This window comes from Saimiri boliviensis, chromosome 1, assembly GCF_048565385.1.
Source record: "Saimiri boliviensis isolate mSaiBol1 chromosome 1, mSaiBol1.pri, whole genome shotgun sequence".
NCBI classification, from domain to species: domain Eukaryota; kingdom Metazoa; phylum Chordata; class Mammalia; order Primates; family Cebidae; genus Saimiri; species Saimiri boliviensis.
In genome coordinates this window covers 72,615,056-72,685,144 of record NC_133449.1, presented here as the reverse complement: position 1 = coordinate 72,685,144, position 70,089 = coordinate 72,615,056, and the positions used below count along the sequence as shown (strand labels likewise).

Sequence of the window (70,089 nt, the reverse complement as noted above, 5' to 3'; positions counted from 1 at the left end):
AAAATCAGAAAATGATTAACAAAATGGCAGTAGTAAGTCCTTACCTATCAATAATTACCTTGAATCTAAATGGATTAAATTACCCAATCAAAAGACAGAGTGGCTGAATGGATTAAAAAATAATAATAATAATAAAAAAACAGCAACAAGACCCAACTACATACTGTTTATAAGAGACTCACTTCACCTTTAAGGACACACATAGACTGAAAGTTATGAAATGGAAAAAGATACACCATGCAATGGAAACCAAAAGGGAGCAAGGGCAGCTATACTTAGTAAGACAAAATAGACTTTAAGTCTAAAACTGTAAAGAAACCAAAAAAGGGCCAGGCGTGGTGGCTCACACCTGTAATCCCAGCACTTTGGGAAGCTGAGGTGGGTGGATCACGAGGTCAGGTGTTGAAGACTAGCCTGGCCAAGATGGTTAAACCCCATGTCTACTAAAAATACAAAAATGAGGAAAGCACCACACCACAATAATGACTACATAATGACAAACCTACAGCTAACATCACACTCATCAGTGAAAAGTTGAAAGCTTTTCTTCTAAGATCAAGAACAAGTCAATGGCCAGGTGCAGTGGCATACACCTATGATCTCAGCACTTTGGGAAGTCAAGGCGGATGGATCACTTGAGCTTAGGAGTTTGAGACCAGCCTGGGCAACATCAAACACCATCTTTACAAAAAATACAAAATTAGATGAAGGTGGTGGTGCGTGCCTGTAGTCCTAGCCACTCAGAAGGCTGAGGTGCAAGAATCACTTCAGCCTGGGAGGTCGAGGCTACAGTGAGCCATGATCATGCCATTGAACTCTAGCCTGGGTGACAGTGAGACCCTGTCTCAAAAATAATCATAAAATAAAATAACAAACACATCAAGGATGTGTTCTTGCCACTTCTGTTCAACATAGTACTGGAAATCCTAGCCAGCTCAATTAGGCAAGAGAATAAAATAAATGGCATCAATATTAGTCAGGCTTCTCCAGAGGGACAGAACTAAGAGCACATATGTATATTAAAAAGGGGGTTTATTAGGAAGAATTGGCTCACACAATTAAAAGACAAAGTCTCACTATAGGCCATCTGCAAGCTGGGGAAAGAGAGAAGCTGGTAGCATGGGGTCAGTCCAAGTGTATAAGCCTCAAAACTAGGGAAGCTGACAGTGCAGCCCTCGGTCTGAGGCTTGAAGCCTGGGAACCCCTGGAAGGCCACTAGTGCAAATCCTAAAGTCTAAAGGCCCAAGAACCTGGAGTCTGATATGCAAGGTCAGGAGGAGAGGAAACAAAGCATTCTCCATTGGAAGAGAGAGAGAGAGTGAGAAGACTCAGCCAGCTGCTTATCCCCATTCTTCCACCTGCTTTGTTCCAACTGCACTGGCAGCCAATTAAATATGCCCACCCATGCTGAGGATGGGTCTTCGCCTCCCAGTCCACTGATTCAAACATCAATCTCCTCTGGCAATACCCTCACAGATGCATCCAGAAACGGTGCTTCATGAGCTATCTAGGTATCCCTCAATTCAGTCAAGTAGACACCTAATAGTAACCATCACAAACCCACCCCTTGGCAACTTGGCACCCACATACATCTTAAACCATACTTAATCTCCAAAGAAAGACAATAACAAGGTCATAATTCCACCTAACATAATGCAACTGTCCTTCATATGCCCCAAGAAGTATTAATCCCTAATGTAAATACTAGTGCCTAAAATTAACAATGTTTAATTGCTGATATAAAGTCAAAAAATGTTATGTTACATGATAAAGGAATAAGAAAGGGGCCAGGCATGGTGGCACATGCCCGTGGTCTCAGCTACTCAAGAGGCTGAGGTAAAAGGATTGCTTGAGCCCAGGAGTTCAAGATCAACCTGGGTCACATAGGGAGACCCCATCTGTACAAAAAAAACTTTTTTTTAATTAGCCAGGTGTGACATTGTACACCTGTGGTCCCAGCTACTCAGGAAGCTGAGGTAAGAGAATTGCTTGAGCTCAGGAGGTTGAGGCTGCAATGAGCTGTAACTGAGTCCCTGTACCCCAGCCTGAATGACAGAGAGAGACTTTTCTCAAAAAATACAATAGAATAAATTAAGAAAGGAAATAAAACAAAGATACTTGCTTAATACAGGTGTATCTATGCACAAATGTTTTTTGTTTGTTTGTTTTGTTTTGTTTTGTTTTTGAGACAGAGTCTTGCTCTGTCACCCAGGCTGGAGTGCAGTGGCACGATCTTGACTCACTGCAACCTCTGCCTCCCAGGTTCAAGCAATTCCCCTGCCTCAGCCTCCCAGGTAGCTGGAATTACAGGTGTGTGCCATTATGCCCAGCTAATTTTTGCATTTTTTGGCAAAGACAACAAGCCTACAGTAATCAAAACAGCATGGTACTGGTACCAAAACAGAGATATAGACCAATGAAACAGAACAGAGGCCTCAGAGGCAATGCCACACATCTACAACCATCTGATCTTTGACAAACCTGACAAAAACAAGCAATGGGGAAAGGAGTCCCTGTTTAATAAATGGTGTTGGGAAAACTGCCTAGCCATGTGCAGAAAGCAGAAACTGGACCCCTTCCTGACATCTTACACTAAAATTAACTCCAGATGGATTAAAGACTTAAACATAAGACCTAACACCATAAAAACCCTAGAAAAAAACCTAGGCAAAACCATTCAGGACATAGGCGTAGGCAAGGACTTCATGACCAAAACACCGAAAGCATTGGCAACAAAAGCCAAAATAGACAAATGGGACCTAATCAAACTCCACAGCTTCTTCACAGCAAAAGAAACAGTCAGTAGAGTGAATCAGCAACCAACAGAATGGGAAAAAATTTTTGCAGTCTACCCATCTGACAAAGGGCTGATATCCAGAATCTACAAAGAACTAAAACAGATTTACAAGAAAAAAAACAAACAAGCCCATTCAAAAGTGGGTGAAGGATATGAACAGACACTTTACAAATAAAGACATACATAAGGCCAACAAACATATGAAAAAATGCTCATCATCACCGGTCATTAGAGAAATGCAAATCAAAACTACATTGAGATACTATCTCATGCCAGTTAGAATGGCAATCATTAAAAAATCTGGAGACAACAGATGTTGGAGAGGATGTGGAGAAATAGGAACACTTTTACACTGTTGTTGGGAGTGTAAATTAGTTCAACCATTGTGGAAGACAGTATGGGGATTCCTCAAGGAACCAGATATGGAAATTCCATTTGAATCAGCAATCCCATTACTGGGTATATATCCAAAGAATTATAAATTGTTCTACTATAAGGACACATGCACATGAATGTCCATTGCAGCACTGTTTACAATAGCAAAGACCTGGAACCAACCCAAATGCCTATTGATGATAGACTGGACAGGGAAAATGTGGCACATAAACACCATGGAATATTATGCAGCCATCAAAAATGATGAGTTTATGTCCTTTGTAGGGACATGGATGAACCTGGAAACCATCATTCTCAGCAAACTGACACAAGAGCAGAAAATCAAACACTGCATGTTCTCACTCATAGGCAGGTGTTGAACAATGAGAACACATGGACACAGGGAGGGGAGCATCACACACTGGGGTCTGTCGGGGAAATAGGGGAGGGACAGCGGGGGGTGGGGAGTTGGGGAGAGATAGCATGGGGAGAAATGCCAGATATAGGTGATGGGGAGGAAGGCAGCAAATCACACTGCTGTGTGTGTACCTATGCAACAATCTTGCATGTTCTTCGCATGTACCCCGAAACCTAAAATGCAATTAAAAAAAAGAATCAAAGGTCGGGCGCGGTGGCTCAAGCCTGTAATCCCAGCACTTTGGGAGGCCGAGGCGGGTGGATCACGAGGTCAAGAGATCGAGACCATCCTGGTCAACATGGTGAAACCCCGTCTCTACTAAAAATACAAAAAATTAGCTGGGCATGGTGGCGCGTGCCTGTAATCCCAGCTACTCAGGAGGCTGAGGCAGGAGAATTGCCTGAACCCAGGAGGCGGAGGTTGCGGTGAGCCGAGATCGCGCCATTGCACTCCAGCCTGGGTAACAAGAGCGAAACTCCGTCTCAAAAAAAAAAAAAAAAAAAAAAAAAAAAAAAAAAAAAAAGAATCAAGCAGAAATTCTGCAGTTGAAAATGCAATTGACTTAGTGAAAGATACATCAGAGTCTCTCAACAGCAGGATAGGTCAAGTAGAACAAAGAATTAGTGAGCTTAAAAAGGTTAAACCAAGGCCGGGCGCGGTGGCTCAAGCTTGTAATCCCAGCACTTTGGGAGGCCGAGGCGGGTGGATCACGAGGTCTAGAGATCGAGACCATCCTGGTCAACATGGTGAAACCCCGTCTCTACTAAAAATACAAAAAATTAGCTGGGCATGGTGGCACGTGCCTGTAATCCCAGCTACTCAGGAGGCTGAGGCAGGAGAATTGCCTGAACCCAGGAGGCGGAGGTTGCGGTGAGCCGAGATCGCGCCATTGCACTCCAGCCTGGGTAACAAGAGCGAAACTCCGTCTCAAAAAAAAAAAAAAAAAAAAAGGGTTAAACCAAAAAAGAGTAGGAGTAGCTATATTTATACAAAGTATATTTCAAGACATAAACTATAAAAAGAGACACAGAAGGTCATTATGTAATAGTAAAGGAGTCGATTCAGCAAGAGGATATAACAATTGTACATATATATGCACCCAACACTGGAGCACCCAGATTTATGCAGCAACTATTACGAGAGCTAAAGAGAAAGATATACCCCCATACACTAATAGCTGGAGACTTCAACACCCCACTTTCATCACGGGACAGATTATCCAGACAGAAAATCAACAACAACAACAAAACTGGATATAATCTGCACTATTGACCAAATGGACTCAATAGATATTTATAGTACATTTCATCCAACAGCTACAGAATACATATTCTTCTGCTCAGTATATGCATCATTCTCAAGGATATGTTAGGCTACATATAAAACAAGACTTAAAGCATTTAAAAAAACTGAAATAATATCAAATATCTTCTCTGACAGCAATGGAATAAAACTAGAAATAACAGGAAGAATTTTGGAAACTATACAAACACATGGAAATTAAATAATGTGCTCCTGAATGACCAATGAGTTAATGAAGAAATTAATAAGTAAATTTAAAAAGTTATTAAGACAAATGAAGATAGAAACATAAGATACCAAAATCTATGGGATACAGCAAAAGGACTACTAGAAGGAAAGCCTACAGCAATAAGTGCCTACATTAAAAAAGTAGAAAAACCTAACAATACATCTTAAAGAAGTGATGCAAGAGCAAATCAAACCCAAAATTAGTAGATGAAAAGAAGTAGTTAACATGAGAGAAGAAATAAATTAAATTGAAATGAAAAAATACAAAAGATCAATAAAACAAGAAGTTGATTTTTAAAAAACAAAACTGGCAGACAGCTAATGTGACTAAGAAAGAGAGAAGACCCAAATAAATAAAATCTGAGATTAAAAAAAGGAGATATTACAGCTGATGCCACAGAATTTCAAAGGATCATTAGAGGTTACTATGAGCATTTATATGCCAATAAATTGGAAAACTTAGAAGAAATTTGTAAATTCCTAGACACATACAACCTACCAAGATTGAACCATGAAGAAATTCAAAACCTGAACAGATTAATAACATGTAATGAAATTGAAGCCATAATAAAAAATCTCCCAGCAAAGAAAAGCCCGGGACCTGATGGCTTCACTGCTGAATTTTACCAAATATGTAAAGAAGAACTAATACCAATCCTATTCAGATTATTCCAAAAAATAGAAAAGGAGGGAATAGTGTCAAAATCATTCTACAAGGTTAGTATTACCCTACCAAAACCAAAAAAAGACACATCAAAAAAAGAAAGCTACTGGCCAATATTCCTGATAAACATTGATGCAAAAATCCTCAGCAAAATACCAGCAAGCCAAATTCAACAACATAGCAAAAAGATCATTCATCATGACCAAGTGTGATTTATCCAAGGGATGCAATGATGGTTCAACATATGCAAATCAATCAATGTGATATCCCAACAGAATGAAGGACAAAGGCTATATGATCATTTCAACTGATGCTGAAAAAGTATTTGATAAAATTCAACATCTCTTCATGATAAAACTCTCAAAAAACTTGATATAGAAGGACCATATCTCAACACAATAAAAACCATGTATGATAGACCCACAACTAGCATCATACTGAATGAGGAAAAACTAAAAGCCTTTCCTGTAAGATCTGGAACACGACAAGGATGCCCACTTTGATCACTGTTATTTAACATAGTAAATGGAAGTGCTAACTAGAGCAATGAGATAGAGAAAGAAATAAAGGACATCCAAATTGGAAAGAAAAAAGTCAAATTATCCTTGTTTACAAGTGTTATGATCATATATTTGGAAAAATCTAAAGATGCCATCAAAAAAATAGAATTGATAAATTCAGTAAAGTTACAGGATACAAAACTGAAACATACAAAAATCAGTAGCATTTCTATATGCCAATAGTGAACAAGCTCAAAAGGAAATTTAAAAATTAACCCCAATAGCTACAAACAAAATAAAATGCCTAGGAATAAACTTAAACCAAAGAAGTGAAAGATATCTACAATGAAAACTATAAAACATTGGTGAAATAAATTCCCAGCCTGGGCAACATAGTGAGACACTGTCTTTACAAAAAAAATTTTTTTTTAATTTAGCTAGACATGGTGGTATGCAGCTGTAGTCCTAGCTACTTGGGAAGCTGAGGTGGCAGGATCAGTTGAGCCCAGAAATTCAAGGCTGCAGTAATCTATGATCATGCCATTGCACTCCAGCCTGGAGGACAGAAAAAAAAAAAAAAAAAAAAAAAAAAAAAAAAAAAAAAAAAAACGGAAATATATTCCATGTTCATGAATTAGAAGAATCAATATTGTTTAAATGTCCATACTGCCCAAAGCACTCTATAGATTCAGTGCAATCTCTATCAAAATACTAATGACATTCTTCATGGAAATTAAAAAAACAAAACAAAACAAACAAAAACCTAAAATTTATACGGAACCACAAAAGACCCAGAATAGCCAGACATCCTCATCAGAAAGAACAAAACTTAAAGAATCACATTACCTGACTTAAAAAATTTTTTAAATCACAAAACTAACTTTATTGCATTTTTCCCACTTAGATTTCTGTTAAATATCTTCACTGTCCCACTGCCTTATGGTTCTTATTTTCTTTCTTTTTTTTTTTTTTTTTTGAGACGGAGTTTCGCTCTTGTTACCCAGGCTGGAGTGCAATGGCGCGATCTCGGCTCACCGCAACCTCCGCCTCCTGGGTTCAAGCAATTCTCCTACCTCAGCCTCCTGAGTAGCTGGGATTACAGGCACACGCCACCACGCCCAGCTAATTTTTTGTATTTTTAGTAGAGATGGGGTTTCACCATGTTGACCAGGATGGTCTCGATCTCTCGACCTCGTGATCCACCCGCCTCGGCCTCCCTAAGTGCTGGGATTACAGGTTTGAGCCACCGCACCCGGCGGTTCTTTATTTTCTTGACACGATGTCCTTAGCCTTCTTTGGATTTTCTGCACATCTCTTGACACTCTGTGTTACTCTCCACTCTGATTCACTTTTCATAGTGCTTGTTGTAGACTGGCTTTTAGTCTTTCTTGATCTCAAACACATGGAGTATGAATTTCTTGCTGCTTCTTTCCCTTTCCCTTTTTTCTGACTCTGCATGTGAACCCCTGCATTCTTGTTTCCTCTGTTCTACGTGACTTAAAATTATATTACAAAGCCAGGTATGGTGGCTCATACCTGTAATTCCAGCACTTTAGAAGGCCGAGGCAAGTGGATCACGAGGTCAGGAGATCAAGATCATCCTTGTTAACACAGTGAAACCCCGGTCTCTACTAAAAATACAAAAAATGAGCTGTGTGTGGTTGCACGCGCTTGTAGTCCCAGCTACTCAGGAGGCTGAGGCAGGAGAATCACCTGAACCTGGGAGGTGAAGGTTGCAGTGAGCCAATATCACGCTACTGCACTCCAGCCTGGACGACACAGCAAGACTCCAACTCAAAAAAAAAAAAAAAGAAGAAGAAGAAGAATGAAACTAGAGGCCGGGCGCGGTGGCTCATACTTGGAATCCTAGCACTTTGGGAGGCCGAGGCAGGCAGATCACCTGAGGTCAGCAGTTCGAGACCAACCTGGCCAACATGGTGAAACCCCGTCTCAAAAAAAATAAAATAAAAGAATGAAACTAGATACCTATTTCTCACCATATACAAAAATCAAATCAAAAAGGATTCGAACCTTATCTAATCATAGCAAGTCATGGGAAAGTACTCTTCAAGTAACTTTGAACCTAGAATGATACAGGATGGAGAATTGCTGACATCACCTTACTACCTCAAAGTAAATCCTGCCTGAAATAAAACCAATACAGTGGAAATGTAGCCATGAGATAGAGAAGAGAGACTGTGTTCCAATGGCATTATTTGAGTCCCTGGTCACACTGTGCTTGAGGTCTACTCCTAAACTTTTCAGCCACATGTCAACAAATTCCATATTTTGATTAAGCCCGTTTAATTTAATTTCATTAAGCCAATTTCTTGTTAGAATACTCTTACAAACAAATACCACACAATCTCACTTATATGTGAAATCTCAAAAAATTGAACTCAGAAGCAGAGAGAAGAACAGTGGTTAACACAGGCTGGGGGAATGAGAGGCAGATTAAGAGATGTTGGTCAAAGGTTGCAAAACTTCAGTTAGACAAGGGGAATAAGTTCAAGAGATCTATTGCACTACATGGTGATTATTGTTAATAACAGTGTATTGTATGCTTGACGATTGCTAAGAGAATAAATTTTAAGTGCTGTCACCACAAATAAATGATAAATATATGAGGTAATGCATATGCTAATTAGCTTGATTTAGCTATTCCACAATGTATACATATTTCAAAACATCATGTTGTACACCATAAATATATAAAATTATTATTTGTCAATTATAAATAAATAAATGGCACAGAGAGGTTGATTGTAAATGGAAGAAAAAATAAATCATACAACAATAAGTCTAAGAAAGCTGGAGTTTTTATATTAACATAAGTTAAACCCCAAGACAGGAATACCAGCCAGGTGTAGTCACTTACACCTGTAATCCCAGCACTTTGGAAGCTGAGGCAGGAGGATCAAGACCAACCTCACTGTGGTTTTAATTTGCATTTCAATAATGGCTCTTGATGTTGAACATCTTTTCATGTGCATCTAATGAATGTTTTTTAAAATGGTCTCTAAGAACTAATCATGACCTAAGGCAATACTACTTCTTGGGAAAGTGAGAGGAAACTGGGAGTGATACTGGGAGGAAAACGGGACTCACAGTACATCTAAAATGCTCTATATGTTAAAAAGAAAACAAAATTGGCTGGATACGGTGGCTTACCGTAAAGGAGAAAGAAAAAAGAAATCCTATAATCCCAGCACTTTGAGAGGCCAGCGTGGGTGGATCACGAGGTCAGAAGTTCAAGACCAGCCTAGCCAAGATGGTGAAACCCCATCTCTACTAAAAATACAAAAATTAGCCGGGCATGGTGGCGGGCGCCTGTAATCCCAGCTACTCAAGAGGCTGAGGGAGAGATTGCTTGAACCTGGGAGGTGGAGTTACAGTGAGCTGAGATTGTGCTATTGCACTCCAGCCTAGGCAATGAGAGTGAAACTCTTTCTCAAATAATAATAGTAATATATAATGCAATAATATTTTCTTTAGTGCTTAATTTATTTAAACTGACTGCTCTTTAGCTCCCGTAAATGGACTAGTGTTTATTTTCAGGAATAGTGTCATGGTAACATGCTTGGTGATTTCATTCCATGCTTCCTAAATGAGTAGTATATTACACTTTAAAGTTGTGTAGCTGAGGCTAGTAAGTACCTAGTAAACTCTTTGAAGTCCTCAAAATTAATGAAAATATCTGTAATGCTTAACAAAATCTTTTTGGTACATTAATGTGACTGCAACAGTGGAAAGTATTCTTGCCCTATAATCTTAACCAATCAAAGAGTAAACAGCAATTATTTATTCTTAAGGACAACGAAACAGGTTTGAACAAGTCTATCTGTTTTTCTGTGGCAACTTTACAAGATGAAATCTCAATCAGATGTTTCAAAGCAAAATCAAGTTCTCTTCACTATGTAATGAGTGTGTCATGTTACCACAATTATATGGCAGGTCTTTAGTATAAATTAGTCCACTTTAGCATTAATGAAGTTTCTATGCCATTGGAGATGACCAGTCTATCATCATTAACAACATTCTTTTAGGAGCCAATAAATTGCATTTATAGTTTATAGTGAAATCTAATTCAAGCATAATGGGTCAATTATTCATGTTTACCTAAACAAATACAGAAAAGTGATCATATTTCCAGAAATGTTAATACAGGTGATAGGCGTGAACATGGTGAATCGTTTATTTGATAGTTAAGGAGAAAGAAAAAAGAAAGAAGGGGAATGCAGAAGAAATACGTATATGAGCTGGGACTATCTGATCATCTTAATGCATGCTTAGTACTTCACTGATGAAAAATAAAACAGGCCGGGCGCGGTGGCTCAAGCTCGTAATCCCAGCACTTTGGGAGGCCGAGGTGGGTGGATCACGAGGTCGAGAGATCGAGACCATCCTGGTCAACATGGTGAAACACCGTCTCTACTAAAAATACAAAAAATTAGCTGGGCATGGTGGCACGTGCCTGTAATCCCAGCTACTCAGGAGGCTGAGGCAGGAGAATTGCCTGAACCCAGGAGGCAGAGGTCGCGGTGAGCCAAGATTGCGCCATTGCACTCCAGCCTGGGTAACAAGAGCGAAAACTCCGTCTCAAAAAAAAAAAAAAAAAGAAAAGAAAAGAAAAGAAAAAGAAAAAGAAAACAGTATGACTTTTGCCAGGCGCGGTGGCTCACATCTGTAATCCCAGTACTTTGGGAAGCTGAGGCGGGCAGATCACTTGAGGTCAGGAGTTCGAGACCAGCCCGGCCAACATGGTGAAACCCTGTCTCTACTAAAAATACAAAAATTAGCTGGACATGAGGGCAGGTGCCTGTAATCTCAGCTGCTCAGGAGGCTGAGGCAGGAGAATCGCTTGAACCCGGGAGGTGGAAGTTGTAGTGAGCTGAGATTGTGCCACTGCACTTCAGCCTGGGTGACAGAGTGACACTCTGTCTCAAAAAAAAAAAAGACAGCATGACTTTCAATGTCATGACTGTGCTTTGTAAAAAGCAATTAACAAAAACTTTTAAAATTAAAAGAGTAATGCATTTATTGATAGCATACACCAAACAGAATTGTATAAAGTGAGAAAAGTTTTAAAAGTCTGGCCAGCATCATAAAGTTAGTCATTGTTAAATTGAAGACTAGAACCAGGTCATCTAATTCACAATTTACAATTCAGTATCCTTTTCACTAGATTCATTATTCCATCATTTAACCTCTCTACACTTCAGTCTACTCACCTTTTTTTTTTTTTTTTTTTTTTTTTTTTTTTTTTTTTTTTTTCGAGAAGGAATCTTGCTCTGTCACCCAGGCTGGAATGCAGTGGTGAAATCACGGCTCACTGCAACCTCCACCTCCTGGGTTCAAGCAATTTTCCTATGGCAGCCTCGTGAGTAGCTGGGATTACAGGTGCCCGCCACCACGCCCAGCTAATTTTTATATTTTAGTAGAGTCAGGGTTTCACCATGCTAGGTCTAGCTGGTCTCGAATTCCTGACCTCAAATGATCCGCCCACCTCAGCCTCCCAAAGTGCTGGGATTACAGGCATGAGCCACTGTGCCTGGCCGTCAGTCTACTTATCTTTAAAATAAGAGGCTGTAACAAATATGAAGGTAGTTATGGGTACCTGAGGACTATTTTCAATTTTCCACTAAAGTACAATGATACTGATTATTTTAGTGTGTGCCATAATAGTTATTAGAGACACATGTCAGATAGCCCTCTACACATGCTGAACACACAAAGTACATGAACCACCTGACCGGAGTTCAGAGCTACAGCCAAAATTAAGCAGCAAAGCGTACTCAGTGGGATCATCATGGTAAAAAGATTGAAACCTCTGGACCAAATTGCTATGTTGCTTTAGAAATGGCAGAGTTTTAACCCTCTGTTAACTCCTCTTGTTGTTTACACTTTATTGAAAGTCAGGACGAGAAAGGGAGCCAGAGTTTGAAGAAAGCGTGTTTCCAGCTTCATTGAGAGTTGTAGGTGAAGATCTCAGCTGACTCGTAAAGACTATGATACAGATAAGACGTAACCCTAGGATAGTACTGGGAAAACCAGATAGCCATATGCATGAGAATGAAACTAGATCGCCATCTCTCACCATATATAAAAATCAATTCAAAATTGATTCGACTTAAATCTAAGACACAAAACTATGAAGTTGCTGGAAAAATAATTGGGACATTGGTCTAGACAAAGGTTTTTTGTGTGAGAGACTGCAAAAGCGAAGGCAACAAAAGCAAAATTAGACATATGGGATTATACAAAGCTAAAAAGCTTCTGCACAACAAAGAAAACCATCAACCGACTGAAGAGACCATTTACAGAATGAGAGAAAACATTTGCAAACTATTATTCTGACACGGAATTAATAATCAGAATAAATAAGGAACACAACTCAACAGCAAAAAAAATATACATTGATGTAAAAATGGACAAAGTGATCTGAATTGAGACATTTCTCAAAAGAAGACATACAAATGGTCAACAGGTACATGAAAAAATACTCATCATCACTGATCATTAGGGAATAAAAATCAAAACCACAATGAGATATATCATCTCACTCCAGTTACAATTATTTGCATCCTCAACAGCATCTGTTACTTTTTGTCTTTATTAACAAAAAGACAAAAAGTAACAGATGCTGTTGAGGATGCAAAAAAAGGGGAACCCTCATGCACTGTTGATAAAAATGTTAATTAGTATGATCATTATGGAAAACTATATGGAGGTTCCTTGAAAAACTGAAAATAGATCTACCACATAATCTAGCAATTCCAGTGCTGGGTACATAACCAGAAGAAAGGAAATCATTATATCAAAGAGATATCTGCACTCCCATGTTTATTGCAGCACTAGTCACAATAACAAAGATATGGAATCAAACTAAGTGCCCATCAATGGATGAATGGATAAAGAAAATGTGGTGCACATACCCAGTGGAATATTAGCTATGAAAAAAAAACATTAAATCCTATTATTGCAGCAACATGGATAAGCCAGTAGGACATTATGTTAAGTGAGATGAGCCAGGGAAAGACAAATATTGCCTGTTCTCACTAATATGTGGGAGCTAAAAAACTTGATCTCAATGAGGTATATTGAGAATGGTGGTTACCCTAAGAAGGGTAGTAGGGAGGAAGGGATGAAGAGAGGTTGGTTAATAGGTGCAAAAATAGTTACAGAGCAGGAATAAATTCTGTTTGATAGCACAGTAGGGTGAATGATAATTTATTATATATTTCAAAAATATGAAGAAGAGAAGGCCTGGAATGTTCCCAATACAAAGAACCGATGGCCAGGTGCAGTGGCTCATGCCTGTAATCCCTGCACTTTGGGAGGCCGAGGAGGGCAAATCACCTGAGGTCAGGAGTTCAAGACCAGCCTGGACAACATGATGAAACACTGTCTCTACTAAAAATATAAAAATTAGCCGGGTGTGGTGGTAGGCACCTGTAATCCCAGCTACTCAGGAGATTGAGGCAGGAGAATCTCTTGAGCCTGGGAGGCAGAAGTTGTAGTAAGCCAAGATCAAGTTGTCGCACTCTAGCCTGGGCAACAAGAGCAAAACTCCATTTCCAAAAAAAACACAAAAAACCTGGTAAATGTTTTAGGTGATGGATATCCCAATTACCCTGATGTGATCATCATATATTTTATGTATGCATCAAAATAGCACCTATATCCCATGAATAGGTACAATTATTGTGTATCAATTAAAAAAAGAAGTAATCCCCCAGGGAGGTAGACAACATAGACCCCTTAGGCCTCCAGACCAATAGAAGAGGCAAGATCTGAGCTTAGTTTTACTAGGCTCTATTTTTATTTCCATAAATTCACATATTTTTTATTTTAGACTTGTTTGTTCAGCTTCAAGGCCTGAAACAGCTTGTGAAAAAAAGCTCATTCTGTTCCAGGCACATTGCTTTTGGGGGACTTGGCCAGGGAAGATATCCCTTTTTAATCTTTCATTAGAGATGCAAATTTATCATTGAACATACAAGACTTCTGCTTATTCTCTTTTCTTTTTTTTTTTTTTCCTATGTCGCCCAGGCTGGAGTGCAGTGATGTGATCTCAGCTCATTGCAACCTCTACCTCCCAGGCTCAAGCGATTCCTGTGCCTTAGCCACTCAAGTAGCTGAGACCATAGGCGTGCACCAACGTGCCTAGCTAATTTTTGTATTTTTAATAGAAACAGTGTTTCGCCTTGTTGGCCAGGGTGATCTCAAACTCCTGGGCTCAAGTGATCTGCCCACTTCAGCCTCCTACAGTGCTGGGATTACAGGTGTGAGCCACGACGCCTCGTCTGTTCTCTTTTCATTTTTTTTTTTAAACGGGGTCTCGACATATTGCCCAGGCAGGTCTCAAACTCCTGGGCTCAAGCTATCTTCCTGCCTTTGCCTTCTGAAGAGCTGGGATTACAGGTGTGAGCCACCATGCCCAGCCTGTTCTCTTTTCAATAGCAAACTATTATATCAGATTTTAATCACAAAGTTGAGGCTACAGCGTATCTTATTTAGGTTAATGATTTATAAATTCTGAATTTAATCACATTTTTCACATCTTATCTAGATAGTCCAAACGATTCTTAAGTTTAAACGTTTGCGGGGTGGGCGCGGTGGCTCACGCCTATAATCCCAGCACTTTGGGAGGCCGAGGCGGGTGGATCACGAGGTCAAGAGATCGAGACCATCCTGGTCAACATGGTGAAACCCCGTCTCTACTAAAAATACAAAAAATTAGCTGGGCATGGTGGCGCGTGCCTGTAATCCCAGCTACTCAGGAGGCTGAGGCAGGAGAATTGCCTGAACCCAGGAGGCGGAGGTTGCAGTGAGCCGAGATCGTGCCATTGCACTCCAGCCTGGGTTAACAAGAGTGAAACTCCGTCTCAAAAAAAAAAAAAAAAAAAGTTTGCAATTGCTGTAATCATTTACTTTTGGTGATGACAGATCACTTGAAGTTCAGAAGTTCACATTTTGATGTTAGATACTGTTGTCAAGCTTTTTTCCCCCTTAACATCACATGAAAACAGAAACTCAAACTTTTATTTTTAAACTTAGGGGCACTGGACATTGATTGAAAAGTCAGCTACTAGAAGTCAAATTCTTAGAACAGTAAAAATGATACATCATTGTGTAACAGATCCCATAGGCCTAAGTTTTATCATCTATGTGTTATATTTCATACATGTGTATTTTTATGGGAGTGATAGAAATTTAATTATAGTGTAGATCTATTATACAACTTACAATAAAACTTACTAAACAGAAGCATTACTGTTCACCTGTTGGACAGCACATTTGGGTCAGCAGGTCTCAAAGACAAAAAAATTAAACTTGTAAATAAAAGCCTGAAAGAATCAACAGTAAGTGGCTGAGTTTTGGTAGCAACATGTATTAAAATGTTGCAAAAGTTTGTAAAAGTGCTGTTAATGAATTTATGGTAGAGTGTCTTCCATATGTCTTCCATATTTTATCCAGAAGCCTAAGAGCGCTCCAGGCTTAACATTTAACTAAACAGGATACACTATCATCTTGCAATTTATAGTGTGTAAGGTAATGGAGCCTTGACAAAAGGAGAACCAAAAAGAAAAAAAAAATCTGCCATTGTTTCTTTAGTACTGATTTTTCTGTCCACAACCTAACCACCTACCTACACATAAACACACACACACACACACACACACACACACACACACACACACACACGTTACAAAGTTAAACGGTTTAACAAGATTTATAAAGATGAACATTAGACCCTTGCCTTATTCTCTCTACTCTAATTTCTTATTCTCTCTACTCCTAATTTCTGCTCCCATAAGGCTACAACTTTAACTCTTTTAGTTATTTCTTCTGATATTTAACCCTCTATTTCTAAACATGCTGATTTGATTATTTCTTGATCTTTTTCAATGTAGACATTATCTATTAACCATCTGCTGTGGAAAATCATTTATCTCTTAGGACACCTCCCCAATACCCAATACACACATTTCCTTTCCCTTTGCCATCCTAACATCAATATATCATATTTGATTAGACCATTATTCAATATTTACATTCATACTGAGTCATATAGTACATATAATATTTCCTTGGTATTACAATTATTTATTTACTTATTTATTGTTGATACAGAGTCTTACTCTGTCACCTAGACTGGAGTGCAGTGGTGCAATCTTGGCTCACTGCAACCTCTGCCTCCCGGGTTCAAGCGATTCTTCTGCTTCAGCCTCCTGAGTAGCTGGAATTACAGGCTCATGCCACCATGCCCGGCTAATTTTTGTATTTTTACAAAAATATAACCTTTTGGCCATCTTGGTCAGGCTGGTCTTGAATTCCTGACCTCCAATGATCCGCCAGCCTCAGCTTCCCAAAGTGCTGGAATTATAGGTATGAGCCACCATGACTGGTCTACAATTTTTAAGTTTTTTCCTAGACTTAATCATTACCTCATTTTTTCCTTAGTTTTTCTTTGTTCTTGCTATCACTAATTCATCACCAAAGTACTACAAGTATATATTTCTCAAAGTTTTAAAATATGTCAAAAAATCTATTGTGTGTGTGAGTGACAGTGAATGAGAGAGAGAGAGAGAGAGAGAGAGAGAGAGAGAGAGAGAGAGATAGTGAGAGGCTGATTTCCTTCCTTGGGATTTCTGTTTAATCAGCATTCACAGAATTCTTGTCTCCCTCCGGTACTGGATCCAGGCCTCCTAGTTCCTCTCATTCCATATTTCTTGAGTAACTCCCTCACTTCCCTTCAGTAACTATCTGAGGAAGGGAGCATATCTAGAAAACTGTTTCTAGACTCTTAAAAATAACTTTTATTTTTCTTAACTAATTTTTTCTCTCTGCTTTCTGTTCTTTCTTTCTAGAAATAATATTCTGATATTGGTCTGATAAGTCTAGGCTGTCATGCCTGTTAATTCCAGCACATTGGGAGACTGAGATGGCGGGATCACCTGAGGCCAGGTGTTCAAAGCTGCAGTGAGCTCTGACTGATCCACTGCACTCCAGACTGGCTAACAGAGCAAGACTCTGTCTCTAAAAAAGAAAAGAAAGAAAATAAACAATAAACACTAAAAATAAAACAAAACCAAAAAAGCCCCACTGATTGGAAGCTGTGTGTTGAATGCTGTATCTTGCTAACTAGTGGGTTTCACTGTACTGTAATCTAGCAGGGGTTTGACTACTTTTGTTAGAGGACCACCAGCTGTCAATATCTATTGATGTTGTCTCTGAATAGGTTTTTTTTTTTTTTTCCCCAAAAGAGAGAGATGAATGAGGTAGGGTGGAAGTGGAAAACTGACTACCAGCTCATTGGCAGCTTCCCAATAAGCTAACGCCTTATTGGGAAGGAGACTGGGTTGCTCACCCTTTGGATACAGACTTCTCACTACCTCCCTGTTTTTAACAAGGCTCTCATCCTCAGACATGCATGTCTTTGAGAACAGGTTGCCTTTTTCTTCAACTAACCTGAGAGTAAAACCGCTGTATTCAATTACAGAGGAGTGTGTCATTGGCTGCCAGGGCTGAAGGAGGTTATTTAAGAGTCCAACTGATTTGGACATATTTTCAACCAGGTCCTTTTTGGGATTGTTCCTCATGAGTAGACTTGCTTTCCCCCCTATTTCCACCTCAGGCATTAAGTTTTAAGCTTTCTAAAGTTTTCTTAGTTAATTATCATTCCTTCACCCACTTCAGTTTGTATTTGCTGATCTTCCTTTCTCTCTTTTCCATGTCTTTTTGTCTTCTTGTGGGTTTTTTTTTTAAACCCAAAGCCTTAGCTGTCATTTTGTTGGCATCAAGGAAAGAGTGGAGAAAATGTGTCATGCTTGACCATGCTTGAGATGTCAGTATTTCTCAAAGTCTAATTTTAAAACAAAATATGCCAAAAGTATGCCACTATTACTTGACTAGAAGCTAATCATACTGTGGTTTACAAAACCCTCCATCTACCATTCTTCCCTTCACGTAGCATACTCTAGCCTCACGGGCCTTCTTCTATTCCTTGAATGAATGCACTAAACTAATTTTTTTCTTTCTCTCTGTCTTCCTTTTCTTCAAAGCAAAGATCACTAATGGTCTCCCAATATCCAACCTTCCCTCTTCCTTGGAAATAAAACTCCTAATTAGTATCTCGGTACATGGCTATCCAGAACAAAGACTACATTTTCCAGCCTCTCCGACAGGTAAATAGGACTAGCAAAGTTCTAGCTAGCGAGATGGAACTAGGAACACTATAAGATATGGAGCTTCCAGAAAGAGTCTTTAAAAGGAAAAAGCTTGCACTTCATCATCTCCACGTCCCAACCCCCACACTTCCTCTTTCTTACTGGCTGAGATGTAAAAATGATAACCGTAGCACAAACAACCATTATATACTATGAAGCAGAAGCTGTATGGTGAAGATGGCAAAGCCACAAGGACAAGAGGCCAAATCCCTGTTACTGTGGAGTGTCATTTGGCTCTAGAATGTTTACCTACCGGCCAGGCGAGGTGGCTCACACTTGTAATCCCAGCACTTTGGGTGTCCGAGGCTAGTGAATCACCTGAGGTCAAGAATTTAAGGCCAGCCTGGCCAACATGATGAAACCCCGTCTGTACTCAAAATACCAAAATTAGTCAGGCGTCATGACACACGCCTGTAATCCCAGCTACTCTGGAGGATGAGGCAGGAGAATTGCTTGAACCCAGGAGATGGAAGTTGCAGTGAGCCACGATGCTGCCACTGCACTTCATCCTGGGTGACAGAGCAAGATTCCGTCTCAAAAACAAACACTAGAATATTACAAACACCAGAATATTTGCCTACCAACTTCATTTATGTGGCAGAGAAATAAACATTGCTGTTCTAAGCCACTGTTATCAATGTCCTCTGTCATTCACAGCTGAATCTAACAATGACAAAAGGTTCACGTTGTGTGCTACCTCCTTAGAGTGGTATTCCCCATTCTAAGTCGCTTTTAGTTATTTTCCTTATAGCACTTCTCATTATCTGAATTTATCATATTATTAAAGTTTGCTTGTTCAATATGTCTCTCCCAACAAGAATGTAAGCTTCATAAAGGCAAGAACCATGCCCAGGTCCTAAAATGGAGCCTGGAATACAGTGAGTGTTCTGTACATATTTGTTGACTAATAACACCTGGTTGGGTCAGAACCTACTGATATTAGGAAGAGAGGGAGATTCTCTAGGCTCTCTCTGCATAGAATAGTTCCAGTCTCTCTGTTCAATACCACACTCGCGTATCAATTTCCTGATTATGAATTTAACTCTTCAGGTGTTTTAAAACCAGAAAAAAACATTTCTGAAGAGATGACTCACATCTGTTGGTTAATAAAAGATATGGGCTGGGCGTGGTGGCTCACATCTGTAATTCCAGCACTTTGGGAGGCTGATGAAGGAGGATTGCTTGAGCTCAGGAGTTCAAGACCAGCCTGGCCAACGTGGTGAAACCCCCTTATCTACAAACAAACAAACAAACAAAATACAAAAATTAGAACAGGCGCGGTGGCTCAAGCCTGTAATCCCAGCACTTTGGGAGGCCAAGGCGGGTGGATCACGAGGTCAAGAGATCGAGACCATCCTGGTCAACATGGTGAAACCCCGTCTCTACTAAAAATACAAAAAATTAGCTAGGCATGGTGGTGCATGCCTATAGTCCCAGTTACTCAGGAGGCTGAGGCAGGAGAATTGCCTGAACCCAGGAGGTGGAGGTTGCGGTGAGCCGAGATCGCGCCATTGCACTCCAGCCTGGGTAACAAGAGTGAAACTCCGTCTCAAAAAAAAAAAAAAAAAAAAAAATCAGCTGGGCATGGTGGTACATGCCTGTAGTCCCAACTACTGGGAAGGCTGAAGTGGAAGGACTGTCTGAGCACAGGAGGCAGGGGTTGCAGTAAGCTGAGATCATATGACTGCACTCCAGCCTGGGGACAGAGCCAGACCATGTCTGAAATAAACAAACAAATAAATAAATAAATGGAATGTCTTCTACTCTAAATTGATAAACTGGGATGATTATGGTTTATAATTGATTAGGACACATAGTTTTGGAGGTAGGCAGACAAAGCAATGAACAGCAGTTTTACTGTTTATGGAAGTGTGAACTTGACCAGTTACTTAAATTTGCTGAGCTTTCATTTTCTCCTTTGTAAAAAACAAACAAAAAATGCAGAATGGTAACACCTGCATTTCAGGACCAATGGGAGTATCAAATGAGATAATCCATGTAAGAGATTAAACAATTTCCTCAAGGAGAGAGCTAGGAAGTCAGGATCCAGTTTTTAAATTCAAGTCTGTGATATGATACTGGATTCTTCTTTCTTTCTTTATTTTTTTGATGGAGTCTCTCTCTGTTGCCCAGCTAGAGTGCAGTGCCATGATCTCAGCTCACTGCAACCTCCACCTCCCGGGCTCAAGCAATTCTCCTGTCTCAGCCTCCCAGGTAGCTGGGACTACTGGCATGTGCCAGCACGCCTAGTTTAGTTTTGTATTTTTAGTAGAGACAGAGTTTCATCCTCTTGGCCAGGATGGTCTCCATCTCTTGACTTCGTGATCCACCCACCTCAGCCAAACTGCTGAGATTACAGGCATGAGCCACTGCACCCAGCCAATACTGGATTCTTAGCTCTTAGCCTCTATACCGTGCCACCACTAAAAAGGCCTCTGTGACTGTCCTTGTCAGTCTTGCAGCCTTGCTGTGTTGACTTGGATCATCACTTCAACTGGCTTGAAGAGAATATTTTTTTCTTCTTAAAAAATCTCAGCTTTATTTGGTGAAGCAAGACTCAGCATTTAGGACTTGGGGTTAGTTCAGTCACAGAATTAGAGTATTTGGTAGGAAAGACAACTTCTGGATTGGAAAAAGTACTGACAGAATCAGTGAACCAAAATACTGACAGATCAGTATCCCCGAGTGAACTATTTTAACTATCATACCCAAATTTCTTTTTCTGAAATAATATTAATAGCTTCATTGAGATACAACTAACATGTGATATAATAATTCACTCATTTGAAATGTGTAATTCAATGGTAAAGTTGTGCAAGCATCACCACAATCCAATTTAGAACATTTTCATTATCACAAAATGAAATCTCATACTCATTAGCAGCCACTTCCCATTTCTCTGCCACCTGCTTTCCCACCTCCCACCCAGTTCAAGCAACCACTACTCTACTTTCTGTCTCTATAGATTTGCCTGTTCTGGAAACTTAACATAAATGGAATCATACAATATGTGGCCTTTGGCAACCAGATTCCTTCCCTTAGCACAGTGTTTTGGAGGTTCATCCATACTGTGGCATGTATCGGTACTTCATTCCCTTTTATGACCAAATATAGTCTATTATATGGATACACAAGTACCACATTTTATCCACTCATCAGGTAATGGACATTTGGCTTGTTTCCACTTTTGGGCTATTATGATGAATGTTGCTACGAATCTTTGTGTACAAGTTTTAGTAGGGACACATGTTTTCATTACCCTTGGGTATATACCTAGGAGTAAAATTACTGGATCATATAGTAATTCTATGTTAAACCTTTTGGGGAACTGCCAGGCTGCTTTTCAAAGTGGCTGCACTGTTTTGCATTCCCACCAGCAATGCACGAGGGTTCCAGTTTCTCCACATCCTCATTAGCATTTCCTGTCCTTTTGATGATAGCCGACCTAGTGGGTATGAAATGTAATCTTGCAATTTTGATTTGTTTTGCATGTACCTGATGGCTAATGATTCATGTACTTATTGGCCATTTTTATATCTTCTTTGGCCAAATGTCTGCTCAAATTGTTTGGCCCATTTTAAAATGTTGGTTGTCTAATTATTTATTTATTTATTTATTTTTATTTTTAGAGTTGGGGTCTCATTCTGTCACCCAGGCTGGAGTACAGCAATGGTGTTATCTTGGCTCACCGTAGTCTCGAACTCCTGGGCTCAAGTGACGCTACCAACTTAGTCTCCCAAGTAGCTGGGATTACAGATACCAGCCACTGTGTCTGGCTGTTTTGTTTTTTGGCTGTTACGTTCACTGAGTTGTACAAGTTCTTTGTATATCCTACATACGTGTCTCTTAAAGGATATATGATTTGCTGACATTTTCTACCTTTCTGTTGAGTTGTCTTTTCACTGTTTTGATGGAGTCTTTTGTAGTGCACACATTTTAAATTTTGATGAAGTTCAATTTGTCTATTTTTTCTTTTGTTGTTGTACTTTTGGTGTTGTATCTAAAAATCCATTGCCTAATCTGAAGTCATAAAAATTTTTACCTATCCTCCTCCTAAGTTTATGATTTTAGCTCTTATGTTTAGGTCTTCGATCCACTTTGAGTTAGTTTCTGTAGATGATGTGAAGTGAGGGAGAGATAAAAGAATAAGGGGCCAAGTGCAGTAGCTCACACCCATAATCTTACCGTTTTGGGAAGCCGAGGCAGCAGAATCCCTTGCGTCCAGGAGTTTGAGGCCAGCCTGGCCAACATGGTGAAATCCCATCTCTACTAAAAATACAAAAATTAGCTGGATGTGGTGGCACACACCTATAGTCCCAGCTACTCAGGAGGCTAAGACAGAAGAACTGCTTAAGCCCTGGAGGCAGAAGCTGCAGTGAGCTGAGATCACACCTCTGCACTCCAGCCTGGCCAATAGAGCAAGACTCCACCTCAAAACAAACAAACAAACAAAAAACAAGGAGGCCAAGGCTGGTGGATCGTGAGGTCAAGAGATCAAAACCATCCTAGCTATCACGGTGAAACCCTGTCTCTACTAAGAATACAAGAAATTAGCTGGGCATGGTGGTGTGTGCCTGTAGTCCCAGCTAATCAGGAGGCTGAGGCTGGAGGATGGCTTGAGTCTGGAAGTTCAAGATTACAGTGAGTTATGATCATGCCACTGCACTCCAGCCCAAACAACAGAGAGAGACTCTGTACCAAGAAGAGACAGAGAGAGAGAAGAAAGTGTTATAAACTAAAATAGACATATCAAACACATGCAATTTGTGGACCTTGTTTAGAATATGATTTTTAAAAAAACAACTTTTTTCATTTCTCTTGGGTATATACCTAGGAGTAAAATTCTTGACTCATATGGTAACTCTTATGTTAAACCTTTTGGGGAACTGCCAGACTGCTTTACAAAGTGGCCACACCATTTTATAAACTAAAATAGACATATCAGCTGGGAGCAGTGGCCCATGCCTATAATCCCAGCACTTTGGGAAGCCAAGGCAGGAGGATCACCTGTGGTCAGAAGTCTGAGCTGACCTATGTTGACCAGCCTGCCCAACATGGTGAAACCCCATTTCTACTAAAAATACAAAAATTAGGCAAGTGTGGTGGCACGCACCTGTAGTCCCAGCTGCTGGGGTGGCTGAGGCAGGAGAATAGCTTGAACCTGGGAAGTGGAGATTGCAGTGAGCCAAGATCATGCCATTGCACTCCAGCCTGGGCAACAGAGGAAGACTGCATCTATAAAATAAAATAAAACAAAACAGATGTATCAACTAACATAATCTGTGAACCTTGTTTAGAACATTTTTGAGACAATTAGGAAAAACTGGATATGGGTTGAGTATTAGCCAATAAGAAATTACTATTAATTTTGTGAGTTATAATAAAGGCATTGTAATTGTTTTACTATATCACTATTTATTTATTTATTTTTAAGACAAAGTCTCACTCTGTCACCCAGACTGGAGCACAGTGGCTCGATCTAGCTCACTACAACCTCTGCCACCTGGTTCAAACAATTCTCCTGCCTCGGCCTCCTGAGTAGCTGGGATTATGCACCACTACACCCAGCTAATTTTTGTATTTTTAGTAGAGATGGAGTTTCTCCATGTTGGCCAGGTTAGTCTCGCACTCCTGACCTCAGGTGACCCACCTGCCTTGGCCTCCCAAAGTGCTAGGATTATAGGCATCAGCCACTACATCTGGCAGGTATTGTAATTGTTTTAAAAGTGTCTTTATCTGTAGAACTACCACCAGATCCAGCCATCCCCACCGCTAGGTATACATCCCAAAGAAAGGAATCAGTGTATTGAAGAGATATCTGCACTCCCATGTTTATGGCAGCACTACTCACAATAGCCAAGATTCAGAATCATCCATCAATGGATGAATGGATAAAGAAAATGCAGTACACACACACAATAGAGTACTATTCAGCCATAAAAAAGAATGAGATCCTGTCATGTGCAACAACACAGATGGAACTGAAGGACATTATGCTAAGTGAAATAAGCCAGAGACAGAAAGACAAATATTACATGTTCTCACTCATATGTGGGAGGCAAAAAAGTAGATCTCCTGGAGATACAGAGTAGAATTGTGGTTGTCAGAGGCAGGGAAGGGAAACTGGGGAGGGCAAAGACAAAGAGAAATTGGTTAATTTTACAAAAATACAGCTAGATAGAAGTTCTAGTATTTTAAAATACAATAGGGAAATTATAGTTGACAATATTTTATTGCATATTTCAAAATAGCTAGAAAATAATAATTGTATTGTTCTCAGGCTGGGTGTGTTGGCTCAGGCCTGTAATCCCAGGTCCAAGTGAGATAATAGAATCCCTTCAAAAAAGTCATTCCTGGCCAGGCACAGTGGCTCACACCTGTTAGGATTAGGATTGGGAGGGAGGATTCCAATGAGATGGGAGGATCATTTGAGGCCAGCAGATGGAGACCAGCCACGTTAACATAGCAAGACTTTACCATTCTTTCCCTTCTTCCGTCTCTCCCTTCCTTCCTTCCTGTCTTTCGTTCTCTCTTTCTCTCTCTCTCTCCCTTCTTTCTTTCTTTCTTTCTTAGGCTCACTACAACCTCTGCGTCCCAGGTCACTCAGCTAATTTTTGTATTTTTAGTAGAGACAGAGTTTTGCCATGTTGGCCAGACTGGTATTGAACTCCTGGCCTCAAGTGATCCACCTGCCTCTGCCTCCCCAAGTGTTGGCATTACAGGTATGAGCCACCATGCCCAGCCACCATCTCTATTTCTTTTAAATACAATACAATTAAAAATAATACAATTATAATAAAAAAGTCATTCCTAGGCCAGGCACAGTGGCTCACGCCTGTAATCTCAGCACTTTGGGGAGCTGAGGTGGGCAGATCATGAGGTCAGGAGATTGAGACCATCCTGGCTAACATGGTGAAACCCTATCTCTACTGAAAATACAAAAAATTAGCCAGGTGTGGTGGCATGCTCCTGTAGGCCCAGCTACTTGGGAAGCTGAGGCAGGAGAATCCCTTGAACCTGGGAGGCAGAGGTTGCAATGAGCTGAGAATGTGCCACTGCACTCCAGCCTCGGCAACAGCCAGACTCTGTCTCAAAAACAAACAACAAACAAAAATTAGCTGGGCATGGTGGTGTGTGTCTATAGTCCCAGCTATTCAGGAGGCTGAGGCAGGAGAATCGCTTGAACCCAGGAAGTGGAGGTTGCAGTGAGCTGAAATTGCACCACTGCACTCCATCTTGAGCAACAGAGTGAGACTTAGTCTCAAAAAAAAAAGAAGTCATTCCTGAGTAGGATGACTCAGGTTAGGAATGACTTAGGTTTTCATGATAGATCTGGAGTTTCCAAAACTCTGGGTAAACAGAGCTCAGGCTTTGTGGCCAGGCACACCTGTGTCTAATCCTGTTTCTGTTACATGATAGGTAAATTTGGACAGGTAACTTAAAATTTTTTAAGCCTTATTGGAGTTACAACATGAAATTTACACATGTCGAAATTTACCTATTTACAAGTGTGCAGTTTGATGATTTTTAGTAAATTTTTATGGTTGTGTAACCAAGAAGAAGCCCCTGAAACAGCCCGAGAAGCAGGCCAAGGAGATGGACGAGGAAGATAGAGCTTCAAGCAGAAACAAAAAAAGGAGCAGAAGAAACTCAAGGAATTAAAAGAGGAGGCCGAGGGAAAGGGGCCCCTGACCACAGGTGGAATTAAGAACTCTGACAAGGCTGGCTGTGGTGGCTCACGCCTGTAATCTCAGCACTTTGGGAGGCCAAGGCAGGCGGATCAGGAGGTCAGGAGTTCGAGATCAGCCTGGGCAACACAGTGAAACCCCGTCTCTACTAAAATACAAAAAATTAGCTGGGTGGCCTGTAATCCCAGCTACCTGGGAGGTTGAGGTGGGAGAATCGCTTGAACCCAGGAGACAAAAGTTGCAGTGAGCCGAGATTGTGCCACTGCACTCCAGCCTGGGCGACAGAGGAAGACTCCGTCTCAAAAAAAAAGAAAAGAAATCTGGCAAAAAGTAAGCTGTTCCTTGTACCTGAGGAGATGGTGACCCTTTATATCATCCGTATTTAAAGGTCTGTATTCCCTGCCATAATGTCTTTTGCCACCTATAGCTGGAATTAAGTATTGTCTTGGAGCTGTTGTACATTTAAGAACGAACTTTTGGCCGGGCGCGGTGGCTCACACCTGTAATCCCAGCACTTTGGGAGGCCGAGGCGGGTGGATCACGATGTCAAGAGATCAAGACCATTCTGGTCAACATGGTGAAACCCCGTCTCTACTAAAAATACAAAAATTAGCTGGGCATGGTGGCGCACGCCTGTAGTCCCAGCTACTCGGGAGGCTGAGAATGAACTTTTGTGAGAAAAAAAAACAAATTTCTATTATGTCAATTATCAATTTTTTCTTTTATAGATCATTATTTTAGTGTCATGTGTCTAAGCATTCTTTGCTTAATATCAAAAGATTTTCCTCCTTTTTTTCTGAAATTTATAGTTTTAGCTTTTAAATTTAGGTCTACGATCCACTTAAATAAATTTTTGTGTGTGATGTGAGGTAAGGATCAAAGTTCTTTTCTCTCCCCTCCCACACCATTCGTTGAAAAGATTACCCTTTCCCCATGGATTGTTTTAGCACCATTGTTGAAAATCAACTGACCATAATGTAAAGGTTTATTTCTGGACTATTTGGTTCCATTGATCGATATATATCTGCCTCTATGCCAATATTACAATCTTCATTACTGTAGCTTTATAATATGTTTTGAAATCAGACATGGAAGTTTTCCATCTTTTTCTGTTTCAAAATCCCTTTATTCTGGCTCCTTTTCATTTCATATACATTTTAGGACCAAACTTGCCAATTTTTTTTTTTTGTTTCATTTTCGATACGGAGTCTGGCTCTGTTGCTCAGGCTGGAGTGCAGTGGCACGATCTTGGCTCATTGCAACCTCTCCCTCCCGGGTTCAAGCGATTCTCTTGCCTCAGCTTCCTGACTAGCTGGGATTACAGGAACATGCCATCACACCCAGCTAGCTAAGTTTTATATTTTTAGTAGAGATGGGGTTTCGCCATGTTGTCCAGGGTGATCTGGAACTCCTGACCTCAGTAGATCTGCCCACCTCGGCCTCCCAAAGTGCTAGTTACAGGCGTAAGCCATCTTACCCAGCCTCACATTCTTTCTTTAAAAATAAAAATTAGCAATCCATTTAATTCCGCAAAGAGGAAAAGTAAAAGAACACAGAAATGCTTGAGTTCAATTTGCTGAGACCAATAAAATGTACTTTCAAGAAAATTGCACAGCACTAGCACTGGAGCCACGAAAGTAAGATACGAATTTTATACTCAAGGAATTTATGAACAAATAAATTATTCCACAGACTAAGGTACTTCTCTGACTGTTAAAGCAGGTACAGGGAAGAAATGTTCTCCTGAGACCTCCTACCTATTCTAATCTCTCAAATTTCCAATTGCAACAATGGCAGCTTTATTTATCTATTTATATTTTTCCATGTGTTAGGCGTTTCCTATAAGATTAAATTTGAATAAAGCACTCTATGCCTTTAGATAGGTTTGAAAATCACTGGTCTAATAAAAGAACAGTGAAAACTGAGAGGCAGCTATACTACAGAAAGAATACTGGATTGGGGGGTTCATGATTACTGTTTTATTCTATTGTTGAACATGTACAGCCATGTTGAAGCCAAAGTTCTAGTTCTCAGCTCTCAAAAAGGATGGCATTTTAAATGTGAATTTTAGTATCATTCATCCAATAAATATTTGTTGCATGTGATAAGCACGATAATGTTATTCACATGTTCATAGTAAAATAATAGCGAGTAAAGGGAGGAAGGAACATCCTGAGGATATCAGCTGTCATCAGAGATGTGACAAGCTGGGTTTCAGAGCACAAGTTTGCCGACCGATTTTTTTTTTTTTTTTTTTTTTTTTAGATGGAGTTTCGCTCTTGTTACCCAGGCTGAAGTGCAATGGCTCGATCTCGGCTCACCGCAGTCTCCGCCTACTGGGTTCAAGCAATTCTCCTGCCTCAGCCTCCCAAGTAGCTGGGACTACAGGCGTGCACCACCATGTCCAGCTAATTTTTGTATTTTTATTAGAGACAGGGTTTCGCCATGTTGACCAGGATGGTCTCGATCTCTTGACCTCGTGATCCACCCGGCCTCCCAAAGTGCTGGGATTATAGGTGTGAGCCACCGCGCCCAGCCTGCCAACCGACTTTTAAAAAGGAAAAAAAATGGGGCATCGTAGATAGAATCGTAAGTTCAAAAGAATAGAATTAGTAAGAAATAGCTACCACTGAATGAACATTTCTTCTATTTATAGACTCTCATTCTCACCACACCCATGGAGATAGAAGTTATCCCCATGCACAGACAGGGGTATGCCAAAATTACAAAACTCGTGAGTGGCAGCGCCACGTTTGTAACTGGAGTTGTCTGATTTCAAAGCCAAGGCTCTGGGTTCACAGATGTACATGTACTGAAGAGGTGTGAAGAGACATGGGACTACTGGAAGAAGGAGGCAGTGAGCCAGGAGGCTGGAAATGCAGGTACCTGCTCTCTCTCGCTTGACCATAGAGCAACTTGGGCAAAGGAGTGGGCTAAAATTGAGAGTATGGAACAAACGCATGATTTCAAATAAGCGTGTGTGTATGCATCCCAGTTCTGTCGGCTGAAAAGGCCTAGAAGCAATGACACACCAAGCCCTGTTCAATGGTGGGGTCGGCCAGGACCTCCCAGGCTTGCTCTCGGTCCTCCCCGCCGGCTTCTCCGCCACATTCCATGCCGCTGCAGAACCGGTGTCCTTCACCTGCCTGCGTCTTCTGCAGTTCGTTAAGCGGCACCCTTAGTTTCTGTGACACTTTAGGGAGAAAGCCGCAGGACCCGCAATAATGCTGGCAGCCATTAATGCCCGGCGAAGTGCCGGGTACTAGAAGCGAGGAAGAACCTGGGTGGGAAGCGACCATGACAGCCGAGCCGGAAGCGGAGCTGCGGGAGGCGCCTCGACGCGTCTCCATTTTTTATTGGAGCTCACCGCTGCCAGTCGCGCTTCCCGCCCGTCCCACACTTTCCGCTCAGACCTTCAGCTAAATGACGGGCGGAGCCGGGCGGCGACTTCCTGTTGGGGGAAAAAAGTTGGGCCGAAGGAGGGGCCGCGAAGAGGGAGGAGGAAGAAAAGAAAACGGCCGGGCGGCGGCGGCTGTAGGTTGTGCGGCGGCAGCGGCTCTCACCCGGGCGGACGATGGACAGCCAGGGCAGGAAGGTGGTGGTGTGCGACAACGGCACCGGGGTAAGCGCCGGGCGAGGAGGCCTTGGCGGCCACAGGCGCAGGCGGGGACGTGCAGCGGGCGCGCGGGCCCTCGGCTCCCTGGGCTGCACCTCCAGGCCCGAGGGGCCAAGGGGCGCGGGGCGGTGCCTCCCACCTTCGCCGGCAGGAGGGCGAGCCGGCCGTGCCCTGGTCTCCCCTTAGCTTGCCAGCCCTTTAGCCTGCCACCCCCGCAGCCTTCCAGGTCGGGGCGGCTGGCGAGACCGACGCTGGACGCGGAGCCTACTGACCGCTCGGCAGGGGCAATTGGGCTAAAGCGGACCGAGGGGTAAAAGACTAAAGCGGCCAGAGGGGTAAAAGGCTCGGTTTTTGTGTTCCGAGAAGTGCTCTTTTCCCCAGGGCCGCCGGTGTGTAAAAAGGAGAAACACCTAGAGGCCTTCCTCTTCCTGTATAGTTGAAGATACACCAAACGAGAAGCAGGAAACGGGTTTACTTAAAAAAAAAAAAAAAAAAAAAAAGGAAGTGCTGTCATGGAGTGTGGGCCTCAGCCCTTTCGCTGTGTGTGTTGGGTTTTTTATTTTTTCGAGGGAAGGGGGTCCAGATCGGCAGCGCGTCGTTCACTTTTTGTTCTACATGCTGGTGGTTTGGCCCAGGTACAGGCCTGCGGAGACCAGCATGTTCCATTGGGTGGTTTGGGGACCTAGGGCCCCGCAGTGTTAATTGCATTGACCTTAGGGGAAGTTAATTAGTGTTGGTTGCCCCGCCCCCAGCCCCCCTTTTCCTCCTAGTCTCAGAATGCAGGTAATATTAGACTTTAAGATTCAAAAATTGTAAAATCTGACCAAAGCACTGATTTAGAAACTATTTGAAAGTTGTTTCTGTAATCCCAGCGCTTTGCAGGCCGAGGCGGGCGGATCACGTAAGATTAGGAGTTCAAGACTAGCCTGGCCAATGTGGTGAAAGCCCGTCTATTCTAAAACTACAAAAATTAGCCGGGCGTGGTGGCGCATGCCTGTAATCCCAGCTGCCCAGGAGGCTGAGGCTGAGGCTGAGGCAGAGGCAGAGGCAGGAGAATCGCTTGAGACTGGGAAGCAGAGGTTGCAGTGAGCTGAGATCGCGCCACTGCACTTCCAGCCTGGACGACAGGAGTGAAACTCTGTCTCAGTAAAACAAAAACAGAAAGAAGGTTGTCTTAAACCTCCCTCTTGCCAGATTTTTAAAAAATGTGTTTCGGGTAGCAAAGTCAGCAAATTAGAAGACGGGGCAATATTACTTATTCTGGATGACTTCTGTAATTATTTCTAACCATTTTAATGTTACAACATTTTATGACTTTTCTCCCCTCCCTCTCATAAATATGATATATGAATTAAAATACATTTTACTTGAACAAAACACTTTGGAATCTGAATTGTTGAGGGGGAAAAAAAGCTGGTATTTACTGCCATAATAATGCCCTTGATTAGATTTGTTAACGGACTTTTACAAGCAATAGTTATGCCAGCTTCATCTGAACTGTGTTAAAAATGGGCTAGAATAAAAAGTGTTAACATATAATGAAACCAGGCACGGTGCCTCACATCTGTAATCCCAGCACTTTGGGCAGCTGAGGAGGGCAAATCACCTGAGGTCAGGAGTTCGAGACCACCCTGGCCAACATGGTGAAACCATGTCTCTACTAAAAATACAGAAATTAGCTAGGCATGGTGTTGGGCACCTGTAATCCCAGCTACTCAGGAGGCTGAGGCAGGAGAATCGCTTGAACCCGGGAGGCAGAGGTTGCAATGAGCTGAGATTGTGCCACTCACTCCAGCCTGGGAGACAGAATGAGACTAAGTCTCAAAAAATAAAAAATAAATTAAAAAAAATATATGTATATGTATAATGACACAGTTATTCAAAATGTAATACTTCCACTGCTATGGAAACATGGTTAAGATTTATTAAGTTGAAAAAGATTGCCGGGCGCGGTGGCTCAAGCCTGTAATCCCAGCACTTTGGGAGGCCGAGGCGGGTGGATCACAAGGTCGAGAGATCGAGACCAACCTGGTCAACATGGTGAAACCCCGTCTCTACTAAAAATACAAAAAATTAGCTGGGCATGGTGGCGCACGCCTGTAATCCCAGCTACTCAGGAGGCTGAGGCAGGAGAATTGCCTGAACCCAGGAGGTGGAGGTTGCGGTGAGCCAATATGGCGCCATTGCACTCCAGCCTGGGTAACAAGAGCGAAACTCCGTCTCAAAAAAAAAAAAAAAAAGAAAAAGATTTTAGAATGATTCAGTTTAAGTGTGTGTGTTCTTTATTAAAAATGTACGTCCACAAACCTGTATCTGCATATGAAAGTTTTCTCTGTCATCCAGGCTGGAGTGCAGTGGCGCAATCTCGGCTCACTGCAACCTCCTTCTCCCAGGTTGAAGCGATTCTCCTGCCTCAGCCTCCCTAGTAGCTGGGATTACAGGCCTGTGCCTCCACACTCAGCTAATTTTTCCATTTTTAGTAGAGATGGGGTTTCGCCATGTTGGCCAGGATGGTCTCGAACTCCTGACCTCAGGTAATCCACCCACCTTGGCCTTCCAAAGTTCTGGGATTACAGGTATGAGCCACTGTGCCAGCCTTAACGTTTTTGTAGAGACTGGGTCTCCCTATGTTACCCAGGCTGGTCTTGAACTCCTGGGCTCAGGAGATCTGCCCACCTCCGCCTAAAGTGCTAGGATTACATGCTTGAGCCATTGCACTCAGCTATCATACGCTAATGTTATGTTACTAATCCGTTAGTAGTTTTTGTTTTGTTTTGTTTTTGAGATGGAGTCTTGATCTGTTACCAGGCTGGAGTGCAGTGGTACAATCTCAGTTCACTGCAACCTCCATCTCCTGGGTTCAAGCGATTCCTCTGCCTTAACCTTCTAAGTAGCTGGGACTACAGGTGCCTGCCACCATGCCTGGCTAATTTTTTTTATTTTAGTAGAGACAGGGTTTCACCATAGCCAGGATGGTCTCGATCTCCTGACCTTGTGATCTACCTGCCTCAGCCTCCCGAAGTTTTGAGATTACAGGCTTGAGCCACCATGCCTGGCCTCTGTTAGTTTAGCTAACATTAGAAAGCTGATTTTAGGCTGGGCATGGTGACTTACGCCTGTAATCCCAGCACTTTGGGAGGCCGAGGTCTGAAGATCACTTGATGGCCAGAAGTTCGAGACCAGCCTGGCCAACATGGTGAAACCCTGTGTCTACTAAAAATACAATAATTAGCCAGGCATGGTGACGGATGCCTATAATCCCAGCTACTCGGGAGGCTGAGGCAGGAGAATTGCTTGAACCTGGGAGGCAGAGGTTGCCGTGAGCCGAGATCACGCCATTGCACTCCAGTGTGGGTGACAGTGAGACTCCATCGCAAAAAAAAAAAAAAGAAAGCTGTTTGTAATATTATTGATTAGTCTTGTGTCTAATCCATATTTTTAAGTTCCTTTTCCTTCATACAAATGATCAGTGGCTGTGATATAAATGAAAAAAGTGAGTGTAGGTAATTCTAATAAAAATTTGTTGTTGTGCTTCTAGTTATTTTTAAATTTTATCCAGATTTTCTATGGACATGATAGGTTTCAACCGAAGAAACAGTGGTGATAAAATATGTGAATCATATAACAGGAATGCTGTGATTGTTCTGAGTATGTAGTATGTAAGAGAACTAGGAATCACTTCTATTGTATATTTCTTACCACTTGTAGACATAGTCATCTTGATTTTATTTAGGTACCTGAAGTTATAATGATTCCTTTATAATTAAATATTCAAGAAGATATTCAGATGTAATTTTTGAAGAAGTTATGGAAACAGTTGTTACCCTAAGGTTTTCTCTTTTGTTCCTTAAACACCTTAGGTTTTAAAATGGTAGGCTGGCTAGGTGTGGTTCCTCATGCCTGTAATTCCAGCATTTTGGGAGGCTGAGATGAGGCCAAGAGTTTGAGACCAGCCTGGGTTAATATAGCAAGACCCCATATCTAGTAAAAAATAAAAATAAAATTATAGGCTTTTTGAAAAGTTGATTTTTTTTTTTTTTTTAACCTCTCTGGCAGACCCAAATTAAAGATTCTAGGACAGGAGTGTCCAATCTTTTGGTGTCCCTGGGCCATGTTGGAAGAATTGTCTTGGGCCACGCATAAAATACACTAACACTAACGATAGCTAATGAACTAAAAAAAAATGGCCAAAAAAAATTCACAATGTTTTAAGAAAGTTTGTGAATTTGTGTTGGGCCTCATGTAGCTTGTGGGCCGTGGGTTGGACAAGCTTGCCTGGGAACACGTTTGTTCTTACAATCACATGCCTGATGTTGGTCCTGCTCAATTTTCTATCTCCCAGGTTGACCAGTGTCTCCCTAGGGTTGCCCAGAGGAGGAAAACTCATCTTATCCAATAATTTATGTGGATTTTAACCATTCAAACCTCTGTCTGGAGTCAACTGGTCCAGATAGGTGAAAATCAAGAGGTCTGTGAAACTCTAGGTTTAGGTCTCCTTCAGGAGCTGGGTCCAGGCCCCTGGTGTTGTTTATCTTGTTACCACACTTGGGAGATTTCATCAGCAGTGAGTTAGATCACCAACAAAATGAAGGTTTCCCCAGTGCTTGCTATGTTGCTAGTACAGTGCTTAATAAGGTCTAGACATACAAAGAAGCTTATAGTACCAGAATAATTGGATTTGCATTTATGTAATGGACATTTATAGTTGATTGTGGCCTGCTTTATCAGGCTTTGCTAGTTTATATGTTTAATTTAGTAGTGTTTGAAACAGAAACAAACCAAAACCAAATAGGGTTTTATCTTGCAAAATGCTTTGGGATAAGTAGAATAAATATTTTGGTGGCCTAAGATAAGAATAGTCGCCGGGCCGGGCGCGGTGGCTCAAGCCTGTAATCCCAGCACTTTGGGAGGCCGAGGCGGGTGGATCACAAGGTCGAGAGATCGAGACCATCCTGGTCAACATGGTGAAACCCCGTCTCTACTAAAAATACAAAAAATTAGCTGGGCATGGTGGCACATGCCTGTAATCCCAGCTACTCAGGAGGCTGAGGCAGGAGAATTGCCTGAACCCAGGAGGCGGAGGTTGCGGTGAGCCGAGATCGCGCCATTGCACTCCAGCCTGGGTAACAAGAGCGAGACTCTGTCTCAAAAAAAAAAAAACAGCCGGGCACGGTGGCTCAAGCCTGTAATCCCAGCACTTTGGGAGGCCGAGGCGGGTGGATCACGAGGTCGAGAGATCGAGACCATCCTGGTCAACATGGTGAAACCCCGTCTCTACTAAAAATACAAAAAACTAGCTGGGCGTGGTGGCGCGTGCCTGTAATCCCAGCTACTTAGGAGGCTGAGGCAGGAGAATTGCCTGAGCCCGGGAGGCGGAGGTTGCGGTGAGCCGAGATCGCGCCATTGCACTCCAGCCTGGGAGGCCGAAGCGGGTGGATCACGAGCTCAAGAGATCGAGACCATCCTGGTCAACATGGTGAAACCCCGTCTCTATTAAAAATACAAAAATTAGCTGGGCATGGTGACGCGTGCCTGTAATCCCAGCTACTTAGGAGGCTGAGGCAGGAGAATTGCCTGAACCCAGGAGACGGAGGTTGCGGTGAGCCGAGATCGCGCCATTGCACTCCAGCCTGGGTAACAAGAACGAAACTCTGTCTCAAAAAAAAAAAGAATAGTCACTGTGCAGTTAAATTACTAAATACATCAATATCATCAGATAAAATTAGTAAGGAGGAAATAAAAATTAAATTAGGACCAAATGGGATCTTATAAATCTCAGGTTTTTTTTTTTGAGGAGAAAAAAATGTACTTTTAGAGCAGATGTAGATGAAATTTTTCATTTTTGCTTGACAGAACATTATACTGTTCTTACCATTTGATGACTCAGTGGGAAGTAAAGGAACTAGTTTAAACCACACTGCTATGAAGAGGAAACTATATATGGTAAAAGCTATTTCTTAAACACAGCCTTTATGCACACAATGAAAGAACAAAGTCACTAAGTCTTAAAATGATTGACATGGAGGGGGAATTTGAGGGATTAAGATGATATCAAATGATAGTTTAGAAAAGAATGTTTTCTTTGTACTTCATCATATCATGTTTAGATTTTTTTTTTTTTTTTTTTTTTTTTTTTTTTAATGAGAGGGAGTTTCGCTCTTGTTACCCAGGCTGGAGTGCAATGGCACGATCTCGGCTCACCGCAACCTCCGCCTCCTGGGTTCAGGCAATTCTCCTGCCTCAGCCTCCTGAGTAGCTGGGATTACAGGCGTGCGCCACCATGCCCAGCTAATTTTTTATATTTTTAGTAGAGACGGGGTTTCACCATGTTGACCAGGATGGTCTCGATCTCTTGACCTCGTGATCCACCCGCCTCGGCCTCCCAAAGTGCTGGGATTACAGGCTTGAGCCACCGAGCCCGGCCTAGATTTTTTTTTTTTTTTTTTTTTAAGATGGTGTCTCCCTCTGTCACCTGGGCTGGAGTGCAGTGGTGGGATCTTGGCTCACTGTAGCCTCCAGCTCCTGGGTTCAAGCTATTCTCCTGCCTCAGCCTCCTGAGTAGCTGGGATCACAGGTGCACACCACCACACCCGGCTAATTGTTGTATTTTTAGTAGAGATTAGGTTTCACCATGTTGGCCAGGCTGGTCTTTAACTCCTGATCTCAGGTCATCCACCTACCTCAGCATCCCAAAATGCTGGGATTACGGATGTGAGCCACTGCACCTGGCCTAGATTTTTTTAAAAATACTTACTATGTTTTGCAGAAGTAATCAGATTGTCATTTTCATATTATTGAAAAATTAGGGCCAGGCACAGTGGCTGATGCCTATAATCCCAGCATTTTGGGAGGTAAAGGTGGGAAGATTGCTTGAGGCTGGGAGTTCAAGAACAGGCTGAACAACAGTGAGACCCCTGTCTCTACAAAAAATAATATAATTTTAGAATTACAATTTTTATTTTTGCTGCTCCTTGCAGAGCAGTACTACCCCAGTGGCAGTGTGCCCAGAGTGGCCAGTATAATTTTAAAATTTTTTTTAATTTTTTAATTATTTTTTTTTGAGACAGAGTCTCTCTCTGTCACCCAGGCCAGAGTGCATTCATGTAATCTCACCTCACTGCAACCTCTGCCTCCCAGGTTCAAGCAATTTTCCTGCATCAGCCTCCTGAGTAGCTGGGATTACAGGCATACACCATCATGCCCAGCCAATTTTGTAGTTTTAGTAGAGATGGGGTTTTACCATATTGGCCAGGCTGCTCTCAAATTCCTGACCTCAAATGATAAACATGATTTGGCCTCTCAAAGCCCCAGGCTTAGGTCACACTATTTAAGAAGACATTAAGAAAAAATGAACTAATGCTCTTGAATTCTGTTCATTTTAAGGGTGGGAAGTGTATTCTAGTTCATCATTATCAACCACTGCCAAGAGGAAGTAGGTGTGATCAAGTGGGTTATGTATTACATATCATGCTAACTTCTGCCTTAAAAAGTAATCCAGAGGAATTGTATTATGCTTTTTTAAATGGGTAGCTGTACTTGAAAAATGCCGTTACTTTGGTGGCTCAATGGTAAACTAAGACTAGGTTTTGTGTGGTTGGGAGAAAACATCTAAATAGTATGTTTTATGTAGTTTCTATTAATAAAGTGTAAACATGAGGTGAGAGGATAAGAATTGAGACGGCATTGGAAGTGTGAACCTGCCTCATTTCAGACAGTTTTTTTTTTTTTTTTTTTTGAGACGGAGATTCGCTCTTGTTACCCAGGCTGGAGTGCAATGGCGCGATCTCGGCTCACCGCAACCTCCGCCTCCTGGGTTCAGGCAATTCTCCTGCCTCAGCCTCCTGAGTAGCTGGGATTACAGGCACGCGCCACCATGCCCAGCTAATTTTTTATATTTTTAGTAGAGACGGGGTTTCACCATGTTGACCAGGATGGTCTCGATCTCTTGACCTCGTGATCCACCCGCCTCGGGCTCCCAAAGTGCTGGGATTACAGGCTTGAGCCACCGCGCCCGGCTCAGACAGATGTTTTCATAAAAGCTTTAATCTGGTTGTCATGATTCTAATATATTTGGGAAAGTCTATTTATAAAAGACAAGTGGGGCCAAGTGCAGTGGCTTACGCCTGTAATCCCAGCACGTTGGGAGGCTGAGGTGGGAGGATCCTGAGATCAGGAGTTCAAGACCAGCCTGGCCAAATGGTGAAACTCTACTAAAAATATAAAAATTAGCCAGGCGTGGTAGCATGCAGCTGTAGTCCCAGCTGCCTGGGAGCCTGAGGCAGGAGAATTGCTGGAACCCAGGAGACAGAGGTTGCTACACTCCAGCCTGGGCGACAGAACAAGACTTTGTCTCAAAAAAAAAAAAAAAAAAAAGTGGCCGGGCGCGGTGGCTCAAGCCTGTAATCCCAGCACTTTGGGAGGCCGAGGCAGGTGGATCACAAGATCGAGAGATCGAGACCATCCTGGTCAACATGGTGAAACCCCATCTCTACTAAAAATACAAAAAATTAGCTGGGCATGGTGGCACGTGCCTGTAATCCCAGCGACTCAGGAGGCTGAGGCAGGAGAATTGCTTGAACCCAGGAGGCGGAGATTGCGGTGAGCCGAGATCGTGCCATTGCACTCCAGCCTGGGTAACAAGAGCGAAACTCCGTCTCAAAAAAAAAGAGAGAGAGAGAGAAGTGAAATACTGAATGGCAGAATGTCCTAGGCTATTTGTAATTAAATGTGGTTCATCAACGTCATCTCCAACAAGGCTGCTATAGAGATCTTTGAAAATAACAAATTTTTATATGTTTTGGAGGACTAGTCAAAAGCCAGTGAGTTTAGGCTGGGCGTGGTGGCTCATGCCTGTAATCCCAGCACTTTGGGAGGCTGAGGCAGGTGGATCACAAGGTCAGAAGTTTGAGACCAGCCTGGCCAACATAATAAAACCCCGTCTCTACTAAAAATACAAAAAAATTTAGCTGGGTGTGGTGGTGGGTGCCTGTAATCCCAGCTACTTGGGAGGCGGAGGTTCAAGATCACGCATTGCACTCCAGCCCGGATGACAGTCTGGAGTGCAGTGGCATGATCTCAGCTCACTGCAACCTCTGTCTCCCATGTTTGAGTGATTTTCATACCTCAGCTTCCCAAGTAACTGGGATTACAGGCATACACCACCATACCTGGCTAATTTTTGTTATTTTTAGTAGAGATGGGTTTCCGTCATGTTAGCCATGCTGATCTCAAACTCCTGGCCTCACATGATTCAAGTGATGTACGTAGTAGCTTTCTATCAAGAGGTATATTACTATTTTTTGTCTACCTTTATTTTATTACTGTCATGTATCACATTCAGGTACTGTTTTTCATCCTTAATTCTAAGAATGTGTGGTGCCTGGAGCCATAGAAAAATAAACTTTTTTCTGAATATTAAATATATGTATATTTAAAAATAATCAGTGTCATACTGTTGAGTCAACAGCAAAACTTTTAGTATTTATTGATCATTTACTGTGTACCTGTTATATGCCAGACACTGTTCTAGGCAGTTGGAATTAATCAGTAAATGCAGTGTAGCTAATATTAAATAAAGGCTTGTTAAAGAGGGTGCAGATTATGATTACATTTCCTTTCTTACATAGCTTCCTCCTCCCACCCTGACATTTTTAGTTACCCTTTCCTTACAATGTCTACTATATTAAATAGACTATATATTATTTATTTTTTACATATTTTTTGAGACAGGCTTTCACATGATCATGGCAGGCTTGACCTCCCAGGCTTAAGTGATCCTCCCACCTCAGCCTCTGGAGTAGCTGGGACTACATGTGACACATGCCACAATGCCTGGCTAATTTTTGAATTTTTTGTTTTATTATTATTACTATTATTATTATTATTTTGAGACAGTTTCGCTCTTCTTACCCAGGCTGGAGTGCAATGGCGCGATCTCAGCTCACCGCAACCTCCGCCTCCTTGGTTCAGGCAATTCTTCTGCCTCAGCCTCCTGAGTAGCTGGGATTACAGGCATACGCCACCATGCCCAGCTAATTTTTTGCACCTTTAGTAGAGACGGGGTTTCACCATGTTGACCAGGATGGTCTCGATCTCTTGACCTCGTGATCCACCCGCCTCGGCCTCCCAAAGTGCTGGGATTACAGGCTTGAGCCACCGCGCCCGGCCTGTTTTATTATTATTATTATTATTATTATTATTATTATTATTATTGTTTTGGCATCTTGCTATGTTGCCCATACTGGTCTCGAGCTTCTGGGCTCAACTGATCTGCCCGCCTAAGCCTCCCAAAGGGCTGGAATTACAGATGTGAGCCACTAGGCCCGGCGTAAACAGACTATACAAGAATTTATAACTTTCAATCATGGTGGCTCATGCCTGTAATCCTAGCAACTCAGGAGGATCACGGGAGGCCAGCAATTCCAGACCAGCCTACGCAACACAGTGAGACCCCATCTCTTCAAAAATTTTTGAAACTTAATGCTGGGCGTGGTGACTCACCCCTCAGCATTTTGGGAGGCCAAGGCAGGTGGACCACTTGATGGAGTTTGAGGCCAACATGGTGAAACCCCTTGTCTACTAAAAATACAAAAATTAGCTGGACATGGTGGTGGGTGCCTGTAATCCCAGCTACTTGGGAGGCTGAGGCAGGAGAATTGCTTGGACCTGGAAGGCGGAGGTTGCAATGAGCTGAGATTGTGCTTTTTGCACTTTAGCCTGGGTGACAAGAGTGAAACTTTGTCTCAAAAGAAATAAATAGCCAAAAATGCCTACTAAATGTTTCTTTTCTTAATATGGTGATATTAATTTAAATGCCACTTGGTTTTCCCACCTTGGAAAACGTCATTGCCTAAGTGATTTGCCCAAAATGAATGAAAGGCTGCTTTAGAATTGGAGCTTTAGTTCTGTTCATTTTCTCACATTTCTGACTTTGAAAATACTTAGCATTTGGCCGGGCACCGTGGCTCATGCCTGTAATCCCAGCACTTTGGGAGGCCAAGGCAGGGGGATCACCTGAGGTCAGAGTTTGAGACCACCCTGACTAATGTGGAGAAACCCTGTCTGTACTAAATATAACAAAATTAGCTAGGCATGGTGGCACATGACTGTAATCCCAGATACTCGGGAGGCTGAGGCAGGAGAATCACTTGAACCTGGAAGGTGGAGATTGTGGTGAGCTGAGATCATGCCATTGCACTCCAGCCTGGGCTCTGTCTCAAAAAAAAAAGAAAAAAAGGAAAAAGAAAAATCCTTAGCATTTGTTCAGTGAATTGGTCCGTCCCACAGATCCTTCTGGCGTGACCACTGTGTGCCAGGATCTCTGTTAGGTATCAGATTCCAGCATGAACCGCTCAGCTTAACTCCCTGCTCTTAGGAGGCTTTCGCTCTAGTGAGGGGACTTAGGCACTAATGAAGCAGTAAATAAACATGAAATCTGGAAGTAGTCATTGCCATGAAAGAAGTAAAAAGGAGATGATGCGATAGATTGGGTGGCTACTTTGGGTGGATTGAAAGCACCAAAAGTTTAAAATGTTATATAAATGCAAAGTGGTATTTTTCAGATGCTCTCTTAAAATAAATATAGTAAATACCCTGATGCTAACCCACTTTTATTTTACTGTTTCATTCCAGTTTGTGAAGTGTGGATATGCAGGCTCTAACTTTCCAGAACACATCTTCCCAGCTTTGGTTGGAAGACCTATTATCAGATCAACCACCAAAGTGGGAAACATTGAAATCAAGGTAATATTTTATTTATTGATAAATGATAATCAAAACGTGAGATGTTCTTATAAAAGTAGTTTAACAGTTCTTTTAAGTAGTTTTAAAATATGTTGCCATGAAAAGCAAAGGGGAGGGCAGAAGTTCTCGTATTTTTAATTTATGTCAACACCTGAACAGGGGCACAAAAATTGAAGTTAATTTCATCTGGTTTTGTTTATGTATGGCTTGATGCCATTACTCTTTGGAGTAAAATACTTAAGTTTACTATATTAATGTGAAACACTGTGTTAGTGACTTAAAGTCCTATTACATAATATAAGTTTGAAAAGAAATCAGTCTGGTATTTTCATGTCTTTCAATTGCATATATTTGTCATTGTATGTGAGTATCTCTTTGGTACCTTAGACTTTTTCATTCCATGTTTTTATGGCCTGATCCCTCTACTTTTTTATATAGCCATTTAGGTAAACACGGGGCATAAATCTCATTGATTCCTCTTTTCAGTAATATAACTTATTTCCATAATGTGCAGAAGGAAGCCATGCAAGCCTTTATTTGGCCTCACATTACATGTCTTACCATAAACAGAAAGGAAAGTTTTCATTGCCTACTTGCTGTATTTAACGTGAAAGACTACATGAAAAGATGATAGATTTTTCTCCCATATTAAGGGATCAGAAATCAAGTGGGAGTTACAGTATTTGAGAAGAAAAAGAACAGTCTGAGGACAGTGGTCACCGATTGGCTTTAAGTTCTTCAGGTGACCTAGGGATCAAGTTATACAGAATGCAGTAGAATTTAGGGTCTTTTTTTAGTGAATTATTTGTGAACACGCTAGCATTGTTGATCCTATCTGGATAGTCTTCAGCAAGCCTTCAGTGTAAGGTTATGAGTCATTTGAAATATGTGTTAGGGTGTGTCTCTTTGGGACATTTGTTTGATAGATGTAGGAAGGTGGTAATAGGTAGTAGAGATGTGCTGTGTTGCTTTCTGCTTTTGGAACAGAGTCGAGTTACACAGTGAATAAAAATACAAGCTGACTTGGGTTCTGTGTTAGTTTTTTTTTTTTTTTTTTTTTCAAGATTGAAAGTAGTGAATTATTCTGGCCTCTCCTGTTACAAAAAAATAAAAATAAAATGGGACACTCAGTATAAGTTTTTCCTTTTTAAGGAGCTTTTAGAATATTTGTGGGATTCCTTACTTGCTTTTGGTGAACTCCTTTCATTCTGAATGAATTCTATCCTAAATGAACTTTGACTCGAAATTAGCTAATAATAGTGATAAGGATAAACTGTTTAATGAAGTTGAAGGCTATACGTTTTATTCAGTGTCAGGTTTTTAAAGAATGGCTTTTTTATATGCTGATGGACAATAAAATTTTTGAGATATCAAGAAATATCATGTATAGCCAATTTATTTTCCAACATAGGCACAAATAACTACACATTCTTCATGCCCACTTTGTTTGTTTTTAAGGCCAAACGATGGAAATCGGACTTGTCAATATGCTAATAAAACATTTTTGCCAAGGAATTCCCTAGTAGCATTTGCTTGTATGGTTTGTCATTCTGTATTCTATTGGCTCAATTCTGTTCACTCTTTGCAATCTTATAAGCCTATCAAGTTAAATTGTTCTTCCAGTAGAAAACAGCAAAAGATACCTGTGTCAGATAAATTTAACCTGAATACTAGAGCTTGGAAAAACAACCCTGAGTTGTCTAACTCTCTACCTACTCAGCTAGACCTTTGCTGTTATCATTTATTTTCCTTAAAGTTCTTAAATTCAGTAATGAATTAAGCTTACTTTCTGGAATTCCTGTGCTTAGTATTTTGACTTATACTTTTTGTGTCTTGTTAGCTAAAATGTGGTAGACTAAAAAATGGAAATTTAAATCATTTAATGAGTTAATTTTCATTGAGGAATAACTGTCCATGTTAATTTGGCCCTAATTATTAACTCCATTAAATATAGTAGTACTGCATCTGACCTCAACCTAATTGTCTCTATTGCTTGTATGTTTAAACATTTCAGTGAGGATTTTATTTAGGCCTTTTCTGACTCTTACTTCTACCTTCTCTCTCTTCACCTTTCTTGACCCGTTGAAGTAGAATAACAAAAAGATGGTAAGTGAGGTTACACACATGCTCTGTTTGTTTTCCACTTTTGCTTGGTGGGACAGTAGTTGTTGTTTTGTGTCCCTTTAGTATTGGGGAGGGGGGTTATTCCATATTTTTATTTTAAGTACTTTGATTTTTAACCTTTTTCATTGCTTCAATTTGGTAGCAACTAATTAAGTCCTATACTTTCCTGATTGCATACAATGGACCAAACAAGAACTAATTACTAACATAGTTTTGAATTGTTTTCCTTGTTTTTTCTTGTAGATGAATGTTATAATTAAAATGGAATGTATTGTGCATAATATTAGAAACCCTTTGTATAGGATATGTGTGATCCAGAAAATTAAAGTTGTTACATTTGAATAAATTCACTTTATTGACCAATGTTAAATTGAACATTGACTGTCATAGCCTGTATATAAATATATATTTGCATCTAGTATGGTATCATATATACACTTAATAAACTGAGCACAATTTTAATATGTAAGTAAACAATAGATAGAAAAACAGAATTCGTTCCATATCATCCTTACCGATGAGCAGGTTTGACAACTTATCTGAGGAGAAATAAGAAAAAGGTAAAGCTTTTCTATAAACAACAGATTTTCCCCCAAATAAATAACACTATGCAGTGCCTTTTTCTTTTCAACTATAAGCTTGCTGGGCTTATCTCAGATGTTTAACTCTTTCATTGTGTTTTTCTATGATAGTCTAAGTGCTTCTGTCATAGACACTTTTCAGGTTTGTTTTTAATATTGTTTGTAAGAATATCTGACAAAAATCAGGCACTTCTAATATATTTTAACTAGTAACAGTAACTTTGTGAAATTTTCTTTTGAATAAACAAAAACATTTAAAAGAGGAAATTTCTACATCCTAAATAAAAGATCATGCATTTGTGTTAACATGCTAATGAGATTAAGGAAAGGGTGTGCTTGCTGGGCGAGGTGGCTTAGGCCTGTAATCCCAGCATTTTGGGAAACCAAGGTGGGTAGATCACGAGGCCAGGTGGATCATGACATCAGGAGTTCAAGACCAGCCTGACCAACAGGGTAAAACCCTGTCTCTACTAAAAATACAAAAATTAGCTAGGCGTGGATGGCACTTGCCTGTAGTCCTAGCTACTTAGGAGGCTGAGGCAGGAGAATTGTTTGAACCCGGGAGGCCAAGATTGCAGTGAGCTGAGATTGCACCACTGCACTCTAGCCTGGATGACAGAGCGAGACTCGGTCTCAAAAAAAAAAAAGAAAGAAAGAAAGAAAAAAAAGGGTGTGCTTGTAGAGAACAGTGTATCCTTATTTAAACAGAAATTTTTGACTGAGCAAGGTGGTTCATGCCTGTAATCCCAGCACTTTGGCAGATTGAGGTGGGAGGATAGTTTGAGCCCAGGAGTTTGAGACCAGCCTGGGCCATATGGCAAGATCCCATCTCTACAGAAAGTTTTTAAAAAAGTAACCAGTCATAGTAGTATGTGCCTGCCTCCCAAGCTTGTTGGGAGTATCACTTGAGCCCAGAAGTTTGAGGCTGCAGTGGTTGATGACAGGCCACTGCACTCCAGCCTGGGCAGCAGAGCAAGACGCTACCTCTATTAGGTAATTAAACAAACAAATGTTTTCAGTGGAATTTTCTTCTAGGGTTTCAGTTGTGCTTTTGAACTTGAGTTTTATCTGTATTCTAATTTGAGGTGACATTGTTCAAAATGATTCTTGGCAATATAATCCCTACTACCTGCTTTCCATGAGACATAAATACCTTTGAAAACTGTGATTTTTTTTTGTTTGTTTGTTTTTTTAAATTCTTTCAGATAGGTGATGTTCAGTGGTGGGGCAGGTGGTTAAAACCTAAAGTCTGATCTGATCACTAGTAACTTGGTTCTGAGTGATGAAGGCAAGTTATATAATACTTAGCATTTTTAGTTTTTGAAAGTCAAAGCTAGGGAAGGCTGTACATAGTTCTAGGATTTTTTTAATTAAAATTTTAGACATGAAAATTTTTTAATTGGATAGCTTGAATAGTCAAACTTTGTACTTCTCAAATAAGTTAATACTCCATTTTAAATGTTCTGAGGAAGGTAAGGATAGTCAATGCCCAACATTTCTTTCAGTTAATCCTTTATACTACGTGTGATCGATCCTAGAAGTAGATACATGAGGCATTTTTTTAGAGTTGGCATTGGGTCATGTAATGTAAGCTCCTATTCATGCATGAAATAAAAAGTAAATTTCTGTTCAAATCAGATCAGATTTATTTCAAATTTATTGAAATAATACTGATTATATTATCTAATTATCTAATCTGTTACCTTGTACAACACAAAAAAAAGACAGGAAAGTTATTAACAAAAATAGTATATATAATTATAGGTATAGATTTTCCCACTAACACTATATTAAGCAGTATTAAGAATACATAGCAATATTGAAATGATTTTACAATGAAACTTGTATATTCATCACCTAGATTTTGACATTAATATATATCATACTGATTTATTACCTCTGTTCATCTATCCATTCATCCGTACATCTTGTTTTTTGATGGATTTCAAAGTAAGTTGCAGATATCAGTATATTTCTCCATGAATACTTCAACATATACATGTCATGAATTAGAATTCACAAATACAGATTTTTAGTTTTGCATATTCCTCATAGAAGAATCTAAACATTTGGGTGGGCATGGTGACTCATGCCTGTAATTCCAGCACTTTGGGAGGCTGAGTTGGGTGGATCTCTGGAGCCTAGGAGTTCAAGACCAGCCTGGGCAACATGGTGAAACCCCATCTCTACTAAAAATAGAAAAATTAGCTGGGCATGTATCCTGTAGTCCCGGCTACTCAGGAGGCTGAGTTGAGAGGACCACCTGACCTTGGGGAGGTTGAGGCTGTGTGAGCCATAATAGCACCGCTGCACTCCAGCTTGGGTGACAGAGTGAGACCCTATCTCAAAAAAAAAAAAAAAGGAGTCTAAACATTTAATAATTCAACAATTTGAGTAATAAGTTAATAAGTTATGATAAATCAACTTCATAAGAAACTGCAACAAAAATTTTACTGAACATTTCTAGCATCTGTTTTTAACTTTGTTGTACTTTTTTGATGTTGCTTTTAGTGGATTTTCCAGAGATTTGTTTGTTTTTTATTAGAATCCTTGAGTTGGTTTTATCTGTGATCTTTTTTTTTTTTTTTTTTTTAATTTAAAGCTCATATATTTTTTCAAGCCTTAGTTTTAAAACATCTCATGTTGCCATGTGCTGTGGTTCATGCCTGTAATGCCAACACTTAGGGAGGCCAAGGTGGATGAATCACTTGAGGTTGGGAATTTGAGACCAGCCTGGCCAACCCCATCTCTACTAAAAATACAAAAATTAGCTGGGCATGGTGGCAGGTGCCTGTAATCCCAGCTACTCGGGAGGCTGGATAGGAGAATCGCTTGAACCCTGGAGGCAGAGGTTGCAGTGAACTGAGATTATGCCTCTGCATTCTAGCCTGGGCAGTAGAGCAAGATTGTCTCAAAAAAAAAAAAAACAACCAAAAAAACTCACGTTAATTTTGCTGCTTCTTTTCTTTATCTCCCCATAATTAAAACTGAACATATTATAGCAAATATCTACAGAAATATATACAGAGGCCAGGCATGGTGGCTCACGCCTGTAATCCCAGCACTTTGGGAGGCCGAGGCAGGTGGATCACCTGAGGCCAGGAGTTTGAGACCAGCCTGACCAACGTGGTGAGACCCTGTCTTTAAAAAAAATAAAATAGCCGGGTGCGGTGGCTCACGCCTGTAATCCCAGCACTTTGGGAGGCCGAGGCGGGTGGATCACGAGGTCAAGAGATCAAGACCATCCTGGTCAACATGGTGAAACCCCGTATCTACTAAAAATACAAAAAATTAGCTGGGCATAGTGGCGCGTGCCTGTAATCCCAGCTACTCAGGAGGCTGAGGCAGGAGAATTGCCTGAACCCCTCAGGAGGCGGAGGTTACGGTGAGCCGAGATCGCGCCATTGCACTCCAGCCTGGGCAACAAGAGCGAAACTCCGTCTCAAAAAAAAAAAAAAAAAAAAAAAATAATAATAATAAATAATAAATAAATAAATAAAATAAAAAGAAATATAAACAGAAAAAAATATCTATTTTCTAAAATGAGTCTAAATGCTAGGACGTCCTTAGCCTTATTATATATACAAAATGTGACTTTCAAATGTGGGTCATTATAAGTATGCTCTCTTGGAAACAAGACTTGTATCTCTGCAAATTCTCATTCACCCTGGTGAGGCATATGTAGAAACAGGTTAAATTCTAATTCAGGCATATGTAGATAGAAGTTTGTGACATTTATAAGATAGTTGGTATATATATGCTTTATTATAGAGTAATAATCATTTTATATTTTGCTTCTTTCATTATGCTTTATAGTACTTAACATTTATCATTTTGATATTTAGTACAAAGAAATGTGCTGCATGCATTGAGCCTTTTTCTACAAGTTTTCTTCCCCCTGATGTGCTATTTCACATATCACAGGCTTTATTTTTTGAACAATTGAGCAAAAGAAACAGATGAAACCTCATACAAAACCCTCCAAAATATGAAAATGTGGGGTTTATTTGTGCTAATGCTCTTCTTTTGGAAACATTTGTGTTAAAGGTAAGGTCAATTTATTGATTTAAACCACATTGTACATAAAAATTTATTATCCATGATTAAACTTTCTAAGACATTGTTCTTGATAGAAAAGCTTTTCTAACTTGTGGAATTAAAAGCTTTATTTTGCAAGTGTCAGATTAAAATTATTCCCAAGTTTTCTTAAATATGCAAAAATTTGATCTAAAGCTTTGACATTATAATTTTCTAGGACCTCATGGTTGGTGATGAGGCAAGTGAATTACGATCAATGTTAGAAGTGAACTACCCTATGGAAAATGGCATAGTACGAAATTGGGATGACATGAAACACCTGTGGGACTACACATTTGGACCAGAGAAACTTAATATAGATACCAGAAATTGTAAAATCTTACTCACAGAACCTCCTATGAACCCAACCAAAAACAGAGAGAAGATTGTAGAGGTGAGTTTTTATGCAGGGCATAGATGTATTACTGTGATATCATGTTAAATCAAATATTTTCTTTTTTCTTACTGTTGCCATGGATAAAGATAATAAAAATAATTTTCTTCAGATCTTGCACAGCAGAGTGAGACTTTATCTCAGTGTGTGTGTGTGTGTGTGTGTGTGTGTGTATTTCCCTTAAGGGACATCAATTAAGAAAGTCTTGTTCAATGCAGAGAGCTTTCTTTCACACTAGTCATTAACTAATACAGGAAGAAATCTTTGCTTTGTTGCTCTTATGAAATGCTTGGGGACTTAGTATGTATCCAGAAATCTGTCCTCAGACTTGGAGCTCTGTGACAGCAAGACTTTAATACGTAGCAAGAGGAGCTGATGAAAATGGAAGACCCTTTCACGTCCATTTGATTCTATTTTGAGCAACTAATTCACTCTGTGACCATGAGAAAACATACAGTTATTATGTAATTTTCTGAATACCAATTTTTTTTTTCTATCCACATTTACAGGTAATGTTTGAAACTTACCAGTTTTCTGGTGTATATGTAGCCATCCAAGCAGTTCTGACTTTGTATGCTCAAGGTAGGTGAAGCTTAACTGTTAGAAAAATCAATTCATCCTTGGGAGGGACGGGGGGATGGGGAGGTGGGAAGAGATAGCATGGGGAGAAATGACACATACAGGTGAGGGGACGGAAGACAGCAAACCACACTGCCATGTGTGTACCTATGCAACAATCTTGCATGTTCTTCACATGTACCCCAAAACCTAAAATGCAATTAAAAAAAAAAAAAAAAAAGAAAATGCAAAATCACACACACACACACACAAAAAGAAAAATCAATTCATCCAACATTTATTATGCATGTTTTATGTCAGAGAATTAGGTTTCTCAATAAATTATAAGTCCCAGAAAACTACATTACTTATATGCCATACTTTGAAATATTTTCACAATTTCTAAAATGTGTCAAATAAGATTTCATATACATTTTTATTTGCTTTGCTAAATAAGGATTTAAGGTTAAAAAATACTTAATTTTTTTAAAAAGTAGGATGTTCTCTCTTTTTAAGCTTTTTAAATTTTTTTTTTTTTTGAGGCGGAGTTTTGCTTTTGTTGCCCAGGCTGGAGTGCAATGGTGTGATCTCAGCTCACCGCAACCTCTGCCTCCTGGGTTCAAGTGATTCTCCTGCCTCAGCCTCCCGTGTAGCCGACATCACAGGCATGCACTACCATGCCTGGCTAATTTTATATTTTATATAAAATATAATTTTATATTTTTAGTAGAGACAGGGTTTCTCCATGTTGGTCAGGCTAGTCTTGGACTTCTGATCTGAGGTGATCCACCCACCTTAGCCTCCCAAAGTACTAGGATTACAGATGTGAACCACCATGCCCGGCCTAGCTTCTTCTTCTTTTTTTTTTTTTTTTTTTTTTTATGAGACGGAGTTTTGCTCTTGTTGCCAAGGCTGGAGTACAATCTGCAGTCTCAGCTCACGGCAGTCTCCGCCTCCTAGGTTCAAGAGATTCTCCTGCTTCCCGAATAGCTAGGATTACAGGCATGTGCCACCACGCTGAGCTAATTTTGTATTTTTAGTAGAGACGGGATTTCTCCATGTTGGTCAGGCTGGTCTCTAACTCCCAGCTTCAGGTGATCCACCTGCCTCAGACTCCCAATGTGCTGGGATTACAGGTGTGAGCCACTGTTTTAATTTTTTATACATGGAATTTGTTAAATTTGAGTTCAAAAAAATACACAGAGATTCAAAAAGGTAGCATAAAATTATACCTGTCAAATATGTAATAGATTTAAAAGGAGAAGGTAAACATTTGTGCATTTCTAACTTTTGAGGTGGGTTTAATGGAGGGGAGTACTTACATTCTCTTGATACTGCCATTAGCAGTTGCATTCCTATTTATTGGAAATAAAATATTGGCCAGGTGGGGAGTGCTCTTTTTTTTTTAATGGTCTTATAAATTCAACAGGAACTTACTGAGAATATCTTGGCTTGTCAGATAATGTGCCAAGGAGTCTTTTAGGCACTTATAGGGATAATCCAGTGGGAAAAGGGTGTGGCACTGGAAATGAGTCAAGTGTGTTTGAAAAAGGCCAGGATGTAACCTGATGGAAGTGGTAGAAAAAATGATGAGGTTGGTAGGAAGGGCTCTGTGGGAAATAAAACGTAAATTCTTGCATTAGTTGATGTTACTGGGAGTATTTTTGAATTGATGACGGTGTGGATTCCTCCTTTTTTTTTTTCTTTTTTGCAATGGAAAGCCTGTTAAAGGACAACATTAAAGTATATGAGTTTTATGAGGCTTATTACATCAAGGAAAGACAAATTATATCAACTTAAAAAGGAAGTAGTTTTAATGTTTCCCAAGACAAACTGTTATAATTAAATACTACAATACATGCAAATTTGTGTAAGAAAAAGGAAGAGAGTCTAAGGATGAAAATATAATAACATAATACTGACATGTTATAGATACTGCATATTCTGGTTAAAATTTTTTTTTTTTTTGAGACGGAGTTTCGCTCTTGTTACCCAGGCTGGAGTGCAGTGGTGCAATCTCGGCTCACCGCAACCTCTGCCTCCTGGGTTCAGGCAATTCTCCTGCCTCAGCCTCCCGAGTAGCTGGGATTACAGGCACGCCCCACCATGCCCAGCTGATTTTTTGTATTTTTAGTAAAGACGGGGTTTCACCATGTTGACCAGGATGGTCTCGATCTCTCAACCTTGTGATCCACCCGCCTCGGCCTCCCAAAGTGCTGGGATTACAGGCATGAGCCACCGTGCCCGGCCTTAAAATAATTTTTTAAATTAAAAAATGTGAGTTAAAAAAGTTTTTTTGGCTAGGTATGGTGGCTCATGCCTGTAATCCCAGCACTTTGGGAAGCCGAGGTGGGCAAATTGCTGGATCTCAGGAATTTGAAACCAGTCTGGGCAACATAGTGAGATCCCTATCTCTACAAAAAATTAGATTAGCTGGATAGTGGTGGTGCACGCCTATAGTCCCAGCCACTTGAGAGGCTGAGGTGAGAGGATCACGTGAGCCCAAGGGGTTGAGGAAGCATGGGAAACAAAGCAGCTTCTTTGCTATTCTTTTGTTTTAGGCTTAACTGACATTACCCTTTTTTTTTTTTTTTTCTTTTTTTTTTTTCCAGCAACATGGAGACATTGCCTTTTATTATAAGGTTTCCAGTGCATAATCAAAGTGATGCTTTGGCTAGCCAAGTTTCATTTTTCTTAGATTTCTGGCAGTCTAGTATCAATAGGAACTTTTGCAGAACAACACAATATATGTTGTTTGTAGTATATTCAAAACTAAGATTAAGTTTGATAAAAATAAAGGATTGTACAGACCTTTAAGAACATGTTCTGCTGGGTGTGGTGGCTCACACCTATAATCCCAACACTTTGGGAGGTCAAGGCAGACAGATCACTTGAGGCCAGGAGTTTGAGACCAGCTTGGGCAACATGGCGAAACCCTGTCTCTACAAAAAAATACAAAAATTAGTCAGGCGTGGTGGCACATGCCTGTAGTCCCAGCTACTCAGGAGACTAAAGTGGGAGGTGTGACTTGAACCCAGGAAATTGAGATTGCAGTGAGCCTAGATTGAGTCACCATACTCCTCCAGCCTGGATGACAGAGCCAGACCCTGACCAAAAAAAAAAAAAAAAGAGTTCTGTTTTTCAGTCCTCAGTCTCAAGGTCTGTTTCTTCTCATCTCCTTGGGCAGCACATGATAGTAGACTAAAAGTTTTAAAAGAGAGTACTTGCTTTAATACTTACACGTTAGAAAAAACCTCCAAAATGGCCGGGCGCGGTGGCTCAAGCCTGTAATCCCAGCACTTTGGGAGGCCGAGGCGGGTGGATCACGAGGTCGAGAGATCGAGACCATCCTGGTCAACGTGGTGAAACCCCGTCTCTACTAAAAATACAAAAAATTAGCTGGGCATGGTGGCACGTGCCTGTAATCCCAGCTACTCAGGAGGCTGAGGCAGGAGAATTGCCTGAACCCGGGAGGCGGAGGTTGCGGTGAGCCGAGATTGTGCCATTGCACTCCAGCCTGGGTAACAAGAGCGACACTCTGTCTCAAAAAAAAAAAAAAAGAAAAAACCTCCAAAATAAGTAAATAATAAATTCTGGCTTCTAGTTGGTTACATTTCTATTTTGGCTTCCCTACTATATTTCGAACTTGCTGGCTTTGATTTTTCTGATTTGATTTTTTATTTAAAACCCCTTGGCTTTTATGCAGGTTTATTGACTGGTGTAGTGGTAGACTCTGGAGATGGTGTAACTCACATTTGCCCTGTATATGAAGGCTTTTCTCTCCCTCATCTTACCAGGAGACTGGATATTGCTGGGAGGGATATAACTAGATACCTTATCAAGGTAAGTGAAAGGAAAGTATCATGCAAATTCGATTTTGTAGTTTGTTTACCAATTAACACAGAATTGAATGTATCATTTTAGGATTCCAGGAAATCTGTACCACTAGAGAAATTACCCAGTTACCTCCCTTATTCACATAAAAATCCATATAAGATTTATACACATGAGGAAAAAAATACATATATAAACAAAAAAAGAAAAAAGATTTACACACACAATCTTTGTATACTAATGAGAGTATATAATTTCATAATTATATTTGTTATTCCTGAGGAATGACTAGACAGATATTTCAAAGATGGAAGAGACCCCTAACTTGAAACATTTTTGGACTGCTCAGGCAGCCTTTTCTGCCATAAAACCTTTCTCTGACCAGGTATGTTTTAAGCTATAATCTTGGTTGGGTTGCCTACTCTTGTCTTTTCCAAAAAATGCAGTGATATCAATTAATGATATTTGAGAAAAACAGCCCAAATATGCCAGACGTCCATGTTTAGTAGTTTTCATGTAATGTATCCACTTTGGGTCATCTTTAGAACAGACTCAAATATTAGAGGATTTTTTAAAATTTGTTTTTTAATTTGTGAAGTCTAGTAATGTTTTTCTCTCAGCAGGTTTTTTTTTTTAATAGTAATATTTTCTAGCATTTAAGAAACTAGAGATTTAAGAAGCTAGAATAATATTTTCTAGCATTTAATAACACCAGAGATCATACCTTTGAGTACCCAATAATTCCCTTATTCATTAAACAAATGCTATTGTCCTTCCAATATGTGCCAGACAAAATATTAGAAACTAAAGAAAAAATTTTGTAAGACCTGGGGGCATTTCATATTGCAGGCTACAGGAGTCTAGTACTAAAATAATATTTATTCATTAATATTCTTTTGATTGTTTATCTAAACATTAGTACTCATGCAGTGCTTTTCAAAAACTGACTTTTCTAGTCATTTTACTGACTTTTTTATGAATTGTTAATTCTTTTACCCTCTCTGAAACTAAAATATAAGTTTTTTTATGGCAGGTAAAATCCTACTTCTGAAATAGTAGGAGCTGAGGATCTACTGCCCATTATGTTTGTTATTAATGTGACGTATTTAATGAGCATTAATAGCTTTTGCAGAGTAGAATTCATTCAGATTTCTTATGAACTTACTGCTATTTTTTTGCACCAGCTGCTTCTGTTGCGAGGATATGCCTTCAACCACTCTGCTGATTTTGAAACGGTTCGAATGATTAAAGAAAAACTGTGTTATGTGGGATACAATATTGAGCAAGAGCAGAAACTGGCCTTAGAAACCACAGTATTAGTTGAATCTTATACAGTAAGTGTTTCCAGTGTATAATATATATGTGTTTTAAAGTGGACAGCCATGATTATTGGTGTCAGCTTAAGGAGGTTTTCTTAAAATCAGTATTTTTGTCTTGGGTTGTTGTAATATGTATATGTGTGACTTTTAATGTCTTTTTCTACATTAAGATTCTATTATTTAACTATTTTGGGGCACCGTATAATGCAAATTAAGGCAAGAATCATAAATTACTCTCTACGCTAGGATATAATTAGATGTGAGATGTTATTTTGAGATTCTAGTATTTGGCATATCATTTCTCAACATATGTTTTACAGAACTTTATTTCCCTGAGATGTTAATAAGCATTTCACAAAAATTAAAAAGGATTACATTGTCAGATAAGTTTGGGGAACAGTTGATTTCACTTCACTGAACTTCTCAGAGCCTTTGGTATGCTAATGTATACACAACTCTGTTAATATGGTATGCCTGTTTCTCAGACTTATACTCTTTAAGACTTTTCAGAATTTCATGGGATTAGTGGTCTAAGAATCATACACTGGAAGTGGTCATTCTAGAGTATTACTTTACTAATTCAGTAGGTGGCAGCCTTTCCTGACTTAATATTTTTTAATGAGGTGTTAAATGTTAACTTGAAATTATAACTAATGAGATTTAGGACCTAGTTATAGTGTGTAACACTAGAGGAGTTGCTCCCACTTGAATTTTTAATGAATTACCATCTTAGGCCTATTAAATTCATCTGAGTATAAAGTACTTCGAGGTCTCATCTTTGATCTAGTTATTACTAAAATGAAAGAGAGTAATAGGCAATAAAAGCAAGTATTTTAAAACTTTATGATGCATACTAGCTCTGCATATTCACAAATATGTGCAAAATGGTCATTTTAAAGTAATTATAAAAAATTTGTTGTTGGCTGGGCCTAGTGGCTCACGCCAGTAATCCCAGCACTTTGGGAGGCTGAGGAGAGGAGTTCAAGACCAGCCTGGCCAACATGGTGAAGCCCCGTCTCTACAAAAATACAAAAAATTAGCCAAGCAAGGTGGTGGGCAACTGTAATCCCAGCTACTCTGGATACTGAGACAGGAGAATTGCTTGAACCTGGGAGGTGGAGGTTGCAGTGAGCTGAGATCATGCCACTACTCCAGCCTGGGCGACAGAGTAAGACTTGGTTTGGTGTCAAAAAAAATTTGTTGTTAAGATAGTGATCCAAATAGTAAACCCATTTATTTTATTTTATTTTACTTTATGTTATGATATTTTATTTTAATTTTTTTTGAGATGGAGTTTCACTCTTGTTGCCCAGGCTGGAGTGCAATGGCATGATCTCGGCTGACTGACTGCAACCTCTACCTCCCAGGTTCAAGTGATTCTCCTGTCTTAGCCTCCCGAGTAACTGGGATTACAGAAACATGCCACCATGCCCAGCTAACTTTTGTATTTTTAGTAGAGACAGGGTTTCATCATATTGGTCAGACTGGTTTTGAGCTTCTAACCTATGATGATCCTCCAGCGTTGACCTCCCAAAGTGCTGGGATTACAGGCATGAGCCACTGCTCCCAGCCTATTTATTTTTCTTATACATTAAGTTCTGGGATACATGTGCAGAATGTGCAGATTTGTTACTTAGGTATACATGTGCCATGGTGGTTTGCTGCACCCATCAACCTGTCATCTACATTAGGTATTTCTCCTGATGCTATCCATCCCCCATCCCCTAACAGGCCCTACCCAGTGTGTTATGTTCCCCTTCCTGTGCCCATATGTTCTCATTGTTCAACTCCCACTTAAGAGTGAGGACATGCAATGTTTGGTTTTCTGTTCCTGTGTTAGTTTGCTGAGAATGATGGTTTCCAGCTTCATCTATGTTCCTGTAAAGGACATGAACTCATTCTTTTTTATGGCTGCATAGTATTGCATGGTGTATATGTGCCACATTTTCTTTATCCAGTCTAACATTGATGGGCATTTAGGTTGGTTCCAAGTCTTTGCTGTTGTGAACAATGCTGTAGTGAACATACAGATGTGTATGTCTTTATAGTAGAATGATTTATAATAATCTTTTGGGTGTATACTCAGTAATGGGATTGGTGGATCAAATGATATTTCTAGTTCTAGATTCTTGAGGAATCACCACACTGTCTTCACCAATGGTTGAACTAATTTACACTCCCACCAATAGTGTCAAAGTGTTCCTGTTTCTCCACATCCCCTCCAGCATCTGTTGTTTCCTGACTTTTTAATGATCGCCATTCTAACTGGAGTGAGATGGTATCTCATCGTGGTTTTCATTTGCATTTCTCTAATGACTAGCAATGATGAGCTTTTTTTCATATGTTTGTTGGCCACATAAATGTCTTCTTTTGAAAAGTGTCTGTTCATAACCTTCGCCCACTTTTTGATGGGGTTGCTTTTTCTTAATAAGGAATGATCTGTTTGCAAAGTGGCATACCATTTTTAAAAGCAAAACAGAATGTGATGAGAAGAGTTACCTAAATCTATTGAATTTACCTTTTTTTCCAAAATATATTTTAGGAAAAATTGTTGCTGGTAATATTGGTTGCAGAACAGATGCATCTAAAAGTACTAGAGTTCTGGAGAATACTGGGAAATTTTAATCTTCTTCTGATTAGTACCTGATTATTCTTGGTTTCTAGCTCCCAGATGGACGTATCATCAAAGTTGGGGGAGAGAGATTTGAAGCACCAGAAGCTTTATTTCAGCCTCACTTGATCAATGTTGAAGGAGTTGGTGTTGCTGAATTGCTTTTTAACACAATTCAGGCAGCTGACATTGATACCAGGTACATTATAAATGATTTCAAAGTTATGTATCAGAAAAACAATAAAGAAAAAATTTTCAGTTATTTATCAGAAATAGATGGAATTAAATAGAATAATTAAGTTGTTTATTATCTCAATCATGTTTTCGGATAAGGCAAAATAATTTTTTGATAGGGCGAAATTGGATGTTGAACAACATATATTACATCATTGTATCTCAGAAGCCACTTTAAACTTGCTTGAAATAATTTCAGACTGACAGAAAAGTTGCAAGAATAATACAGAAAATTTATCTATATGCTTTATCTAGTTTTACCATTTTACTAATTCTAATGTTCTGCATGTTTGCTTTTTCATTCTGTTTTTTTTTCTGAACGATTTGAGAGTAGATTAAATGCATCAATTCTTTAACAATTGGTGTTTCCTAAGGCTAAGGATATTCTGTTACATAGTCATGCTGATTTCAGATCCTTTGGAGATGTACCCAGTAGTGGAATTGCTGGATCATATGGTAGTTCTATTTTTAATTTTTTGGGGGAACCTCCATACTGTTTTCCATAATAGCTGTACTAATTCACACTCCCACCAGCAGTGTATAAGAGTTTCCTTTTCTCCACATCCTCACCAGTATTTGTTACCTTTCCTCTTTTTGATAATAGCCATTCTAACAGGTGTGGTTTAATTTGCATTTATTTCCATGATGATTAGGAATGCTTAGCATTGTTTCCATTTGTATATCTTCTTCTTTTTTTTTTTTTTTTTTTTTTTTTTTTGAGACGGAGTTTCGCTCTTGTTACCCAGGCTGGAGTGCAATGGCACGATCTCAGCTCACCACAACCTCCACCTCCTGGGTTCAGGCAATTCTCCTGCCTCAGCCTCCTGAGTAGCTGGGATTACAGGCATGCGCCACCATGCCCAGCTAATGTTCATTGTATTTTTAGTAGAGACGGGGTTTCACCATGTTGACCAGGATGGTCTCGATCTCTCGACCTCGTGATCCACCCGCCTCGGCCTCCCAAAGTGCTGGGATTACAGGCTTGAGCCACCGCGCCCAACCCAGAAACTTCTTTTTTTGTTGTTGTTTTTTGTTTTTTGAGACGGAATATCGCTCTGTCACCCAGGCTGGAGTGCAGTGGTGCAATCCTGACCCACTGCAACCTCTGCCTCTCGGTTTCAAGCAATTCTTGTGCCTCAGCCTCCCAAGTAGCTGAGATTACAGGCATGCACCACCATGCCGAGCTATTTTTTTTTTTTTTTTTTTTTGAGATGGAGTTTCGCTCTTGTTGCCCAGGCTGGAGTGCAATGGCGCGATCTCGGCTCACCGCAACCTCCGCCTCCTGGGTTCAGGCAATTCTCCTGCCTCAGCCTCCTGAGTAGCTGGGATTACAGGCACACGCCACCATGCCCAGCTAATTTTTTGTATTTTTAGTAGAGACGGGGTTTCACCATGTTGACCAGGATGGTCTCGATCTCTTGACCTCGTGGTCCACCCGTCTCGGCCTCCCAAAGTGCTGGGATTACAGGCTTGAGCCACCGCGCCCGGCCTTTTTTTTTCCATTTTTAGTAGAAATGGGTTTTGCCATATTGGCCAGGCTGGTCTTGAACTCCTGGCCTCAAGTGATCCACCTCCCTCAGCTTCCCAAAGTGCTGGGATTACAGGCATGAGCCACCATACCTTGGCCACAAAAACTTCTTTGTTTGATGTAAATGCATGTATTTTTGTTAGATATTACCAAATTTCCCTCTCTGGCAATTGTATCATTTCTCCTTTCCACCAATCTGATGAGTGAGAAATTATTTGTGTGTAATTTTACTTTTTATTTCTCTCATGAGGAGTGAAGTCGGGCCAGGTATGGTGGCTTGCGGCTATAATCACAGCACTTTGGGAGGCTGAGGCAGGAGGTTTGCTTAAGCCCAGGAGTTTAAGACCAGCCTGGGCAACATATGGAGACTCTGCCTTTACGTAAAATTTTTTCAAAAACATTAGCCAGGTGTGGTGGTGGTGTACTCCTGTAGTCCTAGTTACTGAGAAGGCTGAAGTGGGAGGATCGCTTGAGCCTGAGAGGTCGAGGCTGCAGTGAGCCATGATCTGCACTACAGCCTAGGTGACAGAGTGAGACCCTGTCTCTCCCCACCGCCACAAAAAAAAGTTACTAAAAAGAAATAGTGGGGTTGAGCATATTTTTATATGTTTAAGGAACATTTTTAATACCTTTTTTTGGCAGATTGTTCATGGCTTATTGTCTGTACATTTTGTTTTTTTTTTTTTCTTAATGTTGAAGTTTTCTTTTAGCTTTCTTATATCTTTTACAGATATTTTCAATTTGCTATTTGTCTATTGCTGTTAGTATTTTGGCCATGCAAAAGTTTATTTTTATTTAGTCATATAAAAAGATTTATAGCCAGGCGCGGTGGCTCAAGCCTGTAATTCCAGCACTTTGGGAGGCCGAGGCGGGTGGATCACGAGGTCGAGAGATCGAGACCATCCTGGTCAACATGGTGAAACCCTGTCTCTACTAAAAATAGAAAAAATTAGCTGGGCATGGTGGCGTGTGCCTGTAATCCCAGCTACTCAGGAGGCTGAGGCAGGAGAATTGCCTGAACCCAGGAGGCGAAGGTTGCGGTGAGCCGAGATTGCGCCATTGCACTCCAGCCTGGGTAACAAGAGCGAAACTCCGTCTCAAAAAAAAAAAAAAGATGCCGAGCACGGTGGCTCAAGCCTGTAATCCCAGCACTTTGGGAGGCCGAGGCGGGTGGATCACAAGGTCAAGAGATCGAGACTGTCGGGCGCGGTGGCTCAAGCCTGTAATCCCAGCACTTTGGGAGGCCGAGGCGGGTGGATCACAAGGTCAAGAGATCGAGACCATCTTGGTCAACATGGTGAAACCCCGTCTCTACTAAAAATACAAAAAAAATAGCTGGGCATGGTGGTGCGTGCCTGTAATCCCAGCTACTCAGGAGGCTGAGGCAGGAGAATTGCCTGAACCCAGGAGACGGAGGTTGCGGTGAGCCGAGATCGCGCCATTTTACTCCAGCCTGGGTAACAAGAGCGAAACTCCGTCTCAAAAAAAAAAAAAAAAAAAAGAGAGAGATCGAGACCATCCTGGTCAACATAGTGAAACCCCGTCTCTACTAAAAATACAAAAAATTAGCTGGGCATGGTGGCGTGTGCCTGTAATCCCAGCTACTCAGGAGGCTGAGGCAGGAGAATTGCCTGAACCCAGGAGGCGGAGGTTGCGGTGAGCCGAGATCGCGCCATTGCACTCCAGCCTGGGTAACAAGAGCGAAACTCCGTCTCAAAAAAAAAAAAAAAGATTTATAGTCTTTTATTGCATCTAGAGCTTGAGTCATAGTTAGAAAACCCTCCTCTACACTCAGGTTATAGATGAATTGACCCAGAAGCATTTTGTACAGCAAGCATTTGTTTGTGTAACCCTGAGTTTAAATAACCAACTAATTAATTTTGATGGGATGGCTTCAGAGCCAGGATAATAGAGATTAATAAAAATAGCAGTTGACTCATAACAAGCTATAAACCTGATGGAAGATGATCAAAAATCGAATCTAGCCTTCATAATTATGGTAAATTCTTAGTATAGGGATCAGGTAGATGATTTTGTCCTTCGATTTGATGATCATTCAGAGTAAAATTGTATTTAAAAGTACATGCCTATTGATGATTATAAAGCATCGACGTTCCCTAAAGCGCAGGAGTCAGATTCAGCGCCTTCTCCGCAGAGTTTGCATTGCAAAGTGGCACAACTCAAATTTTGTCGTGTGTGTTCTGCATGTTGAAAGTGTACATGTAAATGTTTATGTGTACATATGACAAGTAGCTGTACTTCACCTGCTTAGTTTATGCAACATTCACCTGGCTTGCTTTGGCAATTAAATACAAAAACAATGCTTTGTTAGAGTTGTAGTAGCTTTAGCCATTGAGAACCTGGAAGCAAGTAAAAACCTGGAAGTCAGGTTGAATAAGGCCAAAATGGATGTGAATCAGCTCCCAAACTTTACTATGAGAATTATTCCTCGGATCCTAACTCAAATTCTGTTAGTTTTACTATATATGCAGTCTTTTTAGATTGGTTTATCTAATATCCTAGACAACAGCATGTTTAAGGGAAAAAGAGGGGACTGCTATAAGAAGCATACACATCAATCTAGCCAAAAATAACAGCAGACAGCCTCTAAGAAAAGGCACAAAAAAGAGAAAACTACAAAAGGCAAATGGAAAAATTAAAAAGCAGGAATTCTGAATTGAATATGGCTAATTATAGTAAACAACCACATCTCAGTGGCTTTAGGGAAGCACTGTGATAACATAGTCTAAATACTAGAGGCTTGTCGTGTAAATCTTGGTCATTATGAGAAGTCTCAGTTACATTCACAAGAAAGTGTATTATGTACTTTTAGAAGTATTTTATTTTCATCAAAATTATAAAAAGATTTTATATGTGAAGAGGGGTCGTTACTTCACAGTAGTAATAACAGCAAATATTCAGCCCTATGATTTACATGTGGAATTTTATTTATTTCTACCAGCCACCCGCTGAGGCTGACGTAAGTAACAGTAACGCTGAGATACCATTTTCCTAATCTAAAACTCCAAATGAATAACCATTTTGCTTTTCTAGATCTGAATTTTACAAACACATTGTGCTTTCTGGAGGGTCTACTATGTACCCTGGCCTGCCGTCACGGTTGGAACGAGAACTTAAACAGCTTTACTTAGAACGAGTTTTAAAGGGAGATGTGGAAAAACTTTCTGTAAGTATTAGTAAATCAACTATTAACATTCTTTTAAAAGCCCATGCAGTAGTTTGTGAATCTTGACAACCACCAGAGGGAGCAAGACGTCTTCCTAAACAAATTCTTACTGCAGTCAAGTGCAGCCTGGAAATGATAGGAAGAAGGAAATAGTTCAAGATAAGCTCTGATCACCTCTATAGTCAATGGATAGAGGCAGCCAGGTCAGGGCCAAAAGTTCTGGTTCATCTGTTACAACCAGCACGGACTCTGAGGCATCTCTGTGTGCATGAGAAGAACCTACTGTACTATGGGGAAATAAATGCCCCACTTGGGTTTTGTTTTGTTTTGAAAACTTATTTTTTGGACATGCAAGTAATTAGCCTTCAGCACTTCTGTTGAAACAGACTTAAATTGGTAGTTGTTGGTATGTACAGTAGAAAGAAATGTTTAAACTATAATAGGTGATGTTTCTTTGGCATGGGTTTTGTGTTTTTCTCACCAAACTGTGGACTGTGTGAAGTATACAGTTTGTGCTATATACTCAACCAAGAGTTGTCTAATATACTCAACTAAGAGTTATCTGTATACTCAACCAAAAGTTAATTTCTGAGCTTTGTCTCACTGACTTTGATCAACTGTTTTAGATAATGAGATTACGTATTACAGAGTACTGTGTGTTACATCCTTCATATATGACTCAAATTATTGAAATTAAATTGAGTATGGGCTCACATGCATTAAATAGATTAACAGACTGGAAAGGAGCCATGCTAAGTACTTCACTTGTTTTTCTGATTTTATGGAGTTTTACATATAATGTAAAATCAATCTCAGGTGGTCATTTATTCAGCAAACATTTCTTGAACTCCTGAGTGCCAAACAGAGGTCTAGGTGCTGGGGGCAAACAAAACAATGAAAACAGAATCCTTGCTTTTAGTCTAAATACTTTATTAGTTGTAGTAAGTGGTATGAAGAAAAGTAAGATGAAGAGCTGGAAGATGTTAGTGGTTGGGGAGGATGTGTGCTCCTTCATAAACTGATCAGGAAAGGCCTCTTGGGTGAAGTGACTTTTGATCAGATACCTAAGTTGAGTGTGAGCAGAGTGAGCCATGCAACTGTCTGCGGGAAGAATCTTCCAGGCAGGAACAGTGCAAAAGCCCCAAGTTGGGAGTGTGCCAGTGTGGCTGGAGCAGAGTGAGCAAGGGAGGGGGGCAAGTGGGAGATGAGGTCAGAAGGGTAGCAGGAGGGCAGGTCTTATTCAGCCATGGTAAAGGGTTTGGCTTAACTCCTGGTGAAGTGGAAACTCTTGGGTGGGGGGCAGTTTAAGCAGATAAATGATCGGATCTGGTATATATTTTTAAAGGATCATTAAGTCTGGTGTGGTGAATAGACTCTTGGAGGAAGAGGGAACAAAGGTAGGCATTGAAAGACCAGTTAGGAGGCGATGGGAGGAGGGAAGGGATGGTAGAGTTTTAGAATAGAGGTTGTTTTGGAGAATGGAAAAGGGAATAGAGAAATGTAATAGGATTGCCAAGCATCAGGAAGGGCTCAGTTGAGGTTAGTGATACATTAAAGCAAGATGTTTTGTCTCTTTCCCATCTTTTTCAGTTGCTTGAGAGCAGGTGCAATTTGTCTGTAGGAATCTATAGATGAGTTCAGCAAGGAGGGAGTGGTAGATGGAATAATCTGATAGAATGAATGTCACATGGGGCTGTGGAGTTTTAGGGATGAGCCAGATAGAAGCAGCAATGAAGAGCAAGAATTCATATTCCCAAACCTCCAGGGTTAAGGTAGTGTGTTAGAGACAAACTATAACCAGTTGAGATATTTACAGAAGCAGCAGTGTCTTCGGGGGCTAGCTAAGTTTCCCTTAGAGCAGAGGTAGGCATCTATAATCTTTATGCCAAAACTGCTTGTATTTTGTAAAGTTTTATTGGAACACAGCCAAGCACATTTGTTTACATAATGTTACCTGTTGTCACATATTGTCTGTGGGCACCTTCTAGCTACATGAGGGGTTGGGTAGTTGTCAGGCTTGCAAAGCCTCAAGTATTTACTATCTGGCCCTTTATTACAAAAAAAAAGTTTGCTGACCCCTACCTAAGAGCAAGAAGTAACTAGAACAATGAAACAGTACGTTAGTCTCAGAATTGGTACATAAATTGATGTTTTTCTTTATCTTGGATTATTACCACCCTACAGTTCATTTATGTGACATAATATACAAATGATTTAGAATGACGTAGTTACAGTGAGTTTTTTTTGCAGGATTGACACTGTAAATGAAAACTTGCTATGTCATTTTAAGGTTTCTCTTTCAGGTGTTGGCCAGCCGTAACGATAAGGATGTGTCCTTCCTAGACATTTAATAGCAGCTATAGAGTATAAAACTTTTCTCAATTGCCTTTGATTTTGGTTGCTGTGTTCATTTTTTCATAACATCCCATGATTTGTTTTGACCATATATGGCCTTGTTTATTTTAGGAACATTTCATTTTATTTTGAGACAATAAAAGTAAGCTTTGCTTAAAAGAAAAGAACTTCAGTTTGACTGTATTGCACTGGACTAGAATCATAATAGTCTTAGACCTTGAAGAAGTCGTGGAAGTCCTCTTACCCAGAACCTCCTCAAGTGGCCATCTGCCAGTGGATGGAAACTTTGCTATAATAATGTCTCTGATGTTTGGTCTCTCAGTAGAGTGTTCAGTTGTGTAATTTATTGATCAAATTAGGACACTCAAGAATGAAAAGGGATGGTGTTAATAACGATGGGATACCGCATGTAAATCAGGACGATTCCAAGCAGACTGGGATAGATGTGTGGTCTCCTCAACATGAGCTTTGGGCAAATTACTAAATGTTTTTGTACCTCAGGTACCAAATCATACGCTTCTGCTTATATGACAAGACTGTTGTAAAGTTGAGCAAGAGCCATATATTTTTAAAGTCATTTTCATAAAGCAGAAAGCACTGTGCATATGTACCATTTTAATATCCTTTCTTTCTCCCTTAGAAATTTAAGATCCGCATTGAAGACCCACCCCGCAGAAAGCACATGGTATTCCTGGGTGGTGCAGTTCTAGCAGATATCATGAAAGACAAAGACAACTTTTGGATGACCCGACAAGAGTACCAAGAAAAGGGTGTCCGTGTGCTAGAGAAACTTGGTGTGACTGTTCGATAAACAGAGCGTGTTCCCATCACACCCGTAATGCTTTCTTTTTTCCTTTATTGCCAATCTTTGAACTCATTCAACTCCAGGACATGGAAGAGGCCTCTCTGTGCCATTTGACTGGAAAGGTCAAGTTTTATTCTGGTGTCTTGGGGAAGCTTTGTTAAATTTTTGTTAATGTGGGTAAATCTGAGTTTAATTCAACTGCTTCCCTGCATAGATGAGAGGGCTAAGGATCTTGTCTGCTGCTTTGTTTCTTCTAAGTAGACATTTAGATCATTCCTGTGGGCTTCCTATTTTCACTTTACTGCTCTAATGCTGCTAGTTGTAGTCTTTAGCACACTAGGTGCTATGCCTTTATTAGCATAAAAAAAAATCTTTAACAGGAGCTTTTACATATTAATGGGATGGGGGGGTGGTTCGGGATGGGTGGGCAGCTGCTGAGCCCTTTGAGCATTTCCCCTGTAGTGTGGCGCTTTCAACTGTACTGCTGCAGCTTTAAGTACCTTAAAGCTCCTGTGAACATCTTAGGGAAATGTTAGGTTCAGAACTCAAGTGTTTTGGGTGGGTTTTGTGGAGGGGGGTAACAGTGGGTGGTCTTTTGATTTTTATTTTTGAGGTTTTCTCACTGGAGTACATAAGAAGAACTTTATTTACAGTACTTTGATTTGGCAGGTTTTCTTCTACTTGTGCTCTGCCTGGAACTGTTTCCATATGATATAAAAAGCAACTGTAGTATTCCATTACCATGTGGCTTAGGGATTTATTTGTTTTTTAAAATCAACCATGTTAGCTGGGACTAGACTTCCTACAATCTATCAGTGTAAAAGTAACATTTAAAAGTCCATTTGGAATTCAAATTACAGATTTAAAAGTGCTTAAGATCTGGTGTTTTGTTAATGCTTCTGTTTATTCCAGAAGTGTTAAGATAACCCATTGCCAAGTATCATTCTAGCAAATTGTTCTTTTATATAATTGACCAGTGCTTAATAAAACAAGCAGGTACTTAACAAATAATTTCTGGCAGTAGGTTATAATTGGCGGTTTAAAAATAACATTGGAATATGGGACTTGTTGCCAGTTGAGTAATTTTCATTAGTTTTTTTGTTTGTTTTGATTTGAAACCTGGAAGTTGAGTAAAATTTGACTGTTTAAAATGTTAGCCAAAAAAAATCAAGATTTAATTTTTTTATTTGTACTGGAAAACTAATTGGAACTGTTAATTTTCACCCATCTTTGAAGCTTGAAAGTCTTTGGTATTTTGTAAATGTTAGCAGACTTTCCTGCCTGTGTCAGAAAATCCTATTTATGAATCCTGTTGGTATTCCTTGGTATCTGAAAAAGTATCAACTAGTACCCATACATGAGATATTTCTCAATTTGAAAAATAAAAGAAATTATTGACTTGAGGGTATCTGTTTTGTAAGAATACATAATTAGTTTATATTAAATAAGCAGTGAAAAGTTAGTTTTAATTACGTAGCTTCTGTTAATATTAAGTGTTTTTTGTCTGTTTGACCTTAATTTGAACAGATAAGTTTGCCTGCATGCTGGACATGCTTCAGAACGCATGAATAGCCCATGCTAGATCTTGGGAAAGTGGATCTTAGAGTCACTTTGCAATTCTAAAGTGTTCCCAAATCTTTTTATGTAAATACCCCCAGCCTTTTGAGAACTGGGCTTGTTAAAGGATGCATATGTAAGGCCAGTACTTTCTGGCCCTTGGGTTCAGGGAAATGGGATTGACTTGGCCTTTGGTCCTTTGGTCATAATTTTAAAATATGGGAGTAGAAAACAACAAAGAATGGAATGGACTTTTAAAACATTGAAAGAGCATTTATTGTTTGTCCCTTGAATGTAAAATTTGTTTTGATCTCATAATTCTGCTGGTAAACATGACGGTTAAAATGGTGTATTATGTGTATATATTATAATTTAGAAATTCCATTTTGTAATTTTACTATTCCAAGGAGAAATAAGGCATTTAAATTTGAGATTTGGGTGGAGTATTATGTTTAACTGGAGTTGTTGTCGTGTATGAATCCCTCAGGAAGAAAAAAATTGTTTTTAAAAGCGATCTGATTCTTTAGCTCTTGAAACTGTGAGTACTTAAATTTCCAATAATTAAACATTTTAAATGTTTTAATTAGAATTGCCAATACTTTGAACTTTGAGAATGGTTTCTTAGAAATATATTTACTGATGTCCCCAAGACATTAGTCTTGCATTTAAACTTTTTTCTTTAAAACTTGGTATTGGTTGTTAACTTTTACACAGTTCTGAGCACTGTTAATATCTAGAAAGTATCTTGAGATATCAGTGGAAAGCCAAACAGTCTAAATTTCAGATGAAATACTTCTTTTTGATTCAGAAAATAAAATCAGATTTTTTCAAAGTCAATTTGAATTTTGTCATTTTCTTTCTAATAGTTTTTTATCTCATTTCATTTTCTTTTATTCATATTTTTATTTTTGTTAATGGAGGATGAATTGACAGCTTTGTGCTAGCTGTTAGGTCAAGTTCACATCAGTGTTCTGTTATTGATAAACAACTCATTATTTCTGGTATGATTTTATAAATATGTAAGAAAATAGAAGAGCGATTTATAGCTACATCAGAGGCTGTTTTCTTCCAACACATTGTTTTGTTTCCCAAGAGATTTAAGGTGGCTTTCGCAGAATTTCACATGCCTCCTTTCAAGGTCGTATTAGCTCATCTGCAGATTTTTAGGCATATTATTTTTAGCAAAATAAAAGAAGGATGAAAATATATTTAACTGATCATTTCTTGCTTTTATACTAGTCTTGAGGATGAGGGCTGGGGAGTAGAGAGAGTATTTTTGGCTTTCCTTCTTCATGGACTTGTATGTGCAAACCTCATTGCCTATCTCAGCACCAGAGTCCCTCCAGACATCTTGAGGGTTCTCAGGTGTTTCATTGAGTTTCTTCTGAGTTGCAGAAAAAGAATGTGGTGACAGCTATCTCCATATGTAATGGAGGAAGAAAATACCAGGCAGTGCATAGTGTCCTTGATGGAATGAATGTCTCTCTGTGTCCTTCATTTTTTTCCTCTACCCACAAACTTTGACCACTATACAATTGAGTGAGTTTATGAACTGTACTAATTTTAGAACTATCAAAGAGGGTATCCAACTAAAGTGAACCAGAAACTTGAGAATTGATCAAAGCTCAATTTTTATTTTTTTATTTTTATTTTTATTTATTTATTTATTTATTTTGAGACGGAGTTTAGCTCTTGTTACCCAGGCTGGAATGCAATGGCGCGATCTCGGCTCACCACAACCTCCGCCTCCTGGGTTCAGGCAATTCTCCTGCCTCAGCCTCCTGAGTAGCTGGGATTACAGGCACACGCCACCATGCCCAGCTAATTTTTTTGTATTTTTAGTAGAGACGGGGTTTCACCATGTTGACCAGGATGGTCTCGATCTCTCGACCTTGTGATCCACCCGCCTCAGCCTCCCAAAGTGCTGGGATTACAAGCTTGAGCCACCGCGCCCAGCCTTTTATTTTTATTTTTGAGATGGAGTTTTGCTTTTGTTGCTCAGGCTGGAGTGCGACGGCGCGATCTCGGCCCACTGCCACCTCCACCTCCCAGGTTCAAGTGGTTCTCCTGCCTCAGCCTCCCGAGTAGCTGGGATTACAGGCATGCACCACCACACCCAGCTAATTTTGTGTTTTTAGTAGAGATGGGGTTTCTCCATGTTGGTCAGGCTGGTCTCGAACTTCCGACCTCAGGTGATCCATCCGCCTCGGCCTCCCAAAGTGCTGGGATTACAGGCATGAGCCACCATGCCTGGCTAAGCTCAATATTTAACATGCTGTCTAACCTTGGACTAATTGGCCAACTACACACAATACTGGGATACTTTTTTAATCCTTGACCTCTTTGAAGATTGAAAAATGCTACATCAGAGATTAAGTGGAGGAGGTGAGGAGAAGTACCTGGGAAAGCATGTTTGCATGTGTGAATAACTAAAAGGCTAAAATTAGTGACTTTATTATATTGGAAGTAACTTTAGTCATAGAATAGAAATAAACTTGATTTAGGGGAGTTGAAAATAAGGCAGCTATTACATACATTTCAAGTGATTTTCACATTAACAAAACATTTTAAAAACATTCTAAAGCATCTTGCCCTGTATTGTTTAACATCTGAAATTAGGAAGAAAAGCTATTTAACCATAGTTACTTTTGTTTAAATTATCTAGACTGTGGCAGTGACAAAAAGTCTTGTTGCCTATTATAAGTATCTCAGTTTGCGTTATCTGCAGATGTAAAATATATGAGTAGGGGGAATTCAAATGATTTCTCTCTTCCTTTTGGCAGAATGGAGTTCCTGTCTCTTTCATATCTACCCCCTCAACTCCTCCCACCCACCAGAGGAAAAAGGAAAGACTGGAAAAGACTTTGCATATAATTTTCCATGAAACATAGGAATAGAAGAATTAGAGAATGTTAAGTAGATTCTCATGGACCAGTTGAAAGGTTTGGGTTTGGCAAGTGCAGAAAGTAGTCGCAAAGGTATTGCAGAATGGTTCTCATGCCCAGGGTAGCCTTTAAGAATTGTGCCCTTTGCCATTCACAACAAGTGGAGCTTTTGCCTAATGAATGCTTTTAAAAATCAGTAAAAAGAAAACTCCAGGGAGTGAAATACTTGCTTTTCCTTAAACATGGGTTTGAAAAAGAGGGTCTCAACTTGCAAGGATAAGGATTCTTAAAGTTATACTTTTTGTGCATAAAAGTATAATTAAGGCCGGGCATGGTGGCTCACACCTGTTATCTCAGCACTTTAGGAGGCCGAGGCGGGTGGATCACCTGAGATCGGGAGTTCAAGACCAGCCTGACCAACATGAAGAAACCTAGTCTCTACTAAAAATACAAAATTAGCTGGGCATGGAGGCACAT

The 70,089-nt window shown here is 40.2% G+C and overlaps 1 protein-coding gene across 1 annotated transcript; it reads left to right on the top strand.

Annotated features, from left to right (window-relative positions):
• Window positions 1-29,652: 29,652 nt before the first annotated feature.
• Window positions 29,653-65,428, top strand: ACTR2 (actin related protein 2). The gene is made up of 9 exons (XM_010333530.2): window positions 29,653-29,827; window positions 41,453-41,563; window positions 48,524-48,739; window positions 49,249-49,321; window positions 53,004-53,140; window positions 54,316-54,465; window positions 57,115-57,260; window positions 61,878-62,010; window positions 65,006-65,428. Exons 1-9 carry the CDS (start codon window positions 29,780-29,782, stop codon window positions 65,174-65,176), a joined length of 1,185 nt encoding a protein of 394 aa, XP_010331832.1. The 5' UTR covers window positions 29,653-29,779; the 3' UTR covers window positions 65,177-65,428.
• Window positions 65,429-70,089: the final 4,661 nt, after the last annotated feature.

Coding starts and splice junctions, on each gene's coding strand:
- ACTR2 (XM_010333530.2), top strand. CDS start 29,780: ATGGACAGCCAGGGCAGGAAGGTGGTGGTGTGCGACAACGGCACCGGG. Junction 53,141..54,315: donor TAACTAGATACCTTATCAAG/GTAAGTGAAAGG, acceptor TTTTTGCACCAG/CTGCTTCTGTTGCGAGGATA. Junction 62,011..65,005: donor GAGATGTGGAAAAACTTTCT/GTAAGTATTAGT, acceptor TTTCTCCCTTAG/AAATTTAAGATCCGCATTGA.